This window comes from Macaca nemestrina, chromosome 15 (assembly GCF_043159975.1).
Source record: "Macaca nemestrina isolate mMacNem1 chromosome 15, mMacNem.hap1, whole genome shotgun sequence".
NCBI classification, from domain to species: domain Eukaryota; kingdom Metazoa; phylum Chordata; class Mammalia; order Primates; family Cercopithecidae; genus Macaca; species Macaca nemestrina.
Genome location: NC_092139.1, coordinates 93,630,988 through 93,703,076, shown reverse-complemented (window position 1 = coordinate 93,703,076; position 72,089 = coordinate 93,630,988). Strand labels below are relative to the sequence as shown.

General features: G+C 43.5%; 1 long non-coding RNA gene across 1 annotated transcript; it reads left to right on the top strand.

The window, feature by feature from the left end:
* Positions 1-38,796: 38,796 nt before the first annotated feature.
* LOC139358701 (uncharacterized) lies at positions 38,797-46,412 on the top strand. The gene is made up of 3 exons (XR_011614014.1): positions 38,797-38,958; positions 44,996-45,080; positions 46,345-46,412. It is a non-coding gene; the product is annotated as an uncharacterized lncRNA (long non-coding RNA).
* The last annotated feature ends 25,677 nt before the right edge of the window (positions 46,413-72,089 follow it).

Below are 72,089 nucleotides of genomic sequence, written 5' to 3'. Positions count from 1 at the left end.
CAGCATCCTTAATTCTAAGGCCACATCTGGGTTAGTGCCCAGTGAGCCTAGACAATCTGGCTATTCTCTTCTCCAGTAATCTAGAAAGTCCCCCCTCCTACATCATCAGAATAGCCTCGGGAGAGTAGATAACCCTGTTGTCAAACCCATTTCACAGATGGGGACACTAGGGCTCATAAAATCACCTGAGCATAGGCAATTAGTAACATACAATTAGCAAAGTGGTAGAGCCTGGGTGTGGGCCAGGGATTCTGAATCCACGGCCCATGCTCTTCTCCAATGCCCTAAACAGCACAACATAATATAGTTAAATTCAAGTGGGAATGGAATACTCTGATAGTGCCCTGAAGAAGCAAAAAGTTATCCATGATTTTTTTTCCAGGTGGACTATGGGGCTAGATCTTCAAGGCTATGTAGGAATTTGAGTGGTAAGGAAGGCATGGTGGTCAGGTGAGGAAATGGCACATGCAGAGATGAAGCATGGTGATAAGGTGAATTAAGGATTTTAGTGTGGCTTGAGAGTGGGGTGCATGGTGATAGGTGAGGGAGGAAGGAGACTCCCAAGAGAGAAGTCAGGAATCAGCTTTTGAAGCACTTGGGTGCCATATTGACTAATGCCATCACCGTTATAGGATCACCACCATCGACATCACTATCACCATCATTGTGACTTTATCTTACGACCATGAAGGACCCGAGAGTCCACAGAGGGCAACAGTGGATTAAGTCAGTTTGCTGATGGGAGGTAGGGTTGCTTTACAGTTAAAAACAAGCTAGAGGGTCAGACAACTGCATTCAAGTCCCAGATCTCTGTCCCCTTGTTGTGTGTCCTTGGATAAATCATGTGACTTCTCTAAGTTTCATTTTCCTTATCTGTGAAATGGGGATGTGGTAATAAAAATATGTAAGTCATAATTATGGAGAGGAGCAGATAATATAATCCACACCTAGTATTGAGCAGTGTATCTGGCACATGGTAAGTGCTTAATTAAGATTAACTGCCATTAGCATTATTATTGAAGGAAACCTCTGGAGGAAGCATTCAGTGGCCATGGGACAGTGGATAGACAGAGGTTAGCAGTTTGGAGGCTCTAGAAAAATTCCAGAGCAGCGGTGATGAATCCTGGTTCAAGGCCCAAGCTGTCGGGACAAAAAGTGGAGGGTGAATGTGCTAGGGGACTGGTGAGCATCATTTAAATAGAGGATTAAATAAGCTAGCATATATGGAGGCATTCAGTAAACTGTACACATTTGAGTATGATTACAATTAGGGCTATTTTCATCAGCTTTATTTCTTGGGGGCCTGTCAGCCTCAGTCCTCTAGAGAGAAAATGCCATTTAATTCTCCCAGATCAAATATTTAACAAACATAACACTGCATAAACCGAGCTTTGCCTATTTAGCATGCACTCTGTATTTTTAGTTGCTGACTGAAACTCCAGAGATTTACCACCTTGGCCGACAATTCTCTGCCTGAGACTGCTATCTGTAACGGGGACTATACGCACATTCTGACAGCCAAGAACACGGTACCTGGAACTCAACTGCCTGGGTTTGAATCCCAGCTCTGCTGCTTAGCGTGTGCCCTTGGGCAAACTACGCAACTTTTCTGTGTCCCTGTTGGTAAAATGAACAGAATAGCAAATTTACTTCAAGGAACTGTTTTAAAGATTCAGTGTAATGGTAGGACAGAATCCGGTGTGGGAGCATGTCTATTATCATTATCACCATTATACCATTACCATGACCATCATCATCATCACTATTATCATCACCATCATCTCCATTATTATCACCACCACCATCTTTGCCAATCATTATGATCATCGCATCATCATCATCATCATCATTATCACTATCTTCATCACCAGCGTGGCCATCATCACCATCATCACTATCATTGCCATCATCATTAAATGATCACTATCACCATTATCATCACCACCACCATTATCATCATCACCATCATCAAATTATACAGACCCCTACATCAGTTATCCTGAATGTAGACTGATTAAGAAACAGATCCATGTTTTTAGCCACTATAGATGAGACTGAGCCTCAGAGAGGTAATGTCCCTTGTCTCTGGTTGTCTGTGTCCCAACCAGAGACAAGGGACATTACCTCTCTGAGGCTCAGTCTCCTCATCTATAGTGGATGAGGCACTGAGAATAAATACCACAGTTTATTTACCTCCATATATCCAGTTCTTAAAGTACCTGAAATGCACGCTGAATTACCATTTACTGAGTAAATGACTGATTAGATGAATGAATAAATAATATTGACCCTAAAATTCAGTCGTTCTCAAAGTGTGGTCCAAGGACTCCTGGGAGTCCCTAAGAATCTTTCAGAGGGTCCTGGATGTCCTCCTTTCTCTAACTACATGTCTGTGTGAGAATTTCTTCATAGACTTCCACCAAAACCAACGCATCACAAGAGATTGCATGCAGAAGGAGCTAGAAGAATCTAAGCATTCTATTCAGTTAGGCATTGAAGAGAATTGCAAAAAAGTAAAACAATGCCACTCTTCTCTGTATTTTTTTCTTTGATTATGCAAAAATCTAGTTATTTCCCCATAGTATGAATATGTTACTTTACTTACTGGGTTTATTATTGTTTCTTTCTTTTTCTTTATCTTTTGAGACAGTCTTGCTCTGTTGCCTAGGCTGCAGTGCAGTGGTGCAATCTCAGCTCACTGCAATGTTTGCCTCCCAGGTTTAAGCAATTCTTGTGCCTCAGCCTCCCAAGTGGCTGGGATTACAAGCTTGCACCACTACACCCAGCTAATTTTTATATTTTCAGTAGAGACGGGGTTTCACCATTTTGGCCAGTCTGGTTCTGGTCTCGAACTCCTGGCCTCATGTGATCCACCTGCCTCAGCTCTCCAAACTGCTGGGATTACAGGCATGAGCCACCACACCAGCCTATTATTTTTATTTCTAAATTAATAAATGCATGTTTTAAAAAACATTTCTATCTTAATTTCTAATACTGGAAATTTTGTTGATACAATTGACACAAAGAAAAGTTTTTTGGGGTCTTTGATCTTTTGAGAGTGTAAACAGACCAGCAAGTTTGAGAACAAGACAAACTGGTCAGTTACAACAGAGCAGGCATGTAAGCGCTCAGAATTCCTCGTGGGTAGCTGGGATCAGTCCCAGAACTAAGACTGCAGTGGGGTTTCTGGACCCTACACCATGGTGGGGATTGTTGATCCTGGCCAGACAGGACTTCAGTGACCACAGGTGACTGCCCCTTACAGGAGCAAAGGGAGGTCTGACATCTTTTCAATCTGCAACTCCAAAACCACTGCAGATTGACTGCCCTCCAGAAGCCACAGGCTGAACCTAATAGTTGTTGCACCACTTTACAGACCATTAATCTCTACCATGTCAGGACGAAATGCTTGGCTCAGGTTCACAGACTTGTCTTCTCTGGGAGTTGCTTTATTGTCTCTTTACTTTGGCCCCAAAGAGCATCATTCTACTAATTAAAGAGGCCTTTATTCCAGAGCCCTCTGGAGAGAAGGCACACAGAGACTTATTATGCCAAGCTCTGAGACTGATCTCTTGTCCTAATGGTGTCCTTTCTGGGAGAAGAGCAGGAACAAAAATTTTCTAAGTAGGTACTAGATAGGGAAGGTCATAGCATCTGGACATTTTCATGTGTGGTTAAGAAGACAGGTTTCAAAAAATCAGCTCCTGCATGCTGCATACTAGCTGTGTGACCCTGGGTAAGTCTCTGAGCCTCTCTGGTCCTCAGCGTCTGCATCTGTGCAATGGGTACAATCATCACATCAGCCCTTGTAAGACTGTACTGAGGATGGATTGAGAATCCTGTTCAAGGGTGCTTAGGATCCACTGGCTGCTGCAGTCAGCATCACTAACAGTGCCTGGTACTATCGCTGAGAACAGGCTATCACTACTATTTTAATAAACCCATGAATAACAGAAGACCAACCCAAAGCTCCGAAGGTTAAAATTAGTATTCAAGGTTACACAGCCATTAAGTGGCAAAGCTAGGATTTGAGCCCAGTTCTGCTTGAGTCAGAAGCGGAAGTCCCATGGATGGTCCTCACTGGGGTGGGGGGAACAGAATCCAGGAGCTGAAAGAACATGCTGCTTGGTGACTCCTGTTGTTTCCATCTGAGATCTCATTTTCCCTCTTTTCACCTTGAGGCGAGTTGCTAATATTTGATAGGGAGTCTGAAGAACAAAGATCTGAAACACAGGATTTGTGTAATCATTTATCTCCACTCCTTACTTTATTTCTCTGTACCTGAATGGCAAGAAGGGGATTTGTAGGCAGCCTTTTCAACTAGAGCAGCAGTCCTGTTGCAAACCCAGCTTTAAAATGATCCAAAGATATTTTAAATCATTACTGTTTTCTCCTGAAAGATGTCAATTGTAAGGATATTATGCAAACCAGGTGTGGAATGAATGAAGAAGGGAAGGAGAGAGAAGTATGGCAAATGAGGCCTAGGGGGAGACTATGGAAAGAGCATTTCCAAAATTGAGCTGTTGAATTAAGGAATCAAGAAAATGCCCTAATTATGGTATCAAATGGAGGGAACAAAGAGACATGAAACTTACCTTTAAAATGAGCAAGGTAGTGGAAAATTTAACACCTTGCAGATCAATGGCTTCTACTGATTTGGAGAGAAAGAGCTGCCTTTATGTTCTTGATATCACTTGTGGAAGAAGAAAAACTGTCAGATAAGAGGGGTGTGTGTGTGTGTGTGTGTGTGTGTGTGTGTGTAGGGGTGTGTGGAGAAAGAAGCAGAGACAGAAATACAGAGAAAGTGCAAGAGACACAGGCGATAGAAATAGAATCAGTGAACACCACAGGTTCAAACCCAACAGAGATGCCAGTGGACTTCTGACCTCATCTGTCCCAAAGCCCTCTGTCCCTGTCCATCCAGGTCCTCCGGATAAGAGAGCTCAGGTGCCTTCACCAGTGTGAAGGTTCTTAAGACCCATCTCCTGGGGTGTCCTGACTGGGATACTCCATCTGAGTGTCCAGTCTGCATCTATGGGCTGAGGTCCAGCCTGGGAAATGAACAGACTCCTACTTGCCACCTGTAGGAGATGATGGTGGGGACAGGGGTCAGAAGGTCTATCCAGATCCAACTCTGCTGGAACTTGCTGTGTGCCCTTGGGCAAACCCACCCAAACACTCTGGGCCTCAATTTTTTCCATCTGTAAAATGGGAAAGAGCTTGCCTGTCCTTCCTACCTTCCACGGCTGATATTAGGCTTACATGAGATCATGGTTTTCAGGCAGGCTTTGAAAAGTTCAAAAAAGGCTGGGCACAATGCTGTAATCCCAACACTTTGAGGGAGTGAAGTAGCAGGATTGCTTGAGGCCAGAAGTTCAAGACCAGCCTGGGAAACAGAGTGAGATCCCGTCTTTAAAAAAAAAAAAATCAAAAACAAGCATGGAGGTGTGCACCTGTAGTCCCAGCTAGAGGCTGAGGTGGGAGGATCTTTTGAACCTGGGAGGTTGAGGCGGCAGTGAGCTGTGATCCTGCTACTGCACTCTAGCCTGAAAGACAAAGCAAGACCCTGTTTCAAGTAAATACATAAATAAATAGGAAAAGTTCAAAAAAGCGAAAACAAATGTATATAGAATTAACAAATTTCTAGTATGATTTGTGGATGTCGAGGGCCACTTTGTTGCATTTCCTGGATAACTCTCCAGTACTCCTCTTAATCAGGAGGAGTCAATCTGCTCAGTAAAAAGATCATTGTATTTTCAGGCTGAGGGAGGAAATTGTTCAGAGAATTTATGTCTTGTTCTGTTCCAGAGAAAAACCCCTTAAAACAGGCCATGACACTCAACGGGGAGAAGAATGATAATGATAATATAACAATAATGATATAAAAAAGGGAAAAACAAAGCCACTCAGATCAACTAGGATGATGTATGGCCAAGGGAAGTGCCTTGTGAATTTTTTTTTTTTTTTTTTTTAGTAAGAATCTTGCTGTGTTACCCAGGCTGGAGTGCAGTGGTGAGATCACAGCTCACAGCAGCCTCAACCTCCTGGGCTCAAGCAATTCTACCACCTTAGCCTCTCAAGTAGCTGGGATCACAGGTGTATGCCACCACACCTGGCTGTTTTTTTTTTTTTTGGTATTTTTTATAGAGATGGGGTCTCACTATGTTGCCCAAGCTGGTCTCAAACTCCTAGGCTCAAGACATCCACCTACCTTGACCTCCCAAAGCCTTAGGATTACAGGTGTGAGCCACTGCACACATCCCTGTGAACTTTTTCTTCCTCTCAGACTTCCTGGCTTAATCTTCATCACCTTTCTATTTTTATTTTTTGAATGGGCCAATGGCTATACGGTAATTCATTTTGGGAACAGTTTGTGGAAGTGATCTTCGGTTTCCAGCACGCCCTGGGTCCCTTCTTCCTTAGAGGCCCCCTCTTTGTCTTGAGATGGATTCTGAAAGGAAATGGCTCATCAGGGCTCTCATCTTGCTTTCAGCATTCATCTTGCTCTGTTCAGAAACAAGCCCAGGGAATTTATCAATTGGAAGAAAACAACAACACCGACAATAATTTCAGCCAAGAGCCAGGCATCTTCTCCCTCTCTGGCCTGTGGGCAGCCTGAGGATAGCAGCTTGATAATTGCTTACTAAATCAGGGGAGCTGGCAAGAAGTGGATTCCTCTGGGCATCTCCTTCCTCATTGCCTAGAATTCACCAGAAACAGGAAATGGGATTCTTCATGAGCAAGAACCTTCTAGATGAAATAACTAAGTTGCAACAAGCTGGGATCCAGGAGGGCCTGCAACCCTGCAAGTGTGCCTAGCATTGTGCTCTCCTTTGGCAGCTGTAGGTAAGCAATCTTCACCTGCTCTGGGAGGCGAGTTTCATCAACATCCCGCCTTGACAAGTGAAGCATGGGGTTGTCATGGCAACATGGAAGGTGTGTGGGCTCTGAAGGTTAGAGAGATGAGGGTTGGAATCTTGCCACGGCTCACTGTGTGACTTTCTGCAATCTATTCATCCATTGAACCTCAGTGTTCTGATCTATAAAGTGGTGAAAACAATTTCCACACTGTTTCATGGAGTAGAGACAGTGCATGTAGAAATATCTTGCATTCAGGAAAATGCAAATCAAAGCCACAATGAGGTATCATCTCACCCCAGTCAGGATGGCTATTATCAAATAGACAAAAAATAACAAATGCTGGAAAGGATGTGCAGAAAAGGAAACCCTTATACGCTGTTGGTAGGAATGTAAACTATTACAGCTACTATGGAGAGCAGTATGGAGGTTCCTCAAAAAACCACAAATAGAGCTACCATATGATCCAGCAATTCCACTACTGGGAATTTATCCAAAGGAAAGGAAATCTGTACTTTGAAGAGACATCTGCACTTCTATGTTTATTGCAGCACTATTCACAATAGCCAAGATATGGAATCAGCTTAGATACCCAACCACAGATGAATGGTTAAAAATGGTTAAAGAAAATGTGGCATATATACACAGTGGAATACCATTCAGCCATAAAAAATAACAACATCCCACCATTCACAACAACATGGATAGAATTGGAGGACATTATGTTAAGTGAGATAGGCCAGGAACAGAAAGTCAAATACTGTATGTTCTCATTCATCTGTGGAAGCAAACAAAAGTTAATCTCATAGAGATAAAATGTAGAAGAGAGGACACTAGAGACTGGTAAGGATAGGGGGAAGGGAGAGAGAGGGAAAGATTTATTAAAGGATATAAAATTCCCTGATCTGATCACTATACATTATATGTATTGAAATATCACTACGTACCCCATGAATATTGTACAATTATTATTTGTCAAAAAATTTAAGAAAAGATCTTGCATTACATAGGAAGTAACAAAAAGAAAAGAGAAAGAAATGACTACCATTAGCTCATTGGTTAAGGGCCTCTGAAAGGTCTAGTCACTTGCCCATGGAAACATTCCTTGTGGGTTTGGGGTTGGGTTTCAGCCTTTGTGCTGAGACTAGACCCCAGTATCCTTTCATTATGTACATATCTTGCATAAAGCAAAGACACTACAATGTAGGAGAAATGGCACTCCGCCTGTCTCCTTGGTACCTGGTGGTTTCCTACCACAGTCCTCTCTTCCACAGAAAACACTTTGTTTGTGAAGACAGATGTTATACTTTCCCTTTCATTGAGACTTACCTGACCAGAGTCCCACCCTTTTAGGGTTCCACTTTCAGCTTTTTATCATTGCATCAGAATCCAGAGCTGATGTTTACAATCCCGGATTAAAACCAGAGGTCATTCAGTTGTCATGAATGTGAGAAGCAGCCACATATGAAACATCAGGGAGTGCTGAGTTCTGGGACAAACCCAATCTAAAATTGTCTCAATCAAAAAATTTAAAAAATATATATCAAAGGCAAAATAGATCTCTGGGATGCATATGGCTCATGGACCACTTGTAACCTTTGATCTATTTTTCATCTTCTGTATTCTGCAGAGGGAAATGTGATTTGCCTCCAGCCACAGTGTTAATAAACTCTATCTACAGCCACAGTGGTTTAAAAGCCACATTCCTCTATTCCCAGCCCAGAGTTTTTTCTGCTCTCAAGTCTAACTAATTCATACTATTGTGTTAATGATTGACCAAACATTTATGCTACTCTTAGGAGGGTAACAGTAATGCTAGAAATCCAGCCAGGCATGGTGGTTCAGGCCTGTAATCCCAGCACTTTGGGAGGCTGAGGCGGCGGGTGGATCACTTGAGGCCAGGAGTTGGAGACCAGCCTGGCTAACAGCAAAACCCTGTCTCTACTAAAAACAGAAAAAATTAGCTGGGCATGATGGTGTGCGCCTGTAGTCCCAGCTACTTGGGAGGCTGGGGCACGAGAATTACTTGAACCTGGGAGGCTGCAGTGAGCTGAGACTGCACCACTGTACTCCAGCCTGGGCAACAGAGTGAGATCCTGTCTCAAAAAAAACAGAAAAGAAATCTATGGACAGAGACAGTATGTTGGGAGACATTTGTGAGTAGAGGTCCCACTTGCCCCTTGCCATGTAAATGTTCATCTCTGCTGCATACATTTATTTTCCAATCCTGTCCATTGTTCACGGGAAATGGCGATGCTCATTATTTCCTGCTTGTTTTCCAGCATGGGAGGCTTCCTGCACCCACATGGCTCCATTCTAGGGGAACAGCCCATTCGTTCCTGGATGCTCCCCTCCTCTCCAGGTCATGGGCTTTCCCACAGCACAGGAACTGACCTGGCAATGAATTCAAAGTGAATGCCATCTTGCTATATTTCCTTACACGCTTTCTGCAAGAGAGAAGGAAGCATCATGCACTTTATTTGAATTCCATGACCTTTGCAAACACATGTCTGCTTCTTATTTTATTCTGTTGCAGAGGGAAATGCGAAAGCCCATTGGATAGGAGAGGAACATGTGAGACCCCAGAAGTTTCCCTTGGCTGTGTCTCAGTGATGTATGTGTTAGGAGACCACACAGTGTTTGCAGACAGAGTGCTTGACTGGCAGTCCTGGTTTGTGCAACCCGTAGGTTTTGGGGAACTTCTATTTTTCCATCTCTAAAATGGGGAGAATAATGAGGTAAGAATGTAAAGATGATATAAGAACTGATGTAAGAATAAAACCAGAGGCCGGGCGCGGTGGCTCAAGCCTGTAATCCCAGCACTTTGGGAGTCCGAGACGGGTGGATCACGAGGTCAGGAGATCGAGACCATCCTGGCTAACGCGGTGAAACCCTGTCTCTACTAAAAAAAAATACAAAAAACTAGCCAGGCGAGGTGGCGGGCGCCTGTAGTCCCAGCTACTCGGGAGGCTGAGGCAGGAGAATGACGTATACCCGGGAGGTGGAGCTTGCAGTGAGCTGAGATCCGGCCACTGCACTCCAACCTGGGCGACAGAGCGAGCCTCCGTCTCAAAAAAAAAAAAAAAGAATAAAACCAGAAAATGCAGCCCAAGTGCCCAGCACAGTGACCACCACCTAGAAACGCTCAATAACGAAGAATATTCTTATGAGTCAGCCTCAGGCGAAGAGGCATGTAGTGCAGGGTGGCACACTATAGTCCATGGGCCAAATTAAGTCATTGAAGTTTTACTGGAACATAGTCATGCCCATGTATCTATATCTTGTCTGTGGCTGCTTTTGTGTTGCAATGACAGAGTTGAGAAGTTGCTACAGAGAGGGTATGGATCTTAAAGTTGAAAAAATTCACTATCTGGCTAAAGTGTAGTGACCTCTGACCTAGAGGAATCAGACAGAGTTGAGTTCATGTCCTGATGGTTATGGGGCAGGTTGCTTTGCTTCTCTGAGCCTCAGTTTTCCCATCTCTAAATTGGGAATAATAATTGACCCTTCTTATAGCCTTCTTATGGAGATATTGACAGGTGAAGCCAGCCGGACTTTCTGGGTTGAGTAGGGACTTGGAGAAATTTTCTGTCTAGCTAAAGGATTGTAAATGCACCAATCAGCACTCTGTAAAAACACACTAATCAGTGCTCTGTGTCTAGCTAAAGGATTGTAAATGCACCAATCAGCACTCTATAAAACGGACCAATCAGCACTCTGTAAAATGGACCAATCAGCAGGACACAGGCAGGGACAAATAAGGGAATAAACCCTGGCCACCCCAGCCAGCAGCCACAACCCACTCAGATTCCCTTCCACGCTATGAAAACTTTGTTCTTTCGTTCTTCACAATAAATCTTGCTGCTGCTCATTCTTTGGGTCCGTGCCACCTTTAAGAGCTGTAACATTCACGGCAAAGGTCCACTGCTTCCTTCTTGAAATCAGTGAGACCAAGAACCCACTGGAAGGAACCAACTCCGGACACAATATCATGAAGAGTAAACATTACAGTCTGATACATGGTAGGGACTTAAGTGTTAGTTCCTCTTCTCTCACCTCTCTGTAGCCACTTGGTCTCAGATGGAGGCCCTCTGAGATCTTGATCTCTCTCCAGAGACTGAGATCTGGTCTCTGGTAGCAGATGGGCCAACACCATTTATCTAGGTGACAGTACAAGAGCTGCCATTTGTGGAGACCAGAAGCCGGCCCCCTGCTAAGTTCTTGACCTGCATGAGTACCGTTACCTCTTACTATCATCCTGTGCATAGGTATGTTAGCATTCATATTCTACAGATAAAGAAAATGAGCTTTGGAGAGTTTAAGTTAGATAGTGGCAGAGCTGGAATTTGAATCCAGGCCTCTCTGGCTCCAGAGGCCAGGTTCTACGAAAGGCTGTTCTGCCATCCAGGCAGGACAAGGGAGGAGGCTGCTGAAGCCTCTGAAGCCAGAATGAGAAATTCAGTCTCGAATGTCAAAGTGGGAAGGGAACTTACAGATTACAAATGGGTCCAGTCCATCCATTGGCAGATGTGTAGACTGAGGTCTCAAAGGATAGAGACTTGTCCAAAGGGATTTAGCGGCTGAACAGGAATTGCCACTGGGCCCTCCGCTCCCAAATCTGTGCTCTTCCTGTAGGCCATGGTCTCTGAGGCCTGCTCAACTCAAGGCCTTGTCTCTCCCCACCCCTCTGCCCCAGGCGGGCTGGTTCCTCTTGGTTCTTTGCGAGTGTCCAACACCCTGCCATCTCCATGCCTTTGACGGGTGGATCCCTCCGTGCTGGCTTCCTCTCGAATCAACTGGCTGATTGCCATTAATCCTCTAAGATCCCTCCTTAAATACATCACTACCCGGGGAAGACTTCCTGAGCCTCCGAGCTGGATGAGGTACCTCTTCCAGAAGCCAACGCCTCTGATGCTTCTTTCATTTCGCTTTATGATGATCAATCTCATCCATCAGGACAGGAACTCAACCGATGTTTGTTGAATGAATAAATGATTGAGTGAATGAGGCCAGGCACGGTGGCTCACGCCTGTAATCCCAACACTTTGAGAGGCCGAGGAGGGCAGATTGCTTGAGGTCAGGAATTCAAGGCCAGACTGCCCAACATGGCGAAACCCCATCTCTACTAAAAATACAAAAATACAAAAATTACCTGGGTGTGATGGCATGTGTCTGTAATTCCAGCTACTTGGGAGGCTGAGGCAGGAGAATCGCTTGAACCTGGAAGGCAGAGGTCATAGTGAGCCAAGATCGCGCCACTGCACTCCAGCCCGGGTGACAGAGCGACACTCCGTCTCAAAAAAATAAATAAATTTAAAAATAAATGATTGAGTGAATGAAAAAATGATACTCGGAGAGATCTCACATGGAAGGGAAGGGGATATGGTGAGCAAACAAGAATTCATGAAATGAGGAATGGTTCCCTCATTGCCTTGCATTCCTTCTTCCACACGCCTACTCCCTCGCTCCACCAAAGGAGTACTGGAGGGAGAGTCAGGGGATGATTTCACCTGTTAGTCCTGCCACTGAATCTTAAGAAACCTTGTATTGTGCCCTCCCTCTGTTGGGGTCAGGATTTCTTCACTGATGGACTAGAGTGAGGGTCGGCCTTGGGGCCATCGAGGTCTCATTAGCAGCGGGATACAAGCACACTTTGTCCTCAAATGCCCCAAGGGACGTTTCTTGAAGGATGACTAAGGGGTCTTGAACCCCCCTCCCTTGTTCTCTAATCGGGGCCTGTCTCAGGAATGAGAGACATTTTTTTGCAGAGACGTTTTCCTATTGTTCACCAAATTAATATGTGAGAGGTAGACAGATCACTTCATGGCTTAAGATCGGTACCAAGTTAACACGCTCAGGCAACGTGCTGACGCTGAGCCCGGGTTAATGACAATTTAGCCAATTCAGCAGCTCTAATTAAATCAAACTGAAGGCTGAGACCTATGACCAGGACGGGCAAATCGGGAAAAATGTTACATAGGGTATCTTCACCATTTAATAATTGTGTGACCTCGGGCAATTTGTTTATCTTCTCTGTGACCCAGTTTCCTTCTCTGCTGAATAGAAATGATATTGAGAGTATTGTCATGAGGACTGAATGAGTTACTATTTGTAAAATTCTCAGAACACTCCCTAGAATACAATAAGGTCCCTACAAGTATTTTGAAATGAATAAGCTTTCTAATGAGGGTAATAATAGTTTGCTTATATGTAAGACTTAGAATGTAAGGGCCAATAGAGTAGAAGATCTGTCTGTTTTGTTTGCTGCTGGGTACCCTCTGCTTAGGGTAGTTCTTGCCTTTAGTAAGCCTGTGAATATGTGTTAGGTTGAATGAATGCATGTAACCATGATGCTGATAAAGAACTATATATAAACTTTATTCTAAACTATAAAGAAGATTTTCATGCAAACATGTTAAACATGCAATGTAAGTAAGTCTTAAAAGAGGATGTATTAGAAAAATAATGACATTTATGGCTAATAAAACTAGCAAGGACATCTACAGTCCTTACTAGTTTCTAAGCACTTTACACAGATTGACCCTTTTAATCCACACAATCTATGATTATCTCCGTTTTACAGATGAGGCAACTGAATCACTGAGGTCGATTTACTTGCCCAAGGTCAAACAGCAGAACAGTTCGTGGAACCAGGAATTAGACTCCAGCAATCTGACTTCAGAAGCCATGCTTTTAACTGCTATACTCTACTGTCTCTTTCAAGGCAGAGCTGAGGAAATTGTGGCTACAAACAAACAAAAAGCAAAGAACAATCAAGTAAACAAACACGATCATACACACACATACACAACAATCTAAGGGGAAATGTTGAAACAAATACAAAATCCCTCTTGCCTCAGAGAAATGTAATCTCAGAAGACGGGGAGAGGCCCTCGCCTGTCTGATTCTTAGTTTCTAGGTCTGGAATATGGCGAGGACATACCCACTGTGGTCCTTTCCTGCCTGAGGTCGCGGGTTTCTGTGCAGACACTCAGTTGCCAACTTCAGAACCAGGAGCCTGGAGCTACCATGAAATTCAGGTCCCATGGGCTGAAATACGCTGCTCATTTTCCAGCAAAATCTGCCTCCCCATAGGCTTTCAATGTGCAGAGCAAAACGGAAACCAGAAAGACTGAACGCTTTTATCAAAGGAACAACTCTGGGAGAAGCTGGGAGGCTGCGAAGCCTTGGGAAGGCAAATCAAAGGCAAACTTTGTGGAAACACTTTGTGAAGCAACAGAAAATTCCATCATGCTTGCAAGAGTGTGATCGACTCGGAGGGTAATTTACTTGGAACAGAGCAAGGCTGTGTCTGCTGGAGCACACTGAAGCTGCAGACCCAGAAGGGAAGTCAGACAAACTTCCAGACAAGCTGTTTGTCAGATAATTGGCACAAAAGTTTTGTTTTTCCCTCACCTCTTGAATTATTTGGGAGCTTCACGAAAGATCTTACATCTTCAAATTTCATGTGGAAACACAACCATGAAGAGAAATTTGTTCTTTATTATTTCCTTTCATTCTTATCTATCTATCTGAGGGTATGTTAGATATATTAGGTTCTATCCATCTATCTGTCTTCCAGCTATATGAATATCTATTACATATACATTAGGTTCTATCCATTTATCTATCCTCTATCTGAGCAAATATTAGATGTATATTAGGTTTTATCCATCTATCTTCTATATATCTGAGTATATATTAGATATAAATTAGGTTCTATCCATCTATCTATCTGTATCTATCTGAGTATATATTAGATATATATTAGGTTCTGTCTATCTATCCTTTATCTATCTATCTGAGTATATATTAGATTCCATTCATCTCTCTGTTCTCCATCAATCTATATGAGTATGTATTAGATATATATTATATTCTATCTATCTGAGTATATATTAGATATATATTAGGTTCCATCCATGTATCTGTCTTCTAAGTATATATTAGATACATATTAGGTTCTAACTATCTAAGTATATATACTGTCTATCTAGACAACTAATAGCTATATATTAAGTAATATAAATGAATCTAAAATGTATCAGAGACACAGAAAATATAATATGTATCAGGCACTATATTCCTGAGAGTGTACACATATATTGGATGAGCCTACATGCTAGGTTATGAGGATTTAGTAATGTACAAGACAGACATAATAAGACAGGGGCAATGTGACCTCATGGTGATTATCACCTAGTGGGCTACAATCCATCTGTTAAATGCTGGCCTGGAGGAAGTACGGAGCAGTGGGGAGCTATGGGGTCAACAGGAGGCCCAAAATCAGCCTAAAGGGTGAGAGGAATGATAGTCGATAGGGAAGAATCACTGGAGAAAGACATTATCCACAGAGAATGGTAGTCATCAGGAAAGAATCACTGGAAAAAGACACTATCAACAAAGAGCGGTGGACTAAAATTCAGCATCAACGTCTGTAGTGTTTGTTGCTCTCTTTTTATGTGATAATAAGCATGTCACTTCCCCTAGGGACCTGTGTCCACATGCATTAAATCAGCTCAGCATTTCTCAAAGTATGTTCCACAGAACCCTTGTCCTTTGCTCTGTGAAAAATGGGTTCCCCAGCTAACCAGGCATGAGAAACCCACAGGAAATCTTACTCTGTTGAGAATGCACACTGCATTTTGAGGCATAATAAAGGCTCCAACAAATATTGCAGTAAAAATAATAACAATTAAGTTGAACTCTACTTCCAAAATGTCTTTGGCAATCCATGCTTTTAAAGTAGAATCTCACTGTTCTATGATTCCACACAATGCTTTCTGAAAACGGCAAAAATGTAATTATGTTATTAAAAACACCTTGGCTGGGCATGGTGGGTCATGCCTGTAAAACCAGCACTTTGGGAGGCCAAGGGAAGTGGATCACTAGAGCCCAGGAGTTTGAGACCAGCCTGGGCAACATGGCAAAACCCTGTCTGTACAAAAAATACAAAAAGTAGCTGGGCATGGTGGTGGGTGCCTATAGTCCCATCTACTTAACAGACTGAGGTGAGAGGATCACTGGAGTCAGGGAGGTTGAGGCTGCAGTGAGCCGAGATTGTGCCACTGCACTCCCACCTGGGCAACAGAGTGAGATCCTGTCTCAAAAAAATAAAAATAAAGAATAAAAACACCTTACATGTGAATATTACTTTAAAGATTGCAAGCGTGTTCATAATGCCCTGTTTGATTCTCACAGAAAGTCTGAGAGGATGATACAACTCCTTCCTCCATCCCTCTTTTCCTTCCTTTCTTCCTTCCCTGAACAAATTTTCTTCAAATGCCACCTCTACCAGAATTCAGCAATTATAAAACATGAGGAAATTGGGGTCTAGAGAGAAGAAGCAATTCGCCTAAGTATAAGAGCCGGAGTTAGAGCTCAGGCTGTGTAGCCCAGGGCAAAATCTGAGAAACAGCAAGTCAGGGCCAGTGGTTCCACAGCAATGACGTGTTCTATGGTAACCTCTCGGAAGCCATTCTTGGCTCTTGCCCACGTAGAAGTAACTACTGACTCCTCTGTATTTTCATCTTATGCTGCTGTCAAAGGTTGTAAGCTAAAACCCTCCAGAGGCCAGGGAGGCAGCGTAAATAAGCCCAGTAGACCTGGTGTAGCAATAGGGAGTGGTGGTGACTGAAGCCAAGTGAGGAATTGAGTTCTTCTAGTGGGGAGTTGCCACTATTCAACTCCAGGTAATGGTGACCCTGTGGGAATACAGTCCCAGGATTTCCAGATCTTCTGATTTTGTGTGTGTGTAGACTCTTATAGATGCTTCCTGATGATTCTTGGCCACAAGTTTGATATTTATGATGACTTCAAAATATATTAAAGGGCTGAATTTGACTCAGAGGGCACCAGTTAGAAATGCCCCCAATGAATATACTTCAATCACAGCATTTGACATCCTTTATTATACTTAATTTACATATCTATTCCCTCCCCCCACAACCAGATCGCAGTGCCCTTGAGGGGAGGGATTGTGGTGCACTCATCTTGGACTGTCCCAGCGTCCACTAAAGGGCTGGCACATCAAAGGGGCATAACAAATGTTTATAGAACGAAGGCTTATATTCCCTCCCTCTAAAGCAGCTGAAAAATAAATATATGATAGCTTTTAATTAAAAAGTAACAGGATGAAATATGCATGAGAATCCTATTCTTTGACAGGAGGCAGCATGTTGAAGAGAAAGATTTTCAAATTATGTTTGCCAGCGATGCTCCCAAAAGACTAAAAAAGTTTTCTGGGCATGCGGTCTCGGCTGGCGAAATCCCCTTCTCTGTTCTGCATTGCAACTAATGCTCATTATGTTTGGATAGTTCTCACAGAAGATGAACATTGCTTGTGAAAATAGGTTACCGCCCTTGGCGGCTGTAGAGATCTACAGCTGAGGAATCCAAACGCATCTCAGCTGACCTCGCTGCCATCACTTGGACTGTTAATATCTGGGAATGCCTCTCCTCCTGATAATGAAATAATACTAATTGTGTACTGCCTTCAGTAAGAGATGTGATTCAGCAGCCTGAAGGTTTAATTATGGGCTTCCAAATCAAGAGAGATCTGAATTGGACTCCCTGGTTTGGCACAACTACCAAGGTGACCTTAGCCACGGATTGAACTGCTCTGAATCTCAGTTTCCTTTTCTGAAAAATTACATGAATAATAATGTTTACCTTGTTTTGTTACTGCAGGTTGTAAACAGCATATGTGAAAGGCTTGGCATATAATAGATGCTGAATAAGTGACACTATTGTCTACGGAGACGGTTTCCAAACTTTTTGTAGCCACAGGATCCCTTTCCAAATTAAATCATACCTGGAATTGTGATATAGAAAATAGAGCAAATGAGAGATGCCCAGGTTTGAGTGGAGGTGGGGATACAAATCTTCCTTCATCCTGGGGAAACTCTTCAGACTCCTGGAACTCTAACGAACAGAGTGTAACAACCATGGGTCTATTCCAACTGTCTGTTTCCAAGATGTAAAGACTGAGTTGCATGTGGAGGTGTGACTTGCCTCAAGACACACAGTAGGTCTTCAGAGGAACTAGGGATCAGACCCAGAAAACTGGGTTCTTAGGCTGGCAGTGCTAAGAGAGCAACAGAGTAGAGATTTAAGCAATGGCTTTGGAATCCCTCCATCCTGGTTTATATCCTGGATCCATTTTTGCTGTCTGTGTGTCAATGCCTGTGTCACCTACCCTCTGTGAAACTCACTTTCCCCTTCTGTAAAAAGGAGACCGTGATTAGTACCTAACTTGCAGAGCTATTATGAGGAACAAATAAGTTAATATACATAAAAGTGCCAAACAGAAAACTTGGCACATAGTTGACATTATATCAGCAATTAATAATAGAAATAATTATAACCACATTCCCAATACCTTGAGCCCATATCAAAATTCACGTTACACCAAGGGCTTTACTAGTTGTCTTATTCTCACAACAACCAATGATGTAGTGATTGTTCCCTCTATTGTACAGATGGGAAAAAAAAAAGCTCCAAGAGATGTAGTCATTTGGTTAAGGTCACTGAATAATACACGGGAGAAGTAGGATTTGGATTTATCTTTTGGCAAGGGTCTACTGAAACTCTACCCTATTGCCTTAGAGCCACACTGCCATCTAGCTGGACTGATACACTTTCCACAAAAACATCCTTAGTTCACAAATGGCAGATGCATGGCATATGTACTGCCACTCTCCACTTCTATGCTCATGGCAGACATTGCTAATCAATTCCTACAGTAGATTTCTATGGGTTACAAATGGCTGATACTTGGCATGTGTACCACTGCTCTCCACCTCTGTTCTTATGGCAGACATTATTAATCAATCCATATAGGTTTTCCAACTGACCCTCAAAATCTTTCCTTGTGCAAGGCTCTGTTCAGCCTTTTACAACAGATAGGGTTGGGCTCAAGAGCCGCAACTCTCTGCCCACACCCCATCCTCACCCTCTCCCCCAGTCCCTTGCTCTAGGCAGTTGTGCTATGCCTTGCTGAACACACAGAGTTTCAAGTCAGATGGGTCACTGGGACATCTTCTCTTGTCCTCTGGCTCTCTGCCTGCGAAAAGGAACAGCTATTACAGAAAAAGCTATTTGTGCTTAAAAATAATCCTTTATCTAAGAGCTGAATCACATAATTAAGAGACTTTCCCAATAAGATTTAACACTCCCACTAGTATCAATGGCTATTGTCCACCTCCCAGCTGAATTTAGCTTCCTGCCCTGTGCCTGCGGTCCAGCAATTTTCTCGTACCTGAATTAAACACTGATGAGAATCTACTTGTCCCAAATTGGCCCCACTGAGATTTATGCTTCTGAAGGGTAAGGGGAGGAACTCAAGGGCATTTGGATGAGAGGAAAAAAGAATCATTCATGATCCCTTGAGAACCTGGTACTTTGTTTTGAAGACACATGGAACTGGGAGGGGGAGAATGAAGAGAAGCATCTCAGCCACACACTCCTAGTTTTGTAGTTGTCGCTCCTGACTTCCTCCTTCTCAGACAATCACAGTTTTTCTTTGTTTTTGTTCTTTGGCTTGATGGGAAAAAATATGATAGACCGATGCAGAACAAATGCAACAGGCACGTTCGGATCACAATGTATGCAGCTCATTTCACAATTATGGAGCTGTCACATAGCTGACAGCTCTGTCATATTTCTAAAAGTTACACACACCTCTCTCCATGTCCCCTCTAGGTGTCTACGTGTGTGTGTGTGTGTGTGTGTGTGTGTGTGGAGAGAGTGAGCTATAGAGACAAAGAAAGAAAGGTGGGGAAAGGCAGGTAGATGCCCGTTGTCCTATTCACTTCTTGCTTTCAACCTTAATATTCTTGTTCTTCTTCCTTCTTCTTTACATTCACCTGGCAAAATTTCAACCCAGATTGAATCCAAGTGCTGATCTTTTCCACACCTGTGTCTCTACAGATACAAATGGCTGGAAGACCAAAAAACACCCAGGTCAACTAGTATCACTTTAAATGTATGCTGAGTACCTGTTGCAAGTCCATGATCCCAGCTACAAGACAACTTTCATGACCCTCCCTTCAACTCTCCAACTCTTCCTCCTCAGTCTTGGTTAATGTCCCTGCTTCCTTTCCTCTAAGAAAACAGGAAGGGGTTATTTGCCCCATGCCACACTTCTGCCACACTCACCCTGCCAACCTTCCCCAGATGAGCTCATGTCCCTGTCCCCTCCCTGTCCCATGAATGCCTGCCGATGCTGACAGCTCCTCCATAAGAGTTCTGGGTTCCTCTGCCCACACCCTATCAAGCCACATCACTCCAGTGATCAATCCCTTTCTCTCCCAAATCATAAGTGTTTCTCTTTCTACTAGATTATTCCCATCAGCAAATAAATTTGCCATAACAGTTTCCTTCTTAAAACAAAACAAGTAAAAACAACAAAGAGCTTTGACCCACATCCCACTCCAGCCACCATATGTTCCCTTCAGAAAAGAAAGTTACTCAAAGGAGTCATCCAGATTTCTCCAATTCTTCCTCTTCCATTCTCCCTTGCATTCACTCTAATCAGGGTGCCCTGAGACCTGTGCTGTCAGGATCACTGACGATCTTCATTTTTCCACATCCAATGGGCCATTCTTAGGTTCATCTTACCTAAATCACCAACCGTATTTGTTACAACTGATTGTTTGCTTTGTCTAGAAATGTTTTCTTCACTTGGCTTCAAGTGAAGCCACTTAGCATAAGCATGCTACTGGCTTCCCTCCTCCCTACATAGCTGTTCCCCTCCCATCTCCTTTCCTGGCTCCCCCTCATTGGCTGAACTCTACACGGTCTACACACAATCTCAGGACTCTGGACTCTTCCCTTCTTCCCTGTGTACACTCACTCATGCAGACTGGGTCTCACCCGGTCTCCTAGCACTAACTACAAGCTCTACCCCCAAAACTCCCATATAAAATATGTATATCTCCAGCCTCAGTCTCTCCCTTGAGCTCCAACCTATATAGTCCTGCTCATCGTCTTCCACCTGGAGATGTCTACTAGGCATCCAACCTAAGGTGTCCAACCGCCTGCACATCTGCACCTCCCATGTCTCATAAATGACAACCCTATCCTTCCAGCCACTTGGAGTTCATTTCCCTGCCTCCTTTTTCTCACTCTCTACATATACTCCATCAGGAGATCCAGACTTCTCAAATCAGCCAGACTCTGATGACTTGCTAAAACCTCCATTGTTATTATTCTGGTCCAAACTGCCATCACGTCAAATCTGGATTATTGTAGTGGCTTCCTCTCGTTCTTCCTGCCTCCATCCCTGCCCCTAACATTCATTCTCCACATAGCAGCCAAAAGGATCATTAGAACATGAAACATTTTAGGTCACTTCTCCACTCAAATTTCTCCAATGATTTTCCACCTGACTTGGAGTCAGAACCATAATTCTTACCACGAGCTGCAAAGACCCTGCATGATCTATCCTCCACTATCTCTCTCTTCCTTCCTGGTTTCAACCAACACCTGGTCTCTTTACAATTCTTTGAACATACCAGCCACAGTCCTGCCCCAGGGCCTTTGTGCTTGCACTTCCCACCTCCTAGAAAGTGCTTCCCTTCCCCTGAATATTTGCACAGTTTGCTCTCACTTTCTGTTATCTCTTCTTAAATCTCACCTTATCAGAGAGATTTTTTTCTGAACACATCATGTAAAATATATCCATGCCCCTACACACATATATACCCTACCAGGAGAGGCAAGAGCTCATCGCAATTTGTCCAGCTCCCATGCCCAATTGGTGGGAAAATATAAAGTATGTTTTCTGAAGTCTCTGCAAGGGTCTCCAGTAGAATTGAATTTCAGCTGCCCACAGTAAGACCCACTCAATATCATGTCCTTTATCGGCTTTCTTCTTTTTCTTGTCTCAATTTCCCACTCCCTAATGATGCTTTCTTAGTTAACCTCCTAAATAAATGACCTCCACTTGAACCTTCCACTCAGGATCTTCTTTTAGGGGAAACTACGCTAAGTCCCACTTTCGCGTCAATTATACTTACATAACATGATGTATATTTGCCAATCTATTATCTTTGTCATCTGTCTCTTCCCACTGGAATACAAGCCCCAAAAAGATGCACCATGCTCTCCTCTTGGGATGGCTGGTGGGTACTTAGCACATATTTGCTCAATAGAAGGGTTAATTTATTCATCTGACAATTAGTTCTTCAATGCCTATCTGGTCCTGGGCTCTCTTCCAGTTACTAGGGATACAGTGGGAACCACAATGAGTAAGGTTTCTATTCATAAGGAGCTCACATTCTGAGTGGATGGATGAATAAATGGATGGATGGATGGACGGGAAGATGGGAATGGAGGGCGAATGGGACCCACTATAGCCTTACAGCACCTAGCATTTGGAGGCTAAGAAATCATATCTACTCAAGGACATTTTGCAAATAGCCCCTCAGGACCTGTGCTTGCTTCTTCTACTCTATTACCTCTACCTCTTAGCCATGTCCCTGCCAAATGATTTTTTCCCAGAAATTCTTGTGTATTTTCTCACTTCTGGACTGGTATCCTGTGCCTGCTCACTGCCTTTGCAGACCCCACTTCACATCCTCTAATGTCTTCCCTGTCCACTCTGGTGCTGATGCCATTCTTCTTCTGGTCTGGGACTTTCAAGGCAATTCTGCCCAAACACTACATGCAAGGTAGTGATCTTTCCTCATGCACTGTTTTAAGTGCAGTGTGATTTGAGTGTGTGTTCATAGGATATTCTTCTTTCTTGCTAATGGAAAAGGAAGGCAAGGTGAGGAGTGTTCCAGTCTTTCAGATGGGACTCACATGGAATCCTAGCACTTCCTAGCTGAGTCCCCTCAGCCAGTGACTTCATCTCATGGGGACTCAGGTTACCCATTTGTTAAATATGGATGGGAATAGTTCCCCTCCCCCCAGAATGCTGGATGATTCAAATGAAATTATGAGTGTAAAGAAGAATTTTTGTTCAAATCCTGGCTCTGTCTCCCACTCATTGTGTGACCTTGGGTAAATGTCTTCACCTGTCTGTCCTTTTGTTTGTATAGCAATAAAATGGAGACAACTGTGAGTGCTTTATAAGGTTGTTTGAGAATTACAGAAAACCATGCATAAAAAATGCTTGGCCCAGAATCTGGTGCACAGAAAATGCTTAATAAATTCTTACCATTATTATTTTTCTAAAGCCTTTGAGCTCAAAAGCCATAGTGAAATAACAGCCACCACCAAGCATGCTGGGCAAATCTCTAGAACATCAAGCTGCTCCAGTAAAATGCGACGTCATCGGTGATAAAATCTAGCCTAGAGATGCTGCAGTTCTGGAGTTCAGAATCTTCTGTTCATCCCTGGGCATTTTGCTTCTCAACAAGCACTTGAGAAGCAAGCCAAGCTTCTTCAATTCTGGGGAAGGCAACTGCTGGAAAGCCTGAGGTAAAATATGAAAGCCTTCCTCTTCACGCTTATCCTGCTAGCGATCTTAAAGAGGGCAACACACCACCCTTTTATCTTCATCTGCAGATGAATGTAAAACACGCTGCTTGGGGGATAATGAATGGGGGAGCCTGCTGAACAGATCAGTTCCCCTCCAGAAGGTTGAGGCTCTTTTTCTGAAGGCAAATACATCATCCAAAGGCCTGCAGCAAAGGGTAGATTCTAGCCAGGAGCGGGGAAAGAATGATGTTGGTCCTTTTCAATAATTAGTTTCATTTAGTCTTTAGAAAATTTTATTGGGAAATATATCATACCTTAAAAAGTAGTGAAAAATCTATATATACAGTTAAGGAATAATAGTAACATAAATATCTATGCACCCACTATTTGGCTTATGAAACAGAACATTATTAATAATTTAGAAGCTTCTAAAACACAGCACTACACTGAATTTGTTTTAATCATTCCCTTGTTTTTTCATATTGTTTAACCATCTTGTATATGTTCCTAAATCTTGATAGTAATGACAGTAGTAGTAACAACAACTAGTCAAAAATAATAATAAGGGCTAACATTTACATAGTGTTTGTTCTGTGCCGGGTACGCTTCTAAGTATTTTACATATATTGATTCATTTAATCCTCACAACAACCCTTGGAGGTAGGAACCATTGCTATCTTCGACATTCTATAAATGAAGAAACTGAGGCACAGAGAGGTTACATAACTCATTAGAGTCACTGATCTAGAAAAAGGGAATACTCAGTCATGAACCCACGTTTGGCCCCAGAGTCCATAACGACTATGCTCTCCTGTCTGTCAATATAGTATTAGTTTTGATTGTTCTTGAACTTTATATACATGGACTCATATACTATGGATTTCTATGGGATTTATCTCTTTGAATGAATATTAAGTTTCTGAGATTCATTCCCATTAATGTGTGTAGCTGTAGTTTATTCACTTTTACAGCTGCATAATATTCCATTATATCCATTCTCCTCTAATGTGTGTTGCTGTGGTTTATTCATTTTTTACAGCTGCATAATATTCCATTATATCCATTCTTCTATTGTTAGAAACATGGGTTGATTCCAGTTTCTCATTTGCTCTCTGCAGATATCCCGCCAAGTAGAATATGATCCTCTTGGTTTTATGCACCAGGAAACTGAGGTTCAGAGATGGGAAGAGGCTTTCCCAGGTCACAGCTGTCATATGCAGAGAAAGACGTTCAACTTGGAACTACCAGCTTTCAAGCTCTAGATCTTTCTGTTGTTCTGTGCTGAGATCTCAACTGCTAAGCACAGCCTTTTAAATCTGAAACTGTGGTGCTATTTTTAGTCTTTTTCATAAAGAAAAGTCTCTAAAGTCTCCCTTCTTTTCCTTCAAATGGGAGGAGCCACATTTGTCCTTTCATACAAACAAATGTACATATGTTTGTAAACATACATACATGTGAATGACAATCCCTGAGTTAAGTTTCCTGGATAGAGAGATAAATAAGGTCTGCCTGGCCTTAAAATTTCTCTGGGTGTAGGGAAAAAAGACAGACATTCCTAAGACTAGTTAAAGCGTTCCTTAGGTCCTATAGGAGAGAGAACTACAAAGTAGACTAGAAGCACAAGGCAGTAAGTGAAAAATCAAAGAAGACTTCCTGAGGCTGAGTAGGAGTTATACTGTTAGACAAGGGAGGGCATTCCTGATGAGGAAATGACATCAAGACCTTGCAGTAGGAAAGTCATTGCATGTTCAAAGAGTGGGGAGAAATTTGGGGTGTCTTGAGTGTGAACTGAGGGAGAGAAGGAAGCATCTAAAGAGAAAAGCACTATGTTGAGTAGTTTTGGATGCCAGGCTAAGGTGATTGAACAGGCTAAGGTGTCTGAACATGGTCCTATGAGGATGATTGTCATTGAGGGTTTCAAATTGTGAAGGTGACAGGATAGGGTGACTGTTTCAGAACAATCTCATGTCTGACATGGAGATTAGTCTTGGGAAATAGTCTTGGAGCTCCCCTTTGGAGAGAATGAAAGTCTAGGATCCCATTCTGGGCAGTGCTGAGGCTCCAGAAGGGAATTCAAAATCTGTGTTTATGATCTTTTATTTTTCTCATGATAATAACTATACACAATGTGTATGGGATGTACTCCATTAACTGGGTGAGTCTAGGAAAATGAATTAATCTCTTAATCTCTCTGTGTTGTGGGTACCTTATCTATAAAATGAGCATAATAATACCTCCTAATAATATAAAGAAATTTTATGACAACTAAGTGAATTCATACTTGTGAAGCCATTAGAACTTTGCCAGGCACACAACCCTTAATATTATTGGAAGTTGTACGCTATCATCGTCGTCATCATCATCATCATCATCACATTTTTAGGGCACAAAAACAGGCTTTGAAATATATTAAATGATATTACATCTTTTGACTAGCCCTGTGGAGTGGGTAGCACATTTTCCTCCATAGACAGAACAGAGTTCTGACAGGTTGAGAGATTTGTCCAGTGTCACCGGAATCAATAATAGGCTTGCAATCTCAACTCGTATCTTCTTCTGTGTTTTCAGCCATGAACGCTTACACTCCCTCTCAGGCCGGGACATTGTTCTATGCCCTACCTGGAATGTGAAAGGCCTCGGAAATTATCAACAATTTGAACTCTGCCATATCTTGGTCAGTACCTTGGACAGTGATGGGCATTCTTAAAGAGTTAAGCACTTAAGTCACAGAGCAGCATTCCCCCAGTGTTCATTCTAGCATAACCACTATCAGCCTTACCACAAATTAAATAGCATCTTCGGGGGGAGTCTGAATGCCTCCTTACTTACTTTATAATTCCGCAAGACATCCCCCAGCCTACACTCTTCTTGTTTATCTTCAAGGCTAATTCTTTGCTCTGTTCACAATGGGAAGTATGTGCCCAGGTCCTGAGCAGTTAATTAAGGTCAAAACTCATTTTCTCGATAAATAGCGGTAAGATTAAGGCTGCAGAGTATAAGGTATCCTTCATTATTCAGGAAACAGGCATATGCTTGAGGGAGGATGGGACTGGGCGGAAGATACGAAGGAAAGGGTGAAAATTACAAAATATGTTGGCAAACTCATGGGTTAGACCATTAAGATTACAAATCCAAAAATTCCATCTGTTGGATTTCAGGGCCAAAACATGAAGACCAAGAAGAATGAATCCCTTAAAATAAGCCCAAACAAGCCCTTGTTCTAAATCTCTTAGACTAAGATCAAAGGACCCCAATAAGGTCTTCCAATGACTTAACTGAACCTCTGCTGAATCCAGAATTTTCTTCTTTGATGTCCTTCTCAGTAGAACTAAGGAGGATTCACAGATGAACAATATAAATGGAGCAGTCTCTCTCTCTAGCAGCTCTTATTAATGTTCAGCATTTGGACTAGTTCTGGCCACCAGAAGGCTGTTTGGATGTTCCTGGTGGTCTGGTGGAGAAAGAACCCAAGCTGGAAGCTGGAGACTTGGGCATGACACCAATTTTGTCTGTTACCTGAGCCAGTCCTCTATCTTTTCTGGGCTTCAGCATCTGTATCTGTCAAATGCAGATAATACCTACCTTGGCTTCTTTGGTGGAGTGTGCATGCAAGCTTGTGTCCATGTGTAATCATAGATTGAATGACATAAGCATTTTGAAAAAGTAAACACAAAGGTGTATAGTTCCTTTGTTTAGCTCTGATCACAGATAGTTTAGTAATTATCTGTTTATATGTATTTCTTTCCCAAATGATAGTGTGCTTCTTGAAGATGGGGTCTGTATCTCATTCATCCTTGACTTTTTAGCACCCAACACAGTCTCATGTACAGTGTGGTCCTCGCTAAATATTTGTGGAACAAGGGGCAGGATAACCAAATAGTGTAGAACATAAGCTCTGCATTAGAAAAACAGGGTTATGTCTTGACTCTGTCACATCTCAGCAATGTGACCTTGGACAAATCTTGTAACCTCTGCCATCCCCAGTTTCCCCATCTGTAAAAGGGTGATGGCACCTCAATGGGCCATTGGGAATAGTAAACGAGGACATGAATATAACATTTAGGAGAGTTCTTGGTATCTAGTCAGTGGTCAAGAAACCTTAGCTAACATATTTATCTTTTGTATTCTAATTCTTGTGTTGTGAGCCATGAAGGGTGTCATGAAGCAGCTTAACCACTAAGTGAGCACTCTGTCATTTTTTGTGTGATTATCCCAAATCTATTGCAATCTAACTGATTCATCTACCAGTGGATATACAGAAATAGCCAGGAGAGTCTCCAGGTGCTGTGGAAAGGTGGGCAAATTACAGTTGGCTCTGTTGTTGTTCTGCTTAGCAATCCCATACTAATTGCTTTCTATCTCCCAGCCTTGGTTTCCCTAGGTAAAGAAGTAGCAAGAACTGATTTCTAAGCTCATCCTGCTGTTTTTAAGCACCATGAATATCTCTGTGCTAAAAAAGAGGTCATCCTTTCAGAAACCCCTGCAGCTGCTCCCAGGGAGGAGTGGAACATAATGGAACAAGGGATGCTAGCTTTGAACAGAGCCAGGATGATCCCACGGGCATCGATGTTGGTGATCCAGTCCAAACCCAGGATGCCTGAAAGACACAGTTCAAAGCTGAAACCAGAGACACGCACTCCGCATTTCATTTGAGGACATCTAAGTGGGAGGGCTCTCCTGAATCACACCCTCATCACCCCAGGGAGTCATTTTACCTGGGTAACACATTTCCCTGAACTGAGTACTCGCTATGAAAGGAAGTCATCAGTGGCTGTGATTCAACAAGAAGACCATTGCTGCTATACTGAAAAGAAACTAGAATCCATTTTCTTTCAAGAAATGGGATGCTTGCTTAGGGAATTGAGAAAAAAAAAAAAAAGCAAAGTAGGCTCTTCTTTACCTCTTTCACAAATTAGACAGAGCATGCAAATCTTGAGGCATCAGCAGTACTGGAAACTGGGGTCTCTTTGTATACCTTCAGCAGGAACTGAGGATATACCAGACAACACTTGAGAGGTTTGGCTCCATTGTGCCTTTGCCGTGAACCAGCTATATGACTTTGCGCACACCCTTTCCTTTTCCTGAGGTTGAGACTCAGTCGTCTGCTCTGACACTGGCTTTTTCTGTCCTAACACAAAAGTAAGTAATAAGAATTGTCCAGGATGGGCCAAATACCCCTACTGTGAGTCCAGTACTGGTCTGGGTGCTGGAGATGCAATGTAGTTCCTACGTGCCTAGAGCTGATAAGTGAGGAAGCAGAGATATAGAAAAGTAAGTGAGAATAATATTGGCAGCACAGTTGGAAGGTACAGATGCCTTGCAGGAGATGTGGGAAGGGCTGTGTGTATGTGTGTGCATGTGTGAATGCATGTATGTGTAAGTGCATGTGTATATGCGTATGTGTTCATGTATGTGCTTGCATGTGCATGTATGTATATTTCAAGAGGAGTCAGAGAAGCTTTCCCAGAGGCTGGGTGTCTAAACTAAACCATAAAGAAATAGAATTTAAATTATCTTTTTGTGAGCACTTACTATGTGATGGATAAAGAATTATCTTATTTAACTCTTTAAAACATTTTTTGAGGCAGGTAGTATTACCATTATTCTCATCTTAGAGATGAGGAAACTGAGGCCCAGACAGGTTAAGTCATTTGCCCAGGGCTGCAGAACTAAGAAGGGGCAGAGCTGGAGTTTGAACGCAGACTCATAGGCTTCAGAGCCCATGCACTAATCAGCCACCACACTGTCTCTTGGTATGGAGGCTGGTCAGACAAATAGAATGGCGAGAGGGAGCTCTAGATGAAGAGAACAGTTCATGCAAAGGTCTGCGCATGAGCTACAGGGTGGTGAGTCTGAGGAGCTGGATGCTGTGCATATTGCCTGGAAGGTAGTGTGTGGGGTGGGTGGAGAGGGTGAAGGAAGCAGTTGGTGGAACCAGATGAGGCCAAATAGAAAGGTAAAATTTATGTTCATGCCTGCAATCCTAGCACTTTGGGAAGACAAAGTGGATGGATCATTTGAGCCCAAGAGTTTGAGACCAGTCTGGGTAATATGGTGCGATGCTGTCTCTACAAAGAATATAAAAAGTTAGCTGGGCATGGTGACGCATGCCTGTAGTCCCAGTTACTCAGGAAGCTGAGGTGGGAGGATCACTTGAGCCTGGGGAGGTCGAGGCGGCAGGGAGCCGAGATTGTACCACTGCGTTCTAGACTGGGTAACGGAGTGAGACCCCATCTCAAAGAAAAATCAAAGGGAAAATTTATACTAGGAAATACTAAACCAGAACTTTGTCCTAGGGCAACAAGGAGTTGCTAAAGAGTTTTCAGCACTGGGGAGCTATAATCAGACTTCTTGTTTCAAACAGTCATTCTGGCTGCCCTCTTGAGAGTGGAATTTCCCTGCCTAGTGCTGATGGCATGAGACTTTTTCAGGAGACGAAGTGAATTGTCACCCCAGAGGAGAGCAGTCCTCAACTACCTTCATCCCTCCCACACTCAGTGTCATCTTCTCTCCATATATGACCCAACAAGCTTCTGTGTCATCATGGTGACAACATCTCACAACGGGTCACACCTGTCACACAGGGGCCCATGAGGGTTTAGTAGGAAAAGAGCCATTGGCTACTTCCTGTTCATTCCTAGTCAAGGTCTGGGGGAGATATCCATTGAGAAAGAATGGGTGATAGTTTAGAGAAAGAATCAAAGGCAATGAGTGGCTACTCAATGAAAGCAAGTTTGACATTTAGTTCTGTATGCAAATTGTGCTCCCTGCCAGATTGATTGGTGATAACTACTTTGGAGCTTTAGTTTTCTCATCTGTAAAATGAACTGGTTAAAGAAAGGCAATATTGGCTGGGCACGGTGGCTCAAGCCTGTAATCCCAGCACTTTGGGAGGCCGAGACGGGCAGATCACGAGGTCAGGAGATCGAGACCATCCTGGCTAACACAGTGAAACCCTGTCTCTACTAAAAAAACAAAAAAAAACAAAAAATTAGCTTGGCGAGGTGGCAGGTGCCTGTAGTCCCAGCTACTTGGGAGACTGAGGCAGGAGAATGGCATAAACCCGGGAGGCGGAGCTTGCAGTGAGCTGAGATCTGGCCACTGCACTCCAGCCTGGGCAACAGAGTGAGAATCCGTCTCAACAACAACAACAACAAAAAAAAAAAGGCAATATTTTCCAAAGCATATTGCAACTTACTGACTTACAAGATGCTCGGGGGGAAATAATATTATGACAAAATAAATTTAGGAAAGGCTGCTTACTATGGCCCCCTTTAGGTGCTTCTTATGATACTTTGGCACATTAAAGGCTCTGACAAGTTCTGTAGAGAAGACATTTTTGCTTAATCTACAGGCTTTACACTTGACAATGGACTCCGATGTGACATCTCTGAGCATCACATCAAATCAGTGACCTACAGCATCCACACTGGGGAAATTTGAAATGGAGGATGCATAATGGCTTTCCTTGCTCTAGGAGTTGCTAATTTGAGACAAAGAGCTCCTGGATGACAGGAATGATACCTCACACAGTGGTGCTGATAAAATATTGCATGAAAGGAAGAAGTTCATGATTGCTTCGTGCCTGTGGATAATCTAAAAAGAATCCCTAATCTTTCTATTTTACCAGGTGCTGTATGATGTACCTGGTAATTCCTAGAACCATTTATCGATCACATACTATGTGCCAGATTTTGCATAAACAAACTAATTCTCTATCCACCAGCAGTTCCCCACCTCTAGGGGACCTGGCGCTAAACAGCAAGTGCCATAATAGAGACCTATGCAGAGAATGGTGGACATTGGGCATCTTTTGTTTGCCATTTTACCCTTTTCCACCCTGCTCTGGCCTCCAGACCCTGATCCATATGGACCATGTCAGCAGACTTCCTTGTCTTTTTGCTGCCTGTTGTTTTCAGCCAATGAAAGGCACCAACAAGCTACTGGAGAGTCAGAGAGAAGTAAGGTTGAGAGTTTATTCTCTTGGCTCCCTCCTTGACAGGTCACTACGGTGTGGGTGTGTCCCTTTTTCAAGGCTCCTGCCAGGGAATCTTGTCTAAAGTTCTAGCCTCTGTAAATGGTATAATTGTTCTTCCTCCCTCTGCAGCTTCAGGACTAGAAGTAGTAACAGCTTTCCAGTGTTGCTTGTCCCAGGTGCTGTACTATGCCTTGTCAGTTTCCTTTAACCCTGCCCATTGTAATGCACACTCCATTGTAAACAACCTCTTAATCAAAGTCTCTTTGTGGTGTCTAGTTTGAGTATGGCATTTGTTCTCAACTGGGACCCTGACTAATGCATGATGTGAACACAGAGAGTGGTGTGGTGGATACACAGAGGTGGGGCAGGAAGCTAAATCTCAGGAGAGGAGGGGGATGACTAAGTAAAAGCTTCATGGGGGAATAAACATGTGAGCTGGGTTTTGAAGGCCAACTAGGAGCTTTCCGGAAGATTTCATATTGATGAAAGATGCACCTGAACAAAGATATAGGGGTAATCAAAGGTAAAATCCATGCTAGGAAATAATAAATCAGAACTTTGTCCTGGGGCAAGGAGGAGTTGCTAAAAGGGTAAACTTTACAGGGGTAAACTTTAAGAATAGCATAAAGTTAAATGATGCTGCCTCTTCCAAAATCATTCTCCCATGTCTCTGAAACTGACCATCTTGGAGGATGTGAAGGTAACTTCTGGTCACAAATTCTTCAGGATTCAATGACCAACATGCTGCAAAAAAGCCCTGGCAGCTCTGAGATTGCAAACAAATAGCCTATAGGCAAGATTGGAAATGCAAAGAGTTATATTGGACCCATAAAGATCTTTGAGAAGAAAACTCAAGGCAACACTTACAAATTGAGATAGTGTACTTCAAAACTCTGGCTTCTTAAAAATGAAGACAGAAAGAGATGGTCTGGCAACACCATGATTGCATTCACACTTGGCAGCAATCAGTTGGAGCTGGGACGCTCTCTCCAAAGCTAGCATAGGTCCTGTAGTTTTCCACAGTCCCCACCACTCCCTATTGACCTGGTCTTTGTGCTGTTGTCTGCAAAGCTCTATAAAAATTATCCACTGAACTCTATAATGATTTAGATTGATAACCCTGGATATAGAAGATACAGCCCCATCTATAAATTCTGTACTGTTCCTCTTTCCTCTGCCCGTGCCTTAAACAAAGAAGTTTTCAACACTCTGACGTGTCTTTCTCTGGATCAGTGTCTGGGAAAGGCTGGAGCATGTTTTTGCCTCACCACCTTTGTGCAACTTACACACAGTCTTTTTCTTAAGTGGGCAGAGAGTGGGTTTGATCTGCCTCTCATGATCAGAGCTGGCAGGATTTTAAAAGCCTGCACCAGAAAAATGCTTGTTCTTTGATATACGATGCCAGCCCCAGAAGGACTCTGGGAGCGTCAAAATCATCCCCCTCATTTTACAGATGGGGAAACAGATGGAGATAATGGTAGGACTCACACAGGCACACATAGTGAATAAGGGGTGAAGTGGGAAAGAGAAGGGAACCAACATTTGGTGGCTCACTACTAGATGCTTCATAGGGGAGGGCTGTGTTCTTTTCATAATCAATTAGATAGTTCTTAATTCCTTTTTACAAATGACGTGATGAATTCTTGGAGAAAATAAGTAAGATATCAGAGGTCACATGGCCAAAATATTGTAATAATTTTGAACTTAGGGGCCCCAGAGTCAAATAATGGGCATAGGTGCCAGTATCAGCTCTGCTACTAACAAAAAAGAAGTCACTGACTCATTCCACTGACTCTTCCTAAAAGAACACTCTAGATTTCTAAGCTCACAGAGTGAAGTTGTCCTGGACACTAGAAGGTTATCATGACAGGAACAGTCTCTCCTTTCTATAATGGAAGCTACTGTAGTGTGACATTGAAACGGGACAGCCTAGGTTCATAACCCATTCTTCCATTTGCCATCTATGCATCCTTGACTAAACCACTTCACCTCTCTGAGCCTGAGTGTTCTAATCTGTAAAATGAGAACAGGATGTCTCTCAATGGAGTGGGGGTGGTTAAGAAGATCAAGGCAGTAATATTGTAAAGTGCCTTGCAAATCATAGACTGCTTTAAAGATTTGGTCCTGCTTGGGTCGGGGGTGGTGGTTCTCAAGACCATCCACTGATTCACTAGAAGCACTCACAGGACTTAGCATGCAGTTGTATTCATGGCTAAGGCAACACTACAAGGATTCACAATCAACTCAGTAAAGGAAAAGACACAGATAAGGGTCTGGAAGCCATGTGCAGGCTTCCTATGTTCTCTCCCTCCCGTGGAAGATCACACAGAACACTCCCTCCAGTAGCAAAAATGCAGCAATTCATTTGTAATATTTATAATGCCCAGCATAGCCCATTTGAGATTCAGAGTTTAGGGTGATTTTCAGGGGTTGCTCATATAGATTTTTCTGTCTAGCAACAACCAAAACTCCAGACTCCCAGAAAGAAAGCAGGTGTTCACCATAAATTACATTGTTTCTATAAACAGTCAAGGCACAGAGAATCAACCTTATCAGTTAGGGAATGGAGGAGACATTTTAAAAGCCAAGTTCCCAGATGCCAGCTAAGGAGCAACTTGCAAACAGGCCTTTATAAAGATTACATCCTCAGGCTTGCTGTTTTAATTCTTTTCTGCAAAGACTCCCTTTCAGAACACTTTTGCTCATTCTACAAATCTTTTTGAAGCTTCAGTGCAGTTTCTGGGACCACAAGGCTATATGTAGAGAACAGAAAGTTCTGAACTCAAGGAATGGGCAATCCGGAAGAACAAAGAAAAAAGCAAAAGCAATGACGATATAACGCTGTGCAGGACAGGAAACCTGTTTTTTTTTCTACCTGTGCCCTCTCCCTGTTTCTGGGATAACAGTATCCGCTTCTTCTCTTTGGAGAACTGTACCATGATTCACCCAAGAAATTCTCTGCTAAGACTGCCAGTTGCAGATGGCCATAGACACTTGCATATAAGCCAAGCCTGGCCAATGACATTCTGTTGACCACCAAGGGACAGAAAGTAGTTGAGACTGTGTCACCCATGGCAATGTCTTAGAGAGACCATTCGCCAACTCCTGTTTTTATGATCCCTAAAGCTTGACTGGTCCATGCCCTTTCAGAAGCCTGGTGGCTTCTTCCAATAACTCCTTGTTCTGACTCAAATGAGCTAAGGTTGTTTTTTGACATTTGGACCCTAGCTGGAACCTGCAGGAGAAATGTCTTGGCTGGAGAAGAAGAGTAATGTGGGATATGCATCAGGGACAACTATATCCTAACAAAATGTAAAATGGGAAGAGATGGCACTGAAGTTGCAATCGCTAAGAAAGACAGGGAGCATATTCTAGGCGCAGAGAGTATCATACCCAAAGGCCCAAGAGTGTGAGGGTGCAGAGTGAGTCTAAGCAACTGAGAAATTCAGCATCTGAAGTGCTTCCTGGAAGCAGTTGGGGTAGACAGTTTTGAAGATGATATGGGATAAGCCAAACCACTGAAACTTGCATGCCACTTGAGGGAGTTTGGATTTTATTTTGCAAGCAAGCATGGAAAGATGCATATTTTGGATAGATTATGCTGACTACAGGGTGGAAGCCTCATGAATGGACATCTGGAGAAAGCCATTATCAAGATCACGTTCTTTATCAGAGAACTTTTATGCTCATATCTGCATTCCATCTTCATCACATTCCAGATTGAGAGAGGGCAAAATCTATCTCCATTTTTACATATGGGAAAGTAAAGAACCACCTAGAGAGAGACTAGAGCTACACCATGATGAAACGAGGTCTCCACACCATGACTCTTGAGCTGGAGGGTTTGCCATTGCCATGAGTAAACCAGGGTCTCTCCCTGTGTACCCAGAGGCAAGCCAATGGGTGTAAAACTCAGAAGATTCATGGGCCAAGCAAGTAACAATAAATGAGTAAATTAGGTCCATGTGAGCCAGTAGGGGTGGAGATGGGAATGAACTGATAGTAAGAAGGGGGAAGTGTGACTAGATATCAAGGGAAGGTAGAAGTCTGAATTTTGTGTGAAATGTTCTTATTTTTGAAGCACTGTGCTAGTCAAACTAAAGCATTCCCACCTGCAGGCCACAGGTCTTCAGCCCCTACATTAAATTTCTACCAAGCCCCAGCTAGGGTTGCCAGATTCAGCAAATAAAAACAAGATGCCCAGGTAAATTTGAATTTCAAGCAAGCAATGAATAATGTTTTAGTGTAAGCATCTTAGTCTGTTTGTGTTGCCATAAAGCAATACCTAAGGCTGGGTAATTTATAAAGGAAAGAGGTTTATTTGGCTCCTGGCTCTGCAGGCTGCACGAGAAGCATGGCACTGGCATCTGCCTCTGGTAAGGGCCTCAAGCTGCTTCCACTCATGGCAGAAGATAAAGGGGATCCTGCTTGAACAGCAATCCCACGGTGAGAGAGGAGGTAAAAGAAAGAGAGTGGGGGATGTGTTAGGCTCTTTTCAACAACCAGCTCTTGCAGGAACTAATAAGAGTGAGAGCTCACACTTACACACCCCACTCCTCCAGAGGTTGTTAATCTGTTGGAGAGATCAGCCCCTGTGACCTAAACACCTCCAACACTGGGGATCAGATTTCAACAGGTTTGGAGGGGTCAAAGATCTAAACCATAGCATGAAGTATGTCCCAAATATGGCATGGGGTATACTTGTGCTAAAAAAAAATTTTTTTTTTGACTTTTTAAATCTAAAATTCAAATTTAACAGGTGTTAGGATTAAGGTTAAGGTTAGCGACTCTATCCACACCAACCTGCTTGCCTTACCCAACACAGAAGAAAGAAGCTGGCTTCGTGTCCACCTCCAGGCTCATCTGGGGCCTGTGCTAATTCTGCACCTTCATCAATAACTCTTGCTGCTCAGCCCACAATTCCCCTTGAGACCTATCCTGTCACCTTCTCCTCCTGCCGTTGATGGATGGGGACCACAGAGGCTTATTGGAGATATCTGGAAGAGCCCCATGCAACTGGGGCTTGCAACATGCACAGCACAATGCCTATGCCATCCAAAATTGACAGCAATTCTATATTGGGCTGAACATTGAATATCTTCTGCCGTGTGATCCTTATATGAGGCGAGGAAATCCTCCCGACCCTCACAAAGCCAAGAGCTCTGGTCATCTGGTGCTGATTAGAGACTCCGGAACAGCTCGGTGGGATCCGGCTCCCGCCGTTCGCAGATAAGACGATAACGTGTCGTGCTTACTTGGATGCATTACTTGGGAGTATCCAAACAGCCAAATGCAAAGTTTTCTTCCGCTGCCCACCAAGTATACAAGCCCCTGGTTGCAAAGAATCTTTGTAAATGGCTGGGTAATGGGAGGTGTCCTGATTCTCATTCTTTCTTCTAAATGTCCTTCCTGTTTGTCTTTGAATGTCCGGCTGATGAATGGCCCCACTGTCAGGCAGAGACGAGGTGATAGGAGTGGAGTCAGTCCTGTGACTCAGCTCATTTCCTGTGCCAGGCCCAGTGGCTCCAATACCCACTTATCCGTCTTTCCCATGCCTCAAGGGAGAAACTCAAATGTTCCCGTGCACCCAGGACAAAAATGGCCAAGACTTACCAAACTTCTCTGACATTGGGCATCTGTTTGCCTCCTCTCCCCAATCTGCTTCTCTGACCATTCGAGTCTGCTATGGCTCAACCCTTTGTTTCTCCCCAAAACTGATTCAACTACTCCTAATGGGCCTTCCCGACACCACCCTCTTCTGCCTTCAATCCAGGCTCAGATGAGCCTGGAGTGGGGAGAATTTGGGGTCAGAAAGAGCCAGCTTGGAATCTTGGCCATTCCCTTGGAATGCTGTGTCACTCTAGACAAGTCACTTCACTTTTCTGAGGCTCATTCTCTTTATTTGTGACCCAAGGACACTCATTCCAAGCTCACAATGTTTTAGGAACAATTACATTTTGTATGTGATATCGGTGGTGGGTAAGAGAGGAGGAAACAGTTAAGGTTGCAGAGAATGTTAGCTTTTTGAATATTCCCTATGTTCCAAACACTGCATCAATTTAGAAGTTAATCACTTTGTATAGATTACGAGCTATTTAATCCACATCTCCTTCCCCATGCAATAGCCATAGTTTTGGGTCTCTGTGTTACATAAGAGGAAACGAGCTCACCAGGTTTTTATTGAGCACCTGTTATGTGTTAGGCTCTATACCAGGATCTGACAATGCAATAAATAAAACGGGCACACTGCTCTTGATGGTTATATTTGACTGGAGGAGACAGATATTAATACAATAAAGAGATGCAGAAAAAGAAAATTACACATGCATGAGTGCCATGAGCAAACTGTAGCGGGGGCATCGCTCCAATTTAACTCAAACTCCTGATTGGGTCCAAGATGTTGACGGCGTGCTTCCCCCAGGAAATGACATTTGAGCTGAGAGTTGAAGGCTGCTGCCTTAGTTTGATTTCTCCAGAATCTGACCCTGAAGCAAAGATTTGAATAAAAGTAGCTGATTCAGGAGATGATCCAGGGAAGCACTTGTAGAGGAGTGAAGAGGTGAGACAGGGATAGGAAAGAATCAATAGAAGATGCATTATCCAGCCAGGAGCCACTCCAGGGAACTAGAGTTCCCATCTGGAAACTCTGGGAGGCTCTGGGAGAGCATACTCCAGCCTCAAACTCCTGTCACTTAAGGGATGAGAGGGTCAAGGTCGTTCTCTCCTAATTCTCATCAGCCACTGGTTGAGGGATGCTCCCAGAGAGCATTAATTCTGGTGTGCTTTGTGCAAGGGCAGTCAGGGTTTAAGTGCCCAGGAGAAACATTCCAAGGGTGCTAGACAGGGCTGCTGGAAGTTGATAGTTGGGTGGGCATGCACAGAAATGGTAAGTGCAAGGGGCTGTGGCAGGGCACCAGCAGTGTGCACTGGAGATGTGTAAGTATCAACTGCACACGGATTTGGAGAGATGGGGAAGTCTTCCAAGTAGAAGACACTGCTTTTGCATGGACCCTAGGTGGGAAGAAGGAACTTGTCCCCCATCTCATTTATAATAAGCAACTTGTCCCCGATTCTGTTTATAATAAGCAGTAGACCCAGGTTCAAACTGGGGCCCAATTGACTCCAGAGCCTTAATTTCTAAGACTTCCTGTCTCTATTCCAGCAGAGTCCAGCAGGATCCAGAGACAGAAACTGTCAGATCACCCGCACGCCGGCTTCCCGAACCACGATTTAATTACAGCACCAGTGCCAGGGGCTTTGAAAGTCCCAGACTAGGTGTTTAAAACACAGGAAGTAAGAAGGATTTTGCTGTGACTCGCTTCCCCTTCAAGGACTGCTCCTGGGGACACATCAAATCCCCAGCCTCCTTTCATCCTCCTTTTGCTTTTCTAGCTCTTTAGCCGTGGACTGTTTTTTTCTCTTCCAGATAATTATTTACACAGAAGGAGAATAATTAGCAGCCCAGGAAACGCCGCTTTGTTCTCAGCTCTCTGCCCCTGCCTGCCTCTCTTGTCTGAAGTGGGCGCCTCTGCTGGGAAGAGAGACATCAAAGTCCGCGGAGGAGGCTTTACGCAGAGAGGGATTTTCTTTGTCTGGCTGAAAAGCAAAGAAGGACAATCTCGGCTTGTTTGTGTCTCTACCCCCCGACTGCCGCTGTGTCTCAGGCCTGAGGACCTGCCAGTGGCCCTGCAGAGGTTAGAATAACAGATTGCTTTCCTGGGTGGCTGTTTCCCTCTTGGGCTCAATCTCTCTCCCTTGACCCTCTTGCCTTTTGGTCTCCTGTGCGTGAAGGGTGTGTTCTGCCATCTCAGAAAATATCAGAGGTGAAAGAGCATGGCCTCAAAAACACAAACTCAAATGCTTTTGCAGTCAGCAGGTTGTGGGCTGAGTGAGGCAGGCAAGCATAAAATAAGGGAAAGAGGGAGGTGGGGTCTCGGGTGACTCAGAGAGTACATGCCCCTTCTAAAACCTGTTTGTCATTGCCATGTGGTAATGGGGGCCCAATGTTGCTGACCTCCCAATTTTCCTAAAGAAGTTGGACACCTGAATTTTTTTCTTTTTCTTTTTTTTTATTATACTTTAAGTTGTAGGGTACATGTGCACAACGTGCAGGTTTGTTACATATGTATACATGTGCCATGTTGGTGTGCTGCACTCATCAACTCGTCAGCACCCATCAACTCGTCATTTACATCAGGTATAACTCCCAGTGCAATCCCTCCCCCCTCCCCCCTCCCCACAATAGGCCCCGGTGTGTGATGTTCCCCTTCCTGTGTCCAAGTGATCTCATTGTTCAATTCCCACCTATGAGTGAGAACATGTGGTGTTTGGTTTTCTGTTCTTGCGATAGTTTGCTGAGAATGATGGCTTCCAGCTGCATCCATGTCCCTACAAAGGACACAAACTCATCCTTTTTTATGGCTGCATAGTATTCCATGGTGTATATGTGCCACATTTTCTTAATCCAGTCTGTCACTGATGGACATTTGGGATGATTCCAAGTCATTGCTATTGTGAATAGTGCCACAATAAACATACATGTGCATGTGTCTTTATAGCAGCATGGACATCTGAATTTTCTTATGACATTTTATGTATTGTAAAATACTGTGAGGGCGAAATGAAACACCAAAAGGAGGTCTGGATCCATCCCCTGACCACCAATTTGCAATGACTGATCGGTTCCAATTCTATCTTCTTACAAATAAGGGAAACAGGATTAGTAACTTAGCCAAAACCACATGTAGGTGATGAGGTCGGACTGGAACCCTAGCCTTCTAGTATGTTATGGCTGTTCTCATCACTTCACAATCAGCATTATGTTATGCAAGGCACACAAATAGTTATCAACTAAATAATTAATAACAATGTTTACTTTATATTGTCACTATTACGTTTTAGCACAATGCTAGGTGCTATGTAGCCTCAGTATATTCATCAGTACGCTTTTGGTTGCAAAGGACAGAAACTCAACTCAAAACAGTTTAAGCAAACAAAGGATAGATTAGCTGCCATATGCAAAGGTGCATGAGCTTTGGGTCACACTCATCATCAGTTTGCTTTGCTATATCACATTCTCTCTTTTTTTTTTTTTTCTTTTTGAGATTGAGTCTTGTTCTGTCGCCTAGGCTGGAGTGCAGTGGCACAATCTCAGCTCACTGCAACCCGCACCTCCCAGGTTCAAGTGATTCTCTTGCCTCAGCCTCCTGAGTAGCTGGGATTACAGGCACCTGCCACCATGCCCAGCTAATTTTTGTATTTTTAGTAGAGATGGGATTTCACCAGGTTGGCAAGGCTGGTTTCAAACTCCTGACCTCAGGTTATCCAACCACCTCAGCCTCCCAAAGTGCTGGGATTACAGGTGTGAGCCACCATGCCCGGCAACCCACATTCTCTTTTTATCACTTACACTTTGCAGAAGTTGAGATGCGAGATAGTTGAATTGGCCACAAAAAGCTCTGAGTTTGCTCCCTCCCATCTGAAAACCCTAGCGGGCAAAATTCCCAAGAGTTGTAAAGAGTTCCCTGTCCCAAGAGTTCAGCAAAAGTCTCAGGGCTGACCCTCACTGCACCAACTTAAGTCATTGCTCATGCCTAAACCAATCTCTGTGGCTAGGAGGACAGACTGCACCCAAATTCCACAGGTTGAGATTGGAGAGGAGGTGGTTCCCCAAAGGAAAATCAGGGTGCTGTACGGAAAATGAAGACATGACAGACATAAGCCACAGATGTCCATTATAACAGTGTTAATTTCCATAGCAGTTTTGTAAGATAGTTATTGTCCCTGGATCCATGTGACTCACAGGCCCTTTCTACCATGGAGTGAGATACGGGAATAACAACATGTTTTCTACTCAAAGGAAACCATTCGCATTTTCTAAGGCAGTGGTTCTTTTTTTTTTTTTTTTTTTTCTTTTGAGACGGAGTCTCACTCTGTCGCCCAGGCTGGAGTGCAGTAGTGTGATCTCGACTCGCTGAAACCTCTGCCTCCTGGATTCAAGCGATTCTCCTGCCTCAGCCTCCCGAGTAGCTGGGATTACAGGCGCCCGCCATCATGCCGGACTATTTTTTTGTATTTTTAGTAGAGACGTGATTTCACCGTGTTAGCCAGGATGGTCTCGATCTCCTGACCTTGTGATCCTCCCTCCTCGGTCTTCCAAAGGGTTGGGAATTACAGGCATGAGCCACCGTGCTTGGCCAGGCAGTGGCTCTTAACTGGAGACAATTTTACCCCCAAAGGGACCTTGGCAATGTCTGGAGACACTTTTGGTTGTCCCAGCTTAAGGGTGCTACTAGTATCTAGTACATAGAGACTAAGGGTGCTGCAAAATGAGACAACTCACCACAAAGAATTGTCCAGCCCAAAATGTCAATAATGCTGTGGTTGAGAAACCCTGTTCTAAGAGTTTACAACTAAAGAAGTCTCAAGGACATTTATTCAAAGCGGGTAGACGGGCCTCAGTCCTGCCTCCCCCCAGGACCTTGTCCATTTGCTTACCATAGGGTGGGGTAGACAGAAGGATCACAGCAAATCCCACCTGTTGGAAAAGGCGTTCCACATGCTGGTGGCCCAAGTGGGTTCAAGCTGGTAGGAAAAAGCTGGCCATTCACGGAGTCAGCTCAAGTTCTAGCAAGCATGATCTGTGGGATTCCAAAGTGTTCCACAGGCAGGGCACTGAAGAGATCAGAGAAGGGGGGCATCAGGGGAGTCTATTTCAGTATCCAGCCTCTGTGCTGGGGTCCAGGGCCCAAGAGGACCTGGAAAGACTGAGGCAGGGCTTAAACATCTCAGAGATAGAGACCCAGGCCAAAGTGTCTGAGAAAAACCAGGGCACAGGTGAGGGCTGAGGGAACAGAGGGCAAAGCAGATGCCTAAGTGGAAGATCAGATTACGGGCCAGTGCAGACAAATATCTGAAGTCAGCCCCAAGGCATGGGTGCAGCAGAGGCTTAAATATGGCCCATCTGTAGGCAAGCTCGGTCCTTCATGCTGAGGAGCAAGTGTGGGTGAAGGTAAATCCTTACAGGTGTAGAAGGGAACAGGCATGCACAGGTTAAACCCAGGCATATCTTGATTAGTAGAAAATCCAGCCAAGGCTTTAAAAATGTATTGTATGTGTATATGTCTGTGGATATGTGTGTGTGCCTGTTTATATTTGTGTATGTATGTTTATATGTTTCAGTGTCTGTGCATTTACCAAAAAGCATATGAAGTGGCTCTCAATCTAAGACACCCCGACACGTAGTGGGTGATCAATAACTGCTTTGCTGAATGATAGTAAAGTACACTGAGTACAAAGCTATTATTGTCTATAAAGTTCAGAAGCTAATGTTTCTCTAGGATCAGCAAACAAAAAAGATGTTGATGCTGAATTGACTATCTCATCTCAATGGTTTGTTAATTCATTCAATCATTGTATTATTTTCTAATGTAAGCACCTACTTCGTGTTCCGTGCCCTGCTCCTACTGAGCATATAGAATAATGAACAAGACAGGCACATTTTTTTTTTTCCTGGAGTTTATGGATGAGTTGGGGAGAAAACCCTAAAGATATGTTAATTGTTTAACTGATGGCTGCTGTCCTTATTAGCAACTGTTAGTTCATCTTAATGGAGTTGGTTGGGTTTGCAAAGAGAGAGAAAATTTACTTACGTCCACCATATTTAAAGGATTGTCTTTGGTATAATCCTTCCTCCCCCGATAAAAACTACTCTTTGATGTCTTAAGATGCTATAATAGACTTTACGCTACCAAATCAAGAAATAAATGATTAGGAGAAAGAAGAGCTTTAATTGCTATCATACTATTTTTAGTTCTTAACCCTTTATGGTTTGAGCTGGAACCTATAGTCCCAGGTGGCGACTGGGAAGGCTAATGGTTGAAGGAAAACATAGACATTCCAGCAAAATGGTGTTTAGTGTTGAGGGGGCAAACTTTGGATTTTGGAGTGGAGTAGTTGGGATGGCTGAAAAATGGGAAATAGAGTCAGTCCCATGTTGATCAGAGATGGAAACCAGCTAACCATCCCTATCTGATGTGCAAAGAGACCTGGACCTGAGTCAGGCATCTCACATTCAAGCCCTGACTGCCCGCTCTGGCTACCTGATATTGGGCACTTTTGGTCACTTTGTATTCTGGGCTGCCTCGATGATCTACTCTGAAAAATGGGGCTAATCATCTTCTCCTGCTCAGAGGGTGGTTTGAGCATCAACAAGATTGTTTGTGGAAGCTCCTTTCCAATGTTGAGGGGCGTTCAGCATATGAGGTAATATTTTCATTGTTCTCTTCACACATCAGGTTATTCTCATTTCTGCCACTTGTTTACACCTGTACTCTTGGCACTTCTACCATTCCACATGAGTAATTTCTGAATTAAAACTGCTTCTCAGCTGGAAGACCTTGGAGTCTCTCATTTATTCATCTGACTATCATTCAAGTCAACATATGTTGTTTTCTAGTTGCACCAAGTAGATCATTCCAGGGCTGGAATCAATGATCTTTGGTGTTGGAACGGTCTAACAGCAGAGAAGATGGAAATTTAGGGCACATGTAGAATCATGGCATAATTTAAGAAGAGGCAAAGGGCTGGGTGACCATTCCCTGAAGGCCCCATCTAGTGGGTTCACGCAACACCAAGATTCAGGATGTCGAGACTGCGATCTGGCTTTGGAAAGATGAATTATGGATGGGGTCTACCCTGTGTTCCTGCCTTGCTCCATCTGTCTTCTCCCGTTCAAGCCCTGATTTCTATATGGCCTTCTGTCTTCAGGGGACCTCGAGTGGGTGGGACAGAATGCCAAGCACAGGGCCTGGCCTTGGGGATTGCATTCTAAGGATTCAAAGCCAGCAGGTGGATTCTGACCCAAGGTAGCATGGCATGTACTTTGAGCCAGAAGAGGCTGTGTTTTCTCCATCTATTAGCTAGGTATGTTTTATTTGTGAGAGACAAAAAGGTGAACTCAAACTACCTTAAGCAAAAATAAAAAGATTAATACTAGTAAAATAAAAATGGAGTGGTAGGACTCCCTCATGTAACTAGGGAGTCAAAGGAATGGAGCCAGTTTCGGACTTCACTGGGTCCAGGGGCTCAGGAAATATTGTCAGGATTCTGCTTTCTCTCTAGCTGTCAATTCTGTTACGGCTCTTGGCTTGGTTTCTGTTCCAATAGCTTCTCCATACCTGATACCCATTAGACCCCTGGCCTACTAATATTCTAGCAACTTAATAACCCCAGTGAAAGAAAGAACAAGTTCTTCCTGAAATCCTTGTCAGAAAAGTCTCCCTAAGGACTCTGGTTGTCCCAATTTAGATACCTTCCCATCCTCAGTCAATCACTGGGGACACAACTGGATGACATCACACCTCTGTTGCTGAAGGTGATGGCAGGAAGGTCAGTCCCATCCATACCAGATGGAAAAGGTCTCTGACTCAAGAACGATATCCTGTCACCAGAAGAAGAGGGTAAAAGAAAGATGGAATCTGGACAGACAAAACCAACAAACATTCATCATATCAAATAATGTTTCATGGATCCTAAGCCCCATGAGATGAACCACACACAGAGAAGAAAAGTTCCATGCTCAACTTAGCTTTGAAAACACTGCCATCTCAATTCCCTCTTATTCTAAAGGCTCTGAGAAGTCCTGTATTGAAGAGACCTCTTTTAATTTGTTTAATCCAGTATTTTCTTAAATGTTTTGACCACTGATTTTTTTTTTGTTTTGTGTTTCAGGATCAAGTTTTAAATCACGGAAAAATGATGGACTAGGAAGGGCCAGGATTCAAATGTTGAGAGCATCAAAACCAAACAATCTGTGGTAAGAGTGAGGTTGGGGTTATTACACTAGGCTGGAGTTGGGCAGAGGTGTGTTGGGAGGGTGAGCAGTGTGGAAACAAGCAAAGAGCATCAGCAGAATAACATTTCTTGGTGGTAGGGGCACAGGAGCTGAGAGCTATGATAGTGCCACCTCCTTGGGGTCCCATCTTACTCTGAGCAGGAGAGAGATATTGGAGAATGGAGATGGATATTCATCTGGTGACAGTAGAGAAGCCCATGATTCTAGCAAGGACTCCTCAGCTAATGAAGCTGTCTGCTCCAATAATTTGGAAGAACACAGCCACCCAGTATTCAAAGCAAAACTCCAACAGCCCCATCAAGGTGGAAAACAGAAAGCTGACCCTAACAGGACTTTGGTGCTCCAGCCAGGATGCAGGGTCAGGACCTGGACCTGTCAGGATCCAACCAACAAAACAGAAACAAATCTATGGATTTAAAATCAGGAATTTGATAAAAGAAACTGGTTATACAGGGGATGGAAGGGCTGAGGAGTTTACTTACAACCATGGGATATCACAGAGAACAGTACAGCCGGAAGCTCCTACCACCTTCTGGCTGGAGGGTCAAAGGACAGAGTTACTGGAGTCCGGGGTCTGGGGTTCCTCAGCAGAAGCTGGCACCACAGGGGGCCAGGCCAACAGTAGCTGGGGCTACAGAAGGTTCACAGTTGCCACTGGAGAGGCTGACTGAAGAGTGTGTGTGTGTGTGTGTGTGTGTGTGTGTGTGTGTATGTGCGCACACATATGTATATGTGTGTGTATGTGCGCACACATATGTATATGTGTGCGTACGTGGTGTGTGTATGTGTGTATATGTGTGTTCATGTGTGCATATATGGTATGTGTGTGCATGTGTGTATGTGTGAATGTATGTGTGTATGTATGTGTATATGTGTGTATATGTGTATATGTAAAACTGTGTGTGTGTATATATGTTTATATGTGTATATCGTGTATATGTATAGATGTATGCATGTGTGTATGTTTATGTGCTTATATGTGCCTATGTGTATATGTATAAATGTATGCACATTTGTGTGTCTACGTATGTATATGTATATATGTATGCTTCTGTATGTATGTATGTGTGCATGTGCATATGTATGTACATATATGTATGTGTGTATGTGTATAAATGTGTGGATGTGTGTTTGTATAGGTATATTTGCGTATATGTGTATGTGTGTACACATATCTGTGTATATGTATATACGTGTGTGTGTGTTTAATCTTTTCCCTCTTTAGTCTACCGTCGGTATCTGCCATTGCTGAATCCAGACAGAAGCCAGTTGACCCAGGAGCTTCAAACACACCTGTGGAAGACAGCTCCTTTGCAATTTCCTGCATTGCAGAACAGAGCAGGGAAAAGGTCAGGAGGTCATGGGCCAGCAGAACCCAGCTTCAAAACACAAGGTTAGGTGGTTTCCCTGATGTTTCCCCAAATCAGGGATTGGCGAACTGTTTCCTATCAAGAGCCAGGTAGTAAATATTTTAGGCTCTGTGAGCCATTCAGGCTATTTGGTCTGTGCTGCAGCTACTCAAATCTTCTGTCGTAGTTCAAAGCAGCCATAGACCATATGTAAACAAATTATGTGTTCTGATGAAACTGTATAAAAAGGAGTGAGTAGAATGTGGCCCACAGGCCATAGTTCCCTGATCCCTAGAGAGCTCACTAGAGGATGCTGGGGATGTACGAATGCTTTCCTTCTTTCAAGAGGAACAGAATCCTGTATTGCACTGATCACAAGGCTAATAAAATAATCATTTAAAAAAAACATTTTTATGCTTAAAGTTGTTTCCCCCAGAATTCTGATTAGCAAAGTCTGTCCTCAGCTGTCACAACAATCTACCACATTATTCTCACATGTGTCTTTAAGATGCGCCAACATGTTGCAACCCAGTCCCGTATACCTTCTCCAGCCTTTCCCAGGACAGCATGCAATTTCTTCTTCCAAGAGCTCCAGGCGCAAGGGAAATGTGAACAACAGGGAGTTGATTTTGAATTGTACGTAATTAACCACCAGTCAAGGGCTGATCTCTCATTGCAGAGGCTAATTCTGTCTGTGGAATTGTGAGACTAATTCTATACAATGCATTCTTGGGGTTAGAAGATGGAGTTTGGAGGGCAGTGGCAACATGTTCAAGTGGAAATTGATCCAAAGTGGTACAGACAGCTGCTTAGCCTAGGAAGACACCGTCCTCTTTCCCAAACTCAGGGCACCGTCAATGCGCGCCTGAGCTCCCCTTGCCTATGAAAGGAGCTTCGTTCTAAATTTTGACACGTTCATGACATAGAATTTCTCCCTTGATGAAAAGCTTCTCCAGAAAACTTTCATTTCTTAGAATCCCAAAGTGGAAATGCCTATCCCAGCATTTACATCGTTCCTCTTTTCCCACCCTGGAGTTGGGCTGTTCTATACCTAATAACTCACACAATCTCCATCTCACTCACTCCACATTTGGGTCCTCTTCCCTTAGTTCTTTTGACTCCATTTGCTAATGCTTCCAAGATCCATCATCCCAGGAGCCATTGCCCTTAAAGAGGTAAAGTAACAAGCAAGATGACACAGACTTGTTTGGCTGGAAGAGTCTTGACAGAATTTGCTGACCACATGGCATTCACCACTTCCGTCTGGGAGTCAGAAAATGTCCTTGTCCAAGTCTACTTCAGAGTAGGAAGTAGTCCCAAAGGTTTGGAGGGGCCTATATTATATTGTCCTTTTCTCCCAATTCTATAACTTTTTCTTTTACCATGGTCACTTATTTTAAAAAGGTGAAGAGGCAAAAAGAAGAGCTATCTTAATCAGAAGTGTTGATATGCAATAATTAATACTTTTTACCTGCTCCATCCACCCCTAAATTTCAGCTTTGTCCATGTCTTAGTCCACTTAGTGTTGCTATAACGGAATTCCTGAGGCTGTGTAATTATAAAGAAAAGAGGATTTTGGGGCTCATGGTTCTGCAGGCTGTATAAGAAACATGGAGCCAGTATCTGCATCTGGTGAGGGCCTCAAGCTGCTTCCACTCATGTTGGAACACTAAAGTGAGTGTGTGCCGAGATCCCATAGTGAGAGAGGAAGAAACACAGAGAGGCAGGGGAGATCCTAGGCTCTTTTTAACAACCAGCTCTTGAAGGAAGTAATGAGTGAGAACACACTCATTACCATGAGGACAGTGCAAAGCCATTCATGGGGAATCTCTCTCTTTGACCCTAACACCTCCCACTGGGCCCCACCTCCAGTTTTGGGGATCAAATTTCAACATGAAATTTGAGGAGATAAACATTCAAACTATTGCAGTCCCTGAAGCACAGTGGATACCGCATTTTCTCTCAGCTATCAATCTTAGTGTCCCTCCTTGTCAAATTACACTTCAACCCCACCCTCAGCTTCATGCATTCACACATTTCTCTTGAGTTAATGTCTTCTCCTATTGACTGACCCTCCAGCAACCACCTTCTCCCACTCACATTCTCACATCCCATCCCCTCAAGGTGGTCCCTATCCCTACTCTCATCCTGGTTGATCTTGATTTTGTGAGCAGGTTATTAGTATCAAATCATGATATTGCCTATCTGTCTCCAAAAATCACTGGCATTAGAAGTTGGTCTGCCCTAGTACGTTGAAATAAATTACTTTGGACTGAAATAATTTTCTGATAGTGATAGCATTTTTGAAAGCAGACATTCATTTATGCTTGTTTTACATCATTTTGAGGACCTTGAACAGTGTTGCATATGGTGCCGATAGTGAATAAGATTTGTCTCATTTGCCAATTCTAATTGATTGGGAGTGCCTGCATGGAGCCACATCCAGGTTCAGCAGGCAAGAGTTCCACGATCAATTAGTAATGTCTGCCATGGCTATATGGTTATGAGGGTGAGGACATGCTTGCTACTTATCTGCTCTCCCTCTGATAAGTGTTCAACTATTACTTGCTGAAGCTGAGTGTGACATAAAGAGCTCAGAACCCAGAATTTTAAAAACTGGCATTTAAAATTAGTGTTACCGCTAATTAGCTAGGTCGATACTGAGCAAGTTTCTAGTCCTCTGTGGGTCTCCATTATCTTAACTATTAAGGGAAAAGTTGAGACCAAAACAGCAATACTTAGCCTAAAGCCTCCAACCTTGCAAAAGCTTGTGAAGAAATTGATGGGCATTCCCCCAGATGAGTGTCAATATTTCAAAAAGACTAATAGAAAAACTGTAGCATGGCTAAGAATAACTTCTTTGTAAAGGCAATGTTCTTTTGAAGCTAAATCTAAAAAAAAGAAAAAAAAAATAAAGAATGACTTTGCGATCAGATAAACCTGAGTTTTGAACCTAGTTGGGTAAGTTACAGAACTCCTCTGTGCCTCTGTTTCCTGAGTTGTGAAATAAAGACAACTTTATGACAGTCTCATAAGGATTAAGTAAGATAAGCATTGTAAATCCCTCATCTGGGCTTTAGTAAGCACCCAATAAAATCATATAATTATTGATATTATGATTATTTTAGATGAGACAGGCCACTTATCTTTTACAGGCATTGTATTAACTGAGTGATCATTCGTTATATAGATCTGTGGTTATTCTGTGGGAAGCATATCCTTTTTTTTAGATGATCAGAGCAGTTTAGTTTGCTGGCTGCATCCTTTAGAACAAGAGGCCCTAGGGAAAGAGAGGAATATATCAAAGAGTCTTCTGATGTGGAAAAGGCCGGGAACCCGGGGGATGGTTGTCCTCTGAAGCCCTTTCTTATTTTGAACGTCTGCACTCCTCCAAATGCCAGAAATGTGTCTCTACAGGGCTTGGTACACAGGCAGCTTTCCTGATGGGAGGTGAAGCCATTCTGAGATTTTCTGTACTGTTCTGTGACTTAGTGTACAGTTCACGTCCCCTGTCAGGCCAATTACCGACTTAAAATGTTGTTAGGAAAAGGCAGGCATGTTCATTATGTAGCAGCGAGCACTGGGGCCCACTGGTTTTCTATTTATGCTGTTTGTAAAAGCCATTCTTTCCTAGTCCTTTGACTGTGCATGTCACCAAAAGGCTCCCAAATCACAGATTCTTCCCTGGTAGCTGTCCATCTCCCCTTTTTCTGCCCATCCATCACCTTCTTCCACTCTACAGGGGTCGGGCAAGACAGGAATTGCAGGGAACGAAGAGTTGAGTAGGAGCAGATGTTGTTGTTGGCAGAAATGTTACTTCCTGTGAGAAGGAAGAGAACAGAATAAAATGAGGGAGGAATTAATTGATCAAGTTAGATTCTTGTGGCTAAGATTGATGGGAGATCACAGGATGCCATACCTTGGTTAATTTCAATGAAGAACTTGAAACCATCAAATAAACCAACAGGTCTCCTTTGTGGAAGGTAGACAGGACCAGGAGTGAGGATACCTGGGTTCTACTTAGGGCCCGTTTGATCTTGAGCGGGGCATCAAACCTCTCTAGCTTCCAACCTTTTCTTCTGCAAATTGAAATTGATGGGTAAGATTTTCATTACGTTTCCATCCAGCACCTATAATTCATGGATATTTTATTTTATGAACCAAAAGTGGTTGAGAAGCTGAGTTCTTTGGAGGGTTCCTATTTTGGCTTTATATAGACCCCGTCTCAGTACTTACAAGAGCTCAACCAGTTATAGCTGACTATTTCAAAAATTTGCATACACTTTGGATAAATCTATATTTGTTGGAGGACAGAACTTAAAACTTCAGCAACCTGGAATAGTATTTATTCATCTGGTCAATCAATCTTTCTTTAAAATTCTATAATAAATATTTTATTGCAAGAAATACATACATAGGCACTTTTTTTATTAATCCAAGTCTGTTATCAATCAGGAAACAGATTAATGCTTTTGCTTTGCTTTTCCTAAGCAAGCAGAATGAGCTCATCTCAGGCCTAGGATTAGTTCCTTCAGCAGTGTGCAGTCTTTCTTGCATCTTCAAGCCAGTTTGACATCTGAAGTCATTGCCTCATTAGGTGCCTGCTGTGTGCTAAACCAGTCTTTTACTCTCTCCTACATTGGCTCTCCTAATTCTGTTTTTCTTTATTTTCTATCTCTCTCTCTTTCAAAAAAATCACTTGCTATTAAGTATAGGGCACAAGGTTTCCAGAAGGAAGCTTAGGAAGCCTAGATTTCTTGATAAGGTAAAATACAACTCCTGTCCCTCCTGCCTCTCCTCTTGCCTCCTGATAAACCAGAAAGATATAGAGTTTCAAAGTGGTTTGCTCCCTTTTCAAACACCACTTTCCATGATGGCTTTTCCCCTCTAATGCAAAGGGAATTGTTTTCCTTTCTCAAAAGAGAAAGCACCCCCTTTTCAGGGAAGCCATCAGCATCCCAGTATTTACTGATTTAAGATGACAATGGTCTCCTTAGCAACCTCATTCTCACCGGATTAGACAGGCCCTCTTCAATGCTCCAGGTCTTGCAAATCCCAGCCAAGACCAGAACATGGCTCTTTCCAACATTGGCAAACGGAATATAATGAGGTTATATTTAAAAGCCCGAGATAGATGATAGTTTCTCCCCAAGTAGCAAAGGAAGGTTGTCATGCTACAGAGTGATCCTCTTTAACCAAGGGCTTGGTGGATAGAGGATCATATCAATCCTATCCTTAGATGAACTTAGTGTTTTAAAGAGAAAAGACACCAGGCTCTATACAATGCTTACCTCTCAGCTTTTGGTTGAAGCTGCAGATAATAATAAACAAAAGCTCCCAGTGTGGTGTCTGGCACACAGGAGGTAGTCACTAATGAAGCCTGAGGGCTGTGAAGACCTACTAGACTGCGCTGGCTAATAAGACAGGGGGCCAGTCTGCTTTATTCAGCATCGATGTTTAGCATGCTGCCTGATGCTTAAAAGTTTATGTTGCTTAAATGCACTTCATATCTGGGATCCTCAAGATCCCAGATGAGTTCAATCACATCATCACCCTATGTTTCACAGATGAAAAATGAGACTCAGAGCCACAGTCTCTGGACTAAGGTTCCACAGTCAGTGGCAGAGCCAGGCTGTGTCCCCAAGTCCCATCGCTCTAGACCACTCCATTAAACTGTCTCTATAAACAGTAGCTCTTTGTCTGGGCTCTGTGAGGAAAAAAATCAAGGCTCAGTTCCTCTCCAGTGCTCTCAGCTCTGTTTATCAACCAACTTGGAAGAAGCAATTGCAATGAGGAAATTCCCCTCAAGGAACATACAATGTCCTTGTTGCTTTGGAATTTTGTAACTCCACCTCATCCCGTGCTCCCTGGAAGGTGCCTACAAATTTGAAGCTTGAATGATCCCAGGTTCAACACAGCTCGTTCTCATTCACGGAGGAGAGCTCATTTTCTGTTGCTTCTCTAACATATGTTTATCCAAATTAATCATAGTAACAGGGGACTGTACATCCCTGGCATGGGGCTCTGCTGCCTGGGCAGATTTTCTTGGCAGGGAAACTGAGCGGGCACACAGAACTTGCAAAAGGGGTGGGCTCAGAGCTAATTTAATTGAGCTCTGGTAAGAAACTGTCAGCCCCTTTCCACAGGGCAAGGATTACGGAATAAGAAGGAGGTAAAAATGCAGAAAGCAAGTGATACAACACGACTCTTTCCTGGGGCTGCAGGATTTATTCATGATCCTGGGACTCCTTGCTCTGGGCTGATGCTAAGCAGTGGCCTGGGAAAATAGCAGTCACCCAGACTAGAAACCCCAGAGGCATCCAGGAATCCTCTCTTTTTCTCAACCTCCACATCCAATTGGTTTCTAGGTCCTTTTGTAGCCCCTCCTCTTGGCCTGAGTTCACCCGTTCTCATCAGTTACCTAGACTTTTTCATCAGTGTTCCCATTGTCCCCCCAAACCCTCCCAGTTCCCCTTTCTGTTGCGTCATCTCTTTTGCAGCTGGTATGATTTTCTTAGAAGGGAAATCTACTCAAAACCCATCAAAGATTTCTCATGTCTTTATCATAAAACCAAATCTGGAAGCCTGGCATTCAGATCCCTTCATAGCTAGTCCGGGTCTAATTCTGTGGTCTCATCTCTTGGCACCTGGACTCAGTCTTCTTGAGCATCAGTAGACTTCCTCAACTCCATGTCACTGCGTCTTGTTTCTTTTATCTACAATTGCACTCCAGCCCTGATCGCCCTTATGCAAGTCCTAGTAGCTAATATTTCATTGTTTCCCAAGGGACACAATCTAGCTCTTTAGGAAAATTTTTAGGCAATCATGAATTTGGGGTTCACTACCAAGGGGCTCAAACATATATTTGAGGACAAATGAAGAACACCCTTGCATTAATATAGATTACAGTAATAAGACAGTGACCAGGATGATAGGGGATTCAAGCACAGGCTTTTGAAATAGACACGAGTGTAAGTTCCAGCCCGGGCACCAGCCATGAGGCCAGGAGTAAAAAATGCTGAACCACTTTCCTCTGTTTTTTCCTCTGTAAAATAGGCATAGTAATATTACCTACCTTATTTTTTAATTAGGTAAAACATCTAATGCTATATCTTTTGCAGAAATGTGTTTAACAAATAGTAGCAGTGATGATGAGGATGGTTGATGATGATGATAGTGATATTAGCATAATCCAAGCACATTTTGGAGTACTACATGGTCCAGTTTTGGAGGAATGTGACATTCAAAGAATCAGTCCAGCAGCCAAAATGCATTTCCACTATTTATCTTAAAAAGACACAATATAACTCACAACACATGTTTAAAGACCCCTTTTTCAATACCTCTTATCCTTCCATACAGTAGCTATTTCAAAGTGATTCCCTTCCTAACCGCTCCACAATTCTCAACTGTTAATCAAAAACTCAGCAAGCTACCAACTTTCCCTCTTCTTTCTTTCCTGTTCTTTTTATCTGTGGAATAAATCTTTCCACACCCATCCATTGGTTCTCATCCCTCATGAGTTTTGCTTTTTGCATAATAAATGTCTGGTGGGGATAATGAGAATGCTGAGTGAACAATGAAAACATTTTCCTTAGTATGGGAAGGGAGAGAAGGGATGAGAATATACATCCACTAATCCCAGTGTTTCTGTTAAAACAGCAACAGACCAACCTGTAAAATAACACAAACACTAAATTGGTGAATTGCCACCATTATCTTTGGTAAACAGTGCAATAAATTGGGATGACCTTTCTTAGTCGACAAGAAGATAATGTATGAAATTATCAATACCATCTCAAAACAACCTGCAGCCAAATTGGAAGGAATCCCATCCTCCAACCTGTGCCTTTAACCCTTAAAAAGCCAACCCACAAAACAGCCAACAACAGACGCTGGGGAGGTTTAGAATAGTGAAAAACCACACCCAATTTTCATTCTAGTAAGATCTACTAAAGCAACAAAAAGAAAAATACACATTTCAACATAGCACTTGCTTTTAAAAATTTCTTCCACAAATGACCTCAAACATATATCCAAAGATACATATGCAAGGATATTCATTACAACATGACAGAAGCAAAAGACTGAAAACAATCCAAGGGTTCATCAAGGAGGACTGGTTAAAAAATGATGGTACATTCATGCAATGGCATATTATGGTGGTATTTTTCTGCTGATACAAAAAAATCCTCAAAATACGTTTTTAAGTGCAAAAAGTAATGTGTAGAAACATTTATTTAATATGCTCAAATTTGCGTTTGTGAAATTCACACAAACGCATACATTTGTAAGACACACACCTTTAAAAAATTGTGCATTTTATATTTCTGCTTGTCCATGCATTAAAAATATATCAGGAAAGATAACAAGAAATCACTGGGAACGAATATCCATGGGAAATAGGGCCAGGGGTAGAAGTAGGAAGGGAACATTTTTCACTGCATGTCTTTTTATACTTCTTTTTTCACAGGCAAGTCTTACTTTATAATGAAACTTTTTCTTTTCAGGAAGAAAATCGCACTCACTTGGAGTCAGACTTGAATTCAAATCCCATCTCTTTCCTTATTAGCTATGTGACTTGGCGAAGCATTTCACTGCTGAGACCTCTGGTTTCTCACTGTAAAATGGGACCAATTACCCATAACTTGTCTGGCTGTGAGACTACGTACCTAAAATACCTAGCATGCATCTACAAGATAATAGGTACTCAAAAAATTGTAGTTTTCTGCTTTGATCAATGTCTTGAAGTCTTACTCGCCATGTAAGTACTAAATATGTAACACTCACTTTGTTCCTGCAGGTGACCTGTCTACTGACCTTGCATCTTTATCTCCCTCTCTCTCAGAACCATGCCTGTCCTTGAACTTAATAGATTGTCAAGTTTACCTTCAATACTTGCTTCTTAACATCACTTATAATTCTTTCCAGCAATTTTTTTCCCCAACCTCATCCAACCTTTTATCCTACAAATAGGATCTACTTGCTGGTGGACCGTCTCAGGGTCCCTCATCACTACTCATAAGCAATAATAACAATATCTAATATTTATTGGGCATTTTCTATGTGCCTGCCACTGTTCTAAACATGTAATTCATCTAAATACCTGGAGAAGTAAGGACTATTAGTATCCTCACTGTACAGATAAGATAACTAAAGGTGAAGCATAGTGGGGTTAAGAAAGTTACCAAGAATGGGGATGTAGCAGAGCTGTGTTGTTCATCTGCCTTCTATATTCCTACGTACCCTGTTGAGAAAATTCAAATACTATAAGACCAGGAGATCCTCAGCCTATCAGTGCCATTTAATAATGATACATCCCCATCCTCGTCTGTTCAAATAGCTTTGTTATTCTCTTCTCTAACGTCCCTCCACCCAACACCCGCAGAAGTGACTGCAGAAGGCAACCTTGGAACACTCCTCTAGCCCAGTACAGAGGCATGGCTGAACTCTGAGAACACTTCTGGTCTGCAATCTGTATACCGAAATTCCCAAGGCAGCTACCTTGTCCCCATGATGACAGGGCTTCTATTGAACACTGATCCCTGCACGACACACTTTCGGTGTGTCATTATGACACTGTCAGTGCATCTGTGAGTCTGTATCTGGCCACAGATAAATGGCTTCCTTTTCCCCACACTGCCAACTCATATTTAGGTAGTGATTCTGTGGGAGAAATTAATGACGGCTCATCAGTTTCCATGCACCCATTGCCACAGCCTGATGGCTGATGTTCACCCTAGTTTACTTGTTTCATACTTTAATTTCTCACCAGAGATCAATCGTGCTGTTTTTCTGAGGCCATTTCTTGTAAGAATTGAAATCAATTGAAGCGTTGACTCTGAATCACTCTGTAAGGACAGCTGTATTTTAAATTTTAGAAGCTCCAATGTATTGAGTCTGCATTTTGACTTTGCAATGCAGACGAAAGTATGCTATTATTTTGTACTTGTTGTATACCAGCCACTGTACCTAGCACTTAGCATACATTTTTCCACTGAATTCTCGGGGCAGATACTATGATTATAGATGTGGAAACAGTGGCTTAGAGAGGTAACAGGATTTGCCCAAGCCCACTCAGAGGTATGGTCAGGACACAAACTCAGGCCTCTGGAGTCCCGGCCCAGTGATTATTCATTTCTTCATTCAGTCACTCGTTTATCCAACATAGTCATTAGTGTCTCCCAGGGCTGGGCACTGAGGATTCAGTGGTGAACAAAATGGTCTCACTTCTCTACTTATGAAACCTTTAGGACTGTTGTATCAAGAGCACATTATGCTTGCAAAATAACCATCACCTCTTATTTCCCAGGCACTATAAAGTTTACAAAATGCATTCACACCCATTATCTCATTTTGAATAAACTTACTGTACTCCCTGATGCTTAAATAAATGACAAATAAGACCTGTGACTCTGGAGTAGCCTGTTACAAAAAGTATATCCTCTTCCACTCAATCTTTCCGAAACCAGACACTTGCATTTACTGTACTTGAAGCAATTGCATTAAAATTAAATTACCCTTCTTCTTTCATTCATTTCACCCCTGCTTTCTGTTGGTCTTAAAATGCTCCTTGGGTCTCTAGATAGGTGGTTTCTGTTTTCCATTGCCATTGCATCTCAGATGAACAGGTGCTGGGGGCTGGTTGCCACTTTGGAGACCTTTAGGGTACTGTTTGAGAGCTGGGGGCAACCCCTGAGCAGTCAATCCCTGTCCTGGTAGTCTGCTATTCCCCTCCTACATTCTTTGTTTTTTCAGATTTTAGAGGGTTTTAACCTTTATCTTAGGTTCAGGGCTACATGTGCAGGTTTGTTACATAGGTAAACTCATGTCATGGGAGTTTGTTGTACAGATTATTTCATGACCCAGGTACTAAGCCTAGTACCCAATAGTGTTGGCGAGGTTGTGGAGAAAAGTAAACACTTATACCACTGTTGGTGGGAGTGTAAATTGGTTCAACCATTGTGGAAAGCAGTGTGGCAATTCCTGAAAAAGCTGAAAACAGAGCTACCATTCAACCCAGCAATCTCATCACTGCGTATATACCCAAAGGAATGTCAATCATTCTGTCATAAAGACACATGCATGCATATGTTCATTGCAGCACTATTCACAATAGCCAACACATTTTTTTTACAATGAGAGGAAATAACAAGCAAATACTCCTTGAGCATCAATTATGTGCTTATAGTCCTGTAGGTCAGGATAGAGATTTGAGGGGTTTTGGCTCCAGAGTAAAAGGAAGCCATAGAATGGTGGGTCCCAGCTGTGAGAAGGTCTGGCATGTTCTGCGCCACGTTCATTTCTGCTGATGGAGAAAGACCCCACAGGCGGGTCACAGGAGTCATGCTCTGCCCCCTACCCTTGTCCCTCAGAATTCCCCAGAGGTCTTTAACCCCCAGCCACTAAAAACAATAATGATAATAACAATGATGGCACTATTCGTAAATCTAAGGCTTGATCTTAGGATCTGGGACTCCCCCATGTATTTATCACATTGGTCTAGAGACTGGGGGACTCTTCAGTATATCCACCAAGACTTTTCAGGGCATTCTTTTAAAATTATACTTTGAGTTTCTGTTTCATGCCAGGAAAGAGTTCTTGTCCTTGTGGATTTTACTGCGTAGTAGCTGAAACAGACAAAAACAAAACAAAACAAAACAAAACAAACATGCAGAGCAGTAACTACAGTACAACGTGTGATACGGACCACAAAGAAAATAAACAGGAAGTAGGGACTAAAGTAACCGGAGGAAGTCTACTCCAGACTCTGAGAGCAAAGCACGTTGAAGCTGAGACGTGAAGGATGAGAAGGAGCCGGCCATGAGAATTCCAGTGGGAACAGCATTCCACACACAAGGAACAGCACCAGAGAAGGATCAGAGGTAGAAAAGAAACTGACAGGCAGCCATTGTGGCAGGAATTGACGAATGAAAGGAACATAGCGTTAGATGTCAGAGGGGGTAAACAGGGACTGGAGTAGATCTATGCAATTAAAATAGAATGCAAGCCAGAGTATGTTTAACATTTCTAGATATTCAAATGAATAGAAGTAACCAAGCGAAATTAATTTAAAATATTTATTTAACCCAATATAATGAAATATTTTGAAGTTATTTTATATATATACAATTATTAATATGATGTATTTACATTTTTTATACCATGTCTTTGTAATCTGATATGCATTTTATGCTTACAACATATCTCTGTTTGGACTGGCCACTAGAAACTTTCAGTAGCTGAATATAGCTAGTGGCTATCTGATTGGACAGCACAAGGATAGATCATGGTGGTAACCGGTTATATTCGCGACACCTCCTCCAGATCTCCCAGTGAACTACATCTCTCAATAGTCATGCCTTTTTGTAGCATCCCCTCTAAACACACATACAATAAAAATGGGCCAACTGGCCGGGAGCGGTGGCTCACGCCTGTAATCCCAGCACTTTGAGAGCCTGAGGTGGGCAGATCACGAGGTCAGGAGATTGAGACCATCCTGGCTAACACGGTGAAACCCTGTCTCTACTAAAAATACAAAAAATTAGCTGGGCGTGGTGGCGGATGCCTGTAATCCCAGCTACTTGGGAGGCTGAGGCAGGAGAATGGCGTGAACCCGGGAGGCGGAGCTTGCAGTGAGCCGAGATCGCACCACTGCACTCCAGCCTGGGCCACAGAGCGAGACTCCATCTTAACAACAACAGCAACAACAACAGCAACAACAACAAAATGGGCCAACTAATAGAAGGCAGTAGAAGTGATATGGCATAGTTCCCAAGACTTGGCCTTTGGAGTTCTACAACCTCCCCTTTCACCTCTTGTAATTCTTGCACTTGGACTCAGCCACCATGGCTGGAGGAAGCCTAAGCAGCCATGTGGAGGCAAACCCACCGAGGAGAACTGAGGCACCCACCTGATGGCCCCAGTGGATCTCTGACAGCAACTAGCTTTAACTACCAGCCATGTGAGTAAGGTGATGTTGGACTTTCCAGCTACCCCAGTGGGAAATAATATTATTTTAAGCCCCTGAGTGTTGGGGTGGTTTGTTTCTTGATAATGGATAAGCAAAACTCATGGCAATAATTTTGTTTTTATTTGGAGTGAGACAGGGAGCCATGGAAGAATTTCGAGGGGAGGGATATCTTGATCTGACTTTATTTTTAACAAAATCACTTTGGCTATTGGGCTAAGAACAGACAGTTGGGGGCAAGAGTGAAAATATAGAGCTAAGTAGGAGATGATCACAGCATCCAGGCAAGAAATGCTGGTGCTCAGAAATGCTGGTGCTCAACAAGAGTGGCAGTGGTGGGAGTAGAGGGCAATGGACCTATTTGGGATATTTTCCTGGTAGAGTCAAAAGTGCCACTGATAGATTGGATAAAGGAAGGAAAATTGAGAAGTTAAAGAAATGTATGGGAAATACTTGGGAGATGCCCTTGAGGACATTTCTGAGGCTTTCACATCTGTCATGGTGCCGCACTTCAGAATAATTCTGAGTTAGTGCAAGTTAAAAGGTGAAATTGCCTTCTCTCTCTAGAGGTCATTATTTATGGTATTTCCTCAGATTCAATGAGCCTAGACAACAATGCTCACCCTCTGCCCCCAAATCACAAGTGTGTAAGTGCATGAGCATGAATAAGTAACAAGTATCCTAAGGTTTCTTGACAGTTGCTGTATTTTAGTGGCTGCATAAAATCTCCCCCATCCCCTAGCCCTCAACAGCTGCTGGGATGCCACAATTGTGCTACTCAATACAAACTGATACTTACTGAAGTCATAAGCGCAGATACTATTAAATGGAAACGGGTTGCCTAGCAGAGTCAGGCACATATGCAATGAATAACCACTATTTATTTATTTAGCAGTAGCAGAGCCTCCATTTTTCCCCAATGAGAGGTGAAATGCCTGTCAGTTGAGAGCAGAACTAACTCACTGTATCAGTTACCTATAGTCACAATAACACTGCGAACAAACACTCACAAAAGTCCAGTGGTACACACTGGTAACTGTTTATTGCTCACGTGCTTGTATTTGTTGGCTAGGTGGTTCTGCTCTGCTCTGCTGGTCTTAGCTGGGACTTTTTCACCTATTTGCGGGTGGCAGTCTTGAAAGTACACTGCTTGCATCTCACATCAAAAAGAACTTTATGTTCAGCTGCAAGAGCCGCAGTTACTTGACAGCTTCAAGTTGCTACTATCTTCAGAATCTCCCTTGGCTTTCAAGCCAAGGCCCCACAGTTGGGGTGCAGCCCTTAGATAATGACTTAATGGAGCAGAGTGCCAGAGCCCGGCTGTTCTGCCCAATACTTGATTCCTATATAGGAAACTTTTTGCTCCAGATCTCCCTTTTGGGTTGGTTGAGACTTTGTCCAATATGATCATGATCTTAGGCTCTCTGTCCAATCCTGTTTCTCTTCCTTTCTTTCGTATAAAAGGTATCAGATGGACATTGAGGTCTAAAGCCTTTCCCTGCCTAATTCTGCTTCTGTCACCTTTTGTCTTCCACCATCTTGTACTCCTAACTCCACCTACATGTCTGTTTCTCAGATGACCCAACTGACACACTGGAGGTTGGCTTGCTGGCTGTTGGCAGGTCTTGAATGGCCTTGGCTAGGATGTCTGAAGTGACTCAGCCATGCTCCATGTGACTCTTGTGAACCAGCAGGTCAGCCCAGGCGTGTTTCCATGAAGATGACAGAGACACAAGAGAGCAAGCAGAAACACGCAAGCCCTCTTGAGACCTAGGTTTAAAACTGGTATACCATATATTCTACCTCATTCTGTTGGGTAAAAAAAAAGAAAAAGAAACAGTCACATAGGAAGGAAATACTCTGCCTTGATGATAGGAACTCCAAGGTCACATGACAACTCAAGGGTATAGGGAGAGATGAATTACTGGAGCCATGATTACAATTTGCCATTGGACAAACCATCTCAACAGCAGGCCTTCCAGCCTCTGCACCTTCACCCATGCATTTCCTCTCCCTAGAGACCTTTCCTCCTTATACTTGAATATTTGCACTGTACCCAGCCTTCGACAGCTATCCCAACCCTCTTCCTCTGTGAAGTCCTTCCTGGCTACAGTTGCTGTTTTCTCCACATCAGAACTGAGTCTTCAATGTGATGGTCAAATGCAAATTCAGATGCAGTTCTTCCTGTCTCCAAAATAAATGGTAGGCAAGTATTTATGGAACAAAGAAGTAGATACATGAGTGAAACTCAGTAAGAGACCTAAATGAAAGACGTCCTATGTGAAAATGGAGATAATGTTTGTATCTTCTTCATAGACGTGTTAAGGAGAATTAAATAAGACACTCCACATTAAGCACTTAATATGTCCCTAGTATATTATAAGTGATCATATACCTAAGGATAAATTATAAACTAAAACAGAAGAAGGCTGGAAGAAAAAGATGAGAGAATATCTCAGTGACCTTTTGAGAAGGCAAAGATTTCTTAGAAAGGGTTTAGAAAGCATGACTCATAAAGGAAAAAAAAATAAACCGGCTTTACCAAAAATAAAAACATCTGCTCATCAAAATACATCTTTAAGAATACAAATAGGCAAACCACAGACTGGAAGAAAATATTGCAAAACATATCTCTGACAAAGAACTTGCATCTAAAACATAGAAAGAATTCTTACAACTGGATAATAAAAAGACAAGCAACTCAATTTAAAAAACCTGAACAGACACATCATGCAAGAATATACGTAAATGGCCAATAAGTTCTTGAAAATGTGTTCAACCTCATTAGTTATTAGAAAAATGCCGGCCGGGCGCGGTGGCTCAAGTCTGTAATCCCAGCACTTTGGGAGGCCGAGACGGGCGGATCATGAGGTCAGGAGATCGAGACCATCCTGGCTAACCCCGTGAAATCCCCGTCTCTACTAAAAAATACAAAAAACTAGCCGGGCGAGGTGGCGGGCGCCTGCAGTCCCAGCTACTCGGGAGGCTGAGGCAGGAGAATGGCATAAACCCGGGAGGCGGAGCTTGCAGTGAGCTGAGATCCGGCCACTGCACTCCAGCCTGGGCGACAGAGCGAGACTCCGTCTCAAAAAAAAAAAAAAAAAAAAAAAAAAGAAAAATGCCAATTAAAAGCACCATAACTGAAACTAAAAGACCAACATCATCAAATGAGGGTAAGGATGTGGAGGAGCTGGGATTCCTTTACACAGCTGGAAGGAATAGAAAAGGGCACAGCAAAGCCAGGTGTGGTGGCGTGTGCCCGTAGCCCTCAGGAGGCTGAGGAGCTCAGGAGTTCAACGCCAGCCTGAGCAACATAGTGAGAACCTCAACTCTAAGAAAAAAAGAAGGCCGGGTGCGGTGGCTCATGCCTGTAATTCCAGCACTTTGGGAGGCTGACGAGGCAGGTGGATCACGAGGTCAGGAGTTCGAGACCAGCCTGGCCAACATGGTGAAACCCCATCTTTACTAAAAATACAAAAAAAAAAAAAAAAAAATTAGCTGGATGTGGTGGCGTACGCCTGTAATCCCAGCTACTCGGGAGGCTGAGGCAGGAGAATTGCATGAACCCGGGAGGCAGAGGTTGCAGTGAGCCGAGATTACACTATCACACTCCTGCCTGGGGGATAGAGCAAGACTCTGTCTCAAAAAAGAAGAAGAATAAGAGGAAAAAAACAGGAAGAAGAAAACAGCAAATTCTCAAGAAATTGCACATATATCTACCCTAAGACCCAGCAATCTGGACAAATACAACTAGGTATTTATCCAACAGAAACAAAAGCAAATGTCCATAAAAAGCCTTGAACACAAATGTTCAGAGCAGTTCTCTTCATAATAATCCCGAACTGGAAACAGTCTAAATATTCATCTACAGGAAAATAAGATGACTGGGGTATATTTGGACAATGAAATATTACTCAGCAATAAAAAAAAAACAAACTACTGACTCATCTAATAATATGATGAATCTCAAAAATGTTTTGCTGAGTGAAAGAAGTCTGCACCAAAAAAAGTATATTTTGCATGATCCCATTTGTATGAAATTCTAGAATAGGTAAAAATAACCTATGACGACACAAATCAGGGCAGTGGTTGCTTGGGGGGAGGAGGGAACACTTGACTGGAAAGGGACACGAGGGAACTTTCTAGGGTGATTAAAGATGTCCTGTCCTGATATGCATTCATCCAAACAGACTGAGCAACACGTTTTAGATCTCAGCAATTTCACTGCATGCAAAGTAGATCTGAATAAAAAATTTAGAAACATGAGCTATTGTCATTATGATTAGTCATTGTTTTGTTGTGCACCACGCACCAAGGTCCGGTGCCATGAAGGCAGGACCCTGTTTTCTCTTGCTCGTGCTTAGTTCTGTGGTGCCTAGCCCAGTGCCTAGCACATAATAGGTACTCGATAAAAGCTTGTTGAGTGAATTCATAAATGAATGAATGAATGAGTGTTTGAAGAGGGAGAGAGAAGGAGTGACATAAATTTCTGGCTGTCCAAAACTGGAGCTGGGAGAGATACTGTTCTGATATTTACAGCCTTCAAGCATTTCTGTTCTGGTTTGCTGGACAAATGGGGGCTCCTGTAACACTCATAGCTATGTATTTACAAGACAGCCCTGCAGCTACTTGGGAACTAATTCCGCCTCGCTATGAGATCGTTTGCCTTTAGAAAAGAAGATGTAAATATTCCCCACTCGGCTGAACAGAATGGCTCCACTGGGCTCCCCCAAACAGTCTTTAAGAACATCCTTTAACTTAGAAAAGATTTGCAAGGGCAGGCCGAGGGATGCGTCTAGGGGAAGAAGGGAAGCTGATATTACTGAGGGCCTACTAGGCGTCATGTTCCGTGCAGTGCTGAGCACTTTCACAGGCATAGTCTCCTTTACTTTTTGGGATGCAGCTGGCAGGGATCATTGTCTCCATTTCACAAATGAGAACACTGAGTCTCAGAAGTGTCCCAGGTGAGTTACACTCTGCAAAGGTTGGCATCGAACCCCAGGCCTGCCTGACACCTGGTGGCGGAGTGAACCCAGGGTGCAGTTCCAGCTCTGACACACGCTTGCTGGGTGCGTGGGCTTATCATTCTCTGAGCTTCAATTTCTTCATCTGTAGAAAGAGGGCACATGCCTTGCCTTCTCTGCCTCCTTAGAGTGGAGCCATGATGATGACATCCTGGCGACACTCAGAAGGTGCAGAGAGTCGCTATTTCTCGGCTTCTCCCACCAGTGAGACTGAGAGGAAGCCCAGGGAAGAAAAGATCTAGCTCTTGCCTTACCCAGGGGAGCTGGGCATGTCACCTGCCAGGAGGTTGTCTGCCAGGTTGTGACACAGGGAACAGGCCCTCATTTCTCCAGTGCAACTTTCCTGTTGGTGCTGCCTTCTCCATTTATTCAGAAGCTCATTACTTCTCACACCTGCCCTGCTACCACTCTGGTCTGAGCCATCTTCATCCCTCACTTGGATTCATAACCTCCAAACTGGTCTCCCTAATTCTGCTCTTGTCTCCTTAGAGCCTATTTTGTATCCAGCAGCCAGAGATATCATCAAAAACCCCAGGCAAAAATCATGTCAAAACTCTGCTCCAAAGCCTACACTGGCTCTAGGCAGGGGTGTCCACTCTTTATATTATTATTTTTATTATTTGAGATGGAGTCTCACTCTGTCGCCCAGGCTGGAGTGCAGTGGCACAATCTTGGCTCACTGCAACCCCCAACTCCTGGGTTCAGGCAATTCTCCTGCCTAAATCTCCAACCAAGTAGCTGAATTACAGGCATGCGCCACCACCCCTGGCAATTTTTTTTTTTTTTTTTTTTGGAGAGGCGGGGTTTCACCATGTGTCCCAGGCTGGTCTTGAATTCCTAGGCTCTAGTGACCCTCCCACTTCAGTCTCCCAAAGTGCTGGGATTACAGGCGTGACCAATCTTTTGGCCTCCCTGGGCCACATTGGAAGAATTGTCTTGGGCCACACGTAACATACCCTAATACTAACAATAGCTGATGAGCAAAAAAAAAAAAAAAAAAAGGCTCTAAAAGAATCTCATAATGCTTTAAGAAAGTTAATGAGTTTCTGTTGGGCCACATTCAAAGCTGTCCTGGGCCGCAGGAGTCCCTCGGGCCATGGCCATGGGTCAGACAGACCTGCTCTAGGGCCTAAGGCAAACCTCATCCTAGTTCACTCAGGACTTTCCCTGTTTTAGCACCAAAAGTTCTGTGTCCCAAGAGCTCCCTCTGTTCTGGGCAAAGTGAGATGGTTGGTCACCCTAAATGGCTCCCACCTTACTCTCAGTTAAAGCCAACATCTTTACAAAATCCTACAAGGCCCTACATCATCTGACCCTCATCACCTCTCTCATCTTGTCCACCATTCCTCACCCGCTCGATCACCCCACTGCAGCCATACTGGCCTCCTTGAAGGTGCTCAAACCCACCATTCCTGCTCCTACCTCAGGGCCTTTGCATTGACTGTTCCCTCTGCCTAAAATGCTTTTCCCAAGTTCTAGACATAGCTGGTCCCTTTACTTTCTTCAGATCTTTACTTAAATGTCTTTCCCAAGGAATCCTTCGCCTGCCCACCCTATCTAAAATGCTCTCTGCACCACTTCCAATGCCTTCTAGTCCCTTCTACAGCTTCTTTTTTTTTTCCTCCTCCACATTTTCAGTGACCTAATATCTCGTATAGTTCACTTACTCCTCTTGTTTACCATTTGCTCCCACCCCCAACTATCATGTAAATTGCATGAAAACGCAAATTATCTGTCTGTTTTATTAACTGCTTTATCTCTGGTGCCAGATAAAGCCTGACACCTAGCAGGTGTTTTGTGGATAAATTTCCTTAGCATCAACCATTAATTGGGTCCTGGACCTCACAGCTGTCTGGAGAGAGCCCCAAGTAAATAGCTGCAAACCTAAGGGCAGACATGGACCAGCGAGTAGATAAAGAAAATGTGTTATCTTTATACCATGGAATACTACTCAGCCATAAAAAAGAATGAAATAACGTCTTGCAGCAACTCAGATGGAGCTAGAGGCCATTGCTCTTTTTTTTTCTTTTTTATTATACTTTAAGTTCTAGGGTACATGTGCACAATGTGCAGGTTTGTTGCATATGTATACATGTGTAGAGGCCATTATTTTAAGTGAAGTAACTCAGGAATGGAAAACCAAATATTATATGTTCTCACTTATAAGTGGGAGCTAAGCTATGAGGTCGCATAAACATTAAGAGTGATATACTGCCAGTCTGGGCAACATGGCGGAAGCCCGTCTCTACAAAAAATACAAAAAATTAGCCAGAGTTGGTATCACGCACCTGTAGTCCCAGCCACTTGGGAGGTTGAGGTAGGACAATCACCTGAGCCTGGAAGGTCGAGGCTGCAGTGAGCTGAGATCATGGCACTGTACCCCAGCCTGGGCAATAGAGTGAGACCCTGCCTTGAAAAGAAGAGTTATGTAATGGACTTTGGGGACTCAGGGTTGAGGGGGAAGGTTGGGAGGGGAGTGAGGGATAAAATACTGCATATTGGGTAGTGTACACTGCTCAGGTGACAGGTACACTAAAATCTCAGAAATGACCACTAATGAACGTATCCATGTAACTGAAACCACCTGTACCCCCAAAACTATTGAAATTATATATACATATGTAACTAAAATAATTTTTAAAAATACCTAAAAACAGAGGGAGGTACAGGTGTGCAGAAGGCTACGGCAGCCTTCCCAGCCCCACCTGGAAGTCAAGGAAGGCTGACATCTGGAGAAAGGAGGGCAATTAGCAAGGTGAAAAGGCAGGCGAGACTAGTGTAAGCCTCTAAGACCAGTGGATGGTCTTTTGAGTGGATGCTCAAAAAATACCTGTGCATGAGTGAGTATATGAATGAATAAATGAGTGTCCCAAGTGGAGATAAAGGCATGCAAGAAAGCCCAGAAGGGAGAAAGACCAGGGTAGGATTGGAGCTGCATCCAGGGCAGAGACAGGCAAGACAGGTGGAGACCACATCACACAAGAGCCAGGTATAGTAATGTCTATAGTGTCTGTGAGAGTGTTGCCAGAGGAGATTAACATTTGAGTCAGTGGACTGGGAGAGACAGACCCACCCTCAATCTGGCTGGACACCATCTAATCAGCTGCCAGAGTGGCAAGAACAGAGCAGGCAGGAGAAGATGGAAAAGCAGACTTGCTCAGTCTTCCAGCCCTCATCTTTCTCCCATGCTTGATGCTTCCTTCCCTTGAATATCAGACTCCAAGAGATACTAACAGCCATAATAATAACAACTTCAGCTCACATTTATGGGGTGCTTACGAAGTGCTAGGCCAATTCAAAGTGCATTTTCATGAATCTGTTTGTTTAATTCTCACATCGCCCTTTGCCTTGGCTTTAGTCTTAATGCAGGCTCCCCAGAAAATGCACCTGGGGCAAGTTTTAAATGCTCATATGCTCTTGGAAGGTACAGTCTCAGGGCAGAGAGACTAAGAGGAGAAGGGAAATGAGGCAGGAGAGCTAAGACACAAGGTCAGTGATGCACTACCAAGCTGGTTACGGTAGTTGGTTGGCTGATGTGGTCTGTCCCCAGTTAGACTGCATAGGAAAATTTCCTGGTGTGGTCCAACAGAAGGAGGAGTGGAGAGAGTGTGTAACTACAGCTCCCTCAAATCTCCTGTTTCCCGCGCTTAAAGTGCACCCTGATAGGAGATCCTTTTCATAATATGCATGTGGTAGGAGGAGCCAGAGATCCTGGACTTTGGCTTCAGGTGGTTGGATTCCATGGGCATGGAGTACGTTGCCATAGCAACAGCCGTGAATCAGGTAGCAATTGAGATTCCAGGAGTTATATGAGACCAAGAGAACCTGAGGGGGCTCATGAGATGGATCCAATATCATCATTGTCCTGACTTTACAGCAGGAAACGGAAGCACAGAGAGGCTACACAGCTCCACCCATACGGCCAGCCTGTGGTGAGCTTAGCACCACACTGAACAAAATTTGGGCCACTCAGGATTGCAGAGAAAAAAAGAATGTAGACCTAAATCTTTGAGACCAGAACTTGGAGGTGCTGTCAGGATTCTTTAGTGCACCCTAGTTATTTACAATTGACCCAAAGACTGAATTATCCTCAAATCATTTCTCTCCAGCTCTAGGAGGCAGCAAGAATTTGAGGGAAAACACCAGGTTGAAGTCTGCTTCCAAATTACTGTGTAACTGTAGGCAATAGATGCTCCTTCCGTGGTGCTGTTTCTGCATATAAAATGATGCGGCCAGTGTAATGTACTGGTACCAGCTGGGCCCTGCCAGCAGTATTTGCTCCTCAGTCACAGGGAACACTCTTGCCTGTCCCCATCCATGCCCTCGAAACGCACTCCTGGGACTTCCATGCACAGGTAAGGGGCATTAGTCCGTGGACCATGAGCCATCATGCCCACATAGCCCTAAATGAGACACCCAGGGAACCACCAGCAACAAGAATAATTTCCAGTACTTCCCTTTATTCGGAGAGGTCACATTTAAACTCTTCCAGAGGCCTTTGATGCCAAAAATTGAGTTCCCTCAAATATGGGAGAACAGGCTGGGCACCTATGGAACGAGCTTCTTACCCACCCCACTTTTGAGGTAGGTTGCTTGAGACTGAAGTGAACAATAGGGATGAATGCCTCCTAGGGCTGAGTTAGGCACTCCCTGCCTGTGCTAGGCCAGGGAACTCTTTGGAACTCTTTCGAATGTTCCCTGCACTGGCCGGACAACCAGGCCTGGAACTCAAAGGAGATCAGAGTGACTGTCTTAGGAAGAGCACTGAATGAGGAGTCAGGAGCTCTGAACTCTAATCCCAGCTTCTCCACTGCTAACTCAGGCCAGTCACTTGGTCTTGCTGAGCCTCAGCTGCCCCATCTGTAAAATGGGCATAGTAATCCTTGTCCTGGTGCTTCTGCTGGCCAGATAGGCTCTAAAGATAGGTCTCCGCTCCCACCCCTTATTACTCAAAAAGAAACCAAAAATTAGAGGGGTTTAACAAACTACTTGAGGTTACACAGCTTAAAAGATGGCAAAGCCAGGAGTACACCCAAGCCTAGTCCTAGACACAGGTCCCCATTGCCTCCCAGATGGAGCAGGCAGGCCCAGCTTTGTTTAACCAGGAGATGGTGCAGGTGAAGTGATGTGATCCATAGGCCCGTTCAGCCAGCTGACCTTATAGGAAAGCACTATCTACACTGCAAGCTTAGCCCATGATGTTAATACCAAGAATGCATATATTTGGAGATAGAGCCCCGAGTTCAAATCCCAGCTCCACTTGTCTGTGTTTCTGTCCTCTCTGAGCCTCAATGGCTGGTATGGGGAAAAGTCATTAACTTGACCCCTTGTTATGTTCTCTCTCCCCACTCGCTGAACAATGAAAATTGCTCACCATCAGCCACAGACACTGACTCGTTTTACCAAGGGTGAGGTCACTGTGCTTTAAGGGACTGCATCCTCCAATGTCCTTCCACCTTTTGCTGCAGACCCCCTTTTTGCATAAGCTGAGGATCAAGGGAAGACCAAGGGCTTTTGGTAAATGCAGCCATGTCTTTCCCTACCCTTTGCAGCAAGTCTAAGCAGGAAGACCGTAAACTTTAGATTCTAGGAGATGGGAGATTGAAAGAGGGTTAAATAAGCCATTCCAGTGAATCCTACAAGCTGTAGGCATGCACTATGAGCATGATTTTCTCACTGAGCCCAGAATAAGACTACTGGGCCTCCACGCAGCTATTTACAAAGGAGCATTTTGAGTCATTTTATATTTCTCCTTGTGCATATAGAACACATGGATAGGACAGTGGATCCCAACCACTGTCTCTTAGAAGTGATGTTTGAATATCACCAAGCACAGTGCCTATCTCCTCACAGATACACAAGAATGGGAGCTATAATGATTCTTAACAAAGGGTGACAGGGTCACTGTGTCACCTTGTCACCAGAGCTGCTGCTCAACATCTGTCACTATGCTCTGAAGGGAGCTGCCTATATCGACAGCTAAATAAGCAACCAGGTCCACGGAGCGGGAGTCCAGTCTGAACTGTCCATCACCTTCTGAAGACAGCAGCGGGAGCTTGGCCAGGCCATTAATCACAACCAGAGCCTTCTACGGCTGCATCCAACATCCTTTGACACCTGCCTCTTCTAGCTGCAACAACAGTCTCCCCTCTCCTGTGCTTCCCATGGACAATCTTTGGGAGTGGGAAAGAATGCAGAGCCTTAGCTCCCCCTCCTTGAACTCTGCAGAGAGCAAGGGGCCTTGGAACAGGGCTGGGTCTGTGTTGGCCTGGAGAGGGCCTCTGAAACTTTAGAAACGTACATTTGGCTTATCTGAGTTCCTTTCTCAGGAAATTGACCTTTGGGCCTCCTAGATGGTATCAGAAAGCTGAGGCTTTTTAGATTGCTGCACCCAGACAATGAGACACACCTGCTGCCTGCTGACCAACTCCTCTTTCTTGCCCCTCCTGTTCTCCTTCCCTGCTTTATAAACCCCTAACTTTGGTTGGGAGGGAGAGGTTTGACAGTTAAGCTGATATCACCTCCAACACAGCTTTTCTTCTGGAGCAACATTTGTTGTCTCAGTGATGGGCTTTCTGTGTGGTGAGCAGCCATACCTAGTTCAAACCCCTGGAGTTTGCCAACAAAATTCTGGTTCTCTGATCAGGAATTCATTGCTTATGGCTCAGTGGCCATGGACCAGGAGCATTTCAGAAGCCCTCCTAGCAGCTTCCCAGCCATATTTGCCAGAGATGGGTTTCAGTCTCCTTCTCTTCTGCCTCACCACTGCCAGCCCCAACTGCATTCCTGATTGCCTAGGAAGAACAGGCTTTGAAATTGGACATCTGCATCCAGAGAGGTGAGTGCCCTCTGTAGGTCCCTGACAGCAGGACTCTCTCCTCTCAATTTGGGGGAATTCCAAAGGACTTTCCATTTGTTGCAGGTTGGACAAGCTTCTACTTGACTGGCTTGAGAGTAGAAGGCACCCTAACTGTTTTGGACACTCTTGGGTTTGTTGCTACTACAATTAGTATTTTGATAATTGTTTGTTTCCATAATAAAGATTTCCTTCCCTGGCAATACTCGTGGTCTGTGATATGAGCAACTGGACCTAGGCCCAACCCCTGGTGTTTGGCAAAATATCATGCAGACAGAGAAGGATGACCTGTAGCTGCTGGACTGCTGGTGGGACATCAGGTGGTAGGGGCATGGCCAATGTATGTGTTTCCAAGTACATTAGCTGTCCTCCCAGTAAACTATAAGCTTCACGAAGCCAGGGTCTTTGCCTATCCCATTTTCAGCTTTATCTACCGTGCCTGCAACAGTGCTCAGGACATGAGGTGATCTATGTTGAATGAATAAATGTTGAGTTCTAAACTCGGCTCTGCTATTAAGCGCCTTTGGAAAACTCATGTTCTTCTCTGAGACCCATTTTCCCCACCTGTAAAATTACCTGGAGGCTTTCATCTAGTCCTTATGGTCTACAGTTCTTTCAAGACATGGATGCCCTGTTAAAAATGGCCTCAGGGTATAAAAGCAAGAGGAAACATTTGCAGGAGAGCATTTAATCCACCTGGATTCATGACCACCAACATCCTCACCTTTGAAATAATTTTGGTTACGTCAGCAGGGACGCCATAGCAGGGCA